Genomic DNA, 72,089 nt, shown 5'->3' with positions numbered 1-72,089 from the left:
AAGGAAATATTTTGGCTTGGTGATATTCGCTCTGGGAACCAATTTCTTGATGAAAATTTTATCAATATAGGCCTAATATGATCACCATGTTTGTATTACAAACATCCTCAGGGTCAAAATTTTCTCCGAGACAAAAATAGAGGGGTTGAAATGTCCTGTAAATATTATTTTGTAATGTGATCTGTATGTAACAATTTATCTGGTCGAACTCTCCATGTCATTAAATACTTTTTCTATAACATTTCAATGGCTGCATATTCCTTTAACCAGTCTTCTGTTACTACATATTTGGATTGTTTTGAACTTTTTTCTATTACAACTCTGTGAACAATATCTTCATAAATGGATGGCAAACTTTTCACAGGAGGAACATTTCTTGAATCTTTCTATTTCTGTATGGGTTTCTGAAATAGATATTATCTGAAAAACTGCTGTGAAGAAAAAGACTAAATATCTTTTTTTTAAATGTCATTCAAGTTCTGGTTACCTGGCATTAAGGCTCTTTATTAAATAACAGCCTTTTGGATTAAATCAAAACTTTTCTTTTACTTCCAATGTTGCCTGAAACTGTGACAAAATATGAGACAGCATCTGATCTTGGCTTTTAAAATAAGCAAACCCAAAATACCTCAACACAAATAGCTCAAAAACAGCATGGTAGGATTGAAATGTCATATAGGAGCTGCTAGGATTTGATCAGTGGGAATCTATTTGACTTGTGCTTATTCCAATGCTATTTATAGTCAAAGGTAAATACAATTTTAGGTCTCCTTTTGAAACCACAAGCAGAACCAAATGTAATTTCTGTAAGAGACTGGAAGAAATGAATTGGAGATAAACTAATTTCATACTCATTGCTTAGCATAGTGAACACAAGTCATGAATAGTTGTTGAGTGAATGAATATGTTAGTAAGAATGAATATTAATTTCATACTTTGTGACAAGCAAGATGTTTACGAAATCTACCACCCAGCACCTAGCACTGCAAGTTCAGGTTTTTAACATGAATTCTTTCTGGACGAATAAGAAACAAATGCATTCTTCTGCTGCCTTAGACATCACTAGATATTTTAAAATGTCTGAGGCCAAATGATCATACTGTAGCACTGGTTACAACGAGTAGCCATTGGTATAGACAGGGTTTAAGTATGGGTGACTTGTGATAAACGCTATCTATCAATGAATGCTGTAAGGAAATTAAGTTTACCCCGTAGAAATAACCACAGTGTATAAAGCATCTAGTAGGTGCCAGGCACTCTCCCGTTTTGTAGATAAAGAAACAGAGGCCAAGCTAAAAACAAACAAACAAAAGGAACAGTAACTCTTTCAAGGTTGAACGGATAAGAGCTTTAGCTGAGATGTGTACTTACTTCCTTATAATACCAAAGCCTGTGAACTCCAGGATCTCACTGACTCTCTTTCAAGTTCATAATCCAATCATGCTTCTTAAAATCACTCGTGATCCCAGTGCCCAGAGGCAGTAGCTGGAATCTTCTGAAATTTTAGGAATCTTTTCTGTACTTTTGTAGATATTTGGGATTATACTTTCTGTCCTGTAATATACCTTTTTTTTTGTCCTTTTCTCTTCTCAATATATTCGAACATTTCCTCATGATATTAAGTATCCTTCATCATACATTTTGGTGGCAACGTCCTTTAATCCCAGAACCCCAGGCAAATTATAAGGTCTTTGAGGGCAGAGACTTAAAAAAGAAATGCATCTACCACAGTGTTTGTGGTAATATTGTACCTGAAGCAGTTAATAATAATTATGCTTATAGCTGAATTATATAGTGTTTATTTTGTGCCAGGCACTGGTCTAACAACATAATGTGGATTAATTCATTTAGCTTTTAAAAAACGATCTATGAGGCAATACTATTATTATCCCATTTTCCATATGAACAAAGTGTTTAGCTGCTTACAATTAGCAAGTGGAGAGGCAGGTTCAAGCTCGGGCAGTCTGGCTCTGGAATCCATGTTTCTAACCACTATGCTCATCTACCTAAAATAGATATGCAGTTACTACTTGTCAATGCTAGGAAATGGAGAGTAAAGGTAATTATGGGTATGCCTTGACATTACTTATGTGTAAAAAACCCACAATTCATCCCCATTGCTGTATGGCCTGAATTCTACACTCCTTTGCCAGGCTTTTTAATTAAAAAACAAAGCCATATTTATTTCTCCTAATTTCCCTTTGGACTTTTTGGTCTAAGGACACTGCAGGTGTCACCACACCACCTCTATTTCCATTCCCTCCCCCTCCCCCGTCTTGACTCTACCCGTATTCCGTCCACCCTTGAAAGCTTAGCTCGGGTCCTGTGTCCCCCATGGAGCATTCCCTGTTTCCATCGGGCTTTGTTGCCTAGCTCTTTGAACACTCCTGGTCCCACATTAAACAAGGATCCTTCAAATATTAAACAAGTCTTATTCATCTTTATATTTCTTAGTGTTTCAGAAAAAATGCCCGATTCACAATAGGCAGGAAGTTGATATTCCTTTGTTGAATGAGCAAACGCCCAAGTGCATAAATGAAACCTCACACTGGTTTGCAAATGATGGCATCTATAGTCATCTCTAAATAGTGTGAGCTCTTGGTAAAGAAAGATCAACTCTGACCACTTCCCCAGCCCCCACAGTGCCTGATACAATCTGAATCAGCATGAGATCTTCAGCCAATACTTGTAGTTGTGACTCAGGTTGGAGTATGTACAGTCATTTTAATAATTTAACTATAGATTCTTTTGGATTTTCTATTCAGATAATCATGTCTGGAATAATGCCAGCTACGTTTCTTCCTTTTTATTCTTAAAGCTTCTAATTTTTTTTTTGCCTTATTTTATGGGCTAGAATATTTAATTCAATGTTGAATAAAAGTGGAAATAGGAGGCTTCATTGTCTTGGGTCTTGTCTCAGAGAGAAAGCTATTATACTGCAGCATTAGGGGGAATTCTTGAATGGTTGGTTTTGTGTTTTTTACCATTATCCTTCAAATATTGCTTCTGTCCCAACTGTCTGTATCTGTTTTGTGAGTCCTATTATACATTAGAATTTCTCACTGCTTCAGCTATGTCTCTACATTTTTGTATGTCTCATTTTATTCTGGATATTACTTTTGATATGACCTACATTTCACAGTTTTCCTTTCCCTTCATCTAATCTGTTGTTAATCTCATCCATTACATTCTGAAGTTCAATTGTGTTTTTCAGTGAAGTTTATAGAGCTTCTATGTGGCTCTTTGTTAATAGTTTCCAGTTCTCTGCCAAAATTCTCAGTCATGGCTTTTATCTTCTTCAACATAGCAAATATTCTTATTCTGAAATCTGTGTCTGGTAAGTCTAATCCCTTGGTGTCATTGTTACTTGATATCTATTGTCTATTTTTTCTGGTCTTTTAAGTTTATGTTATTTTATTTCTCTTGTGCTTGGTTATTTTGGGTTGTATTTTGTTGTATTTGCGTGCAACTGTTGATAAAAATAATGTGAGGTCTTGGATAACACTATCTTCTTCTCCCAGACTTCTGACTGTGGTTGCACTATGGTAAGTTGTAGGAGTGCCGCAGTCCTTTCAATGCCTGTCTACTCTGGATTCATCCATAAGATGCGTCTTTCAGGGTCTTAATAGAAGCAAGAAGAGTTTACCTGGGCTCTCCTCCTTGGTGAATCCTGGCCCCAAACTTTGTCCCCAAGCTCTGGTAGACTGGCAAAAGCTCTCCAGTTCGGTTTCTCAGCTTCTCGGTCACTTTTTCTGGAACTGGCACAACGAGTGGCCCCTAAAAGGGCAGAATTATTCTTTCTGGGTTTCTGCCTTCTCTTGGATCTTTGTCCTTCTTCACTGCTGTTTTGGTTCCTCTATGTCTTTAGGTGGAAGAATTTATACCATAGAGCTTGGCCTCAGTAAGTAGTCTGCCATTACTGAACTGAGAATGCCCCTGTGTTTCTGACTTTTGATTTTAGGTTTCCTGGGCTCCATTTTCTATACTGCTTGAAGAAGTGAAAATCTTTTGAAATCTACTCATATTCTTGTTTGTTTTGTTTTGTTTTGTTTTGTTTTAGCACTGCAAAGTAAGTTGCTTGGATGTTTAAAATCTTAACTGTTTAAAGTGAACAAAATGAGGAGGTTTGTTGGAGGGGACAACTGGACATGTTGATGCAACCAAAATAGAGCCGGAAAAACTAGTTCTGAGTGTTGAAACAGGCTATTAAAAAGAAAAAAAATCCTGTCAAATTTGACTTTCCTGTATCATGAAAAAATTGTATTCCTTTCCACTGAGAAATACATGTGCTAATGTTGGTTTTTCTACTTAAAAAAGGAGAAGGCCATAATATCATATTTGTACTCCTTAGCAGCTCTAAAATAACAAACCATAGTGTATTTATGGAGGAAAAAGAACGAATTGATGAAGGGACAAGTTTGGGCTTCACATTTCTTTTGGATTTTTTATTTTTATTTTTTTTAACTTTATTTACTTTGAGAGACAGAGAGAGAGAGAGAGAGAGAGAGAGAGAGCACGCACACACAAGCGTAAGCAGGGGAGGGGCAGAGAGAGAGAGAGAGAGAGAGAGAGAGAGAGGAAGAGCGAGACTTCCCAAGCAGTCTCCACAGTCAGCACAGAACCCGACGCGGGACTCAAACTCACGAACTGTGTGAGATCATGACCTGAGCTGAAATCAAGAGCCTGATGCTGAACGACAGAGCCACCCAGGTGCCCCTCTTTTGGATTTTTTAAAATAACAGTCAGCGGAGAAAAAAAAAATTTATAACATTTCTTCCCTTTTAAGGTTTTTATCAGAAATAACTCTTATGGGATTTATGCCAAATAGGAAGATATCTTGCTAACTGAGAGGTATGTTAAACAACAAAAATAAGTACTAAATAGTGAAAACAAAATAATTGACTGCTTCCTTTGGACAAATAATGCATTTGTGTTTTCAGTTATAATCAACAAATATGGATGAGGTGCTATCAAATATCATTCATAATACAGCATCCATAGTGATTTAAAAAAAAACAATGCAATTCAAATCAGTCTTACAATAGTCACCAATTGCACCTATAAACAAAAGCTCAATCATTGTCCATAATCTGACCTCCATTCTTCCTCTTTTCTCCCTTCACTAGACTCCAACACTGCTTGGTTTTCCTCGTATTCCTTGAAAACACCAAGAGTAATTCTACCATGAGTTTTTGCACCTGTTGATTCCTTTACCGGGAAGTTCTTGTCTTCAACTTTTCTCTCAACTGGCCTCATTTTTGTCTTCCAGGTTACAACCTAAACTCCTCAAGTGAGAACTTCTGTCACAAATAGTTTAAATAAACCTCCCCTCATCTCGGCGGCTCCTAATTCAGTCCTGTTCAATCAGCTCATTTTATTCTCTTCATAGCATGTATCATTTATCTGCAACTCTCCTGTCTCTTTATTATTATTTTTACTTGCTTAAATTCTTCTTTAGAACATAGACATCTATTTTCCAGAGCCTAGAACAGTGCCTGTCACGCAATAGGTCTCGAAAATAATTCTTGATGAACTTCCAACCCTGATGCTTGAAAGGTTGTTGCAAAGTATGTTGCTTATTTCAATAGAGAATTCCATTGCCTAGATCAGCAAGTTTTATGTCAGAGAAACTTTGTTAGAGTGAGATTCCCCAAGGAGAGGTAATTTCAGCCTAAGGGATGTTAAATGTGTAACTTAAAATGAAGACCAATCCTTGAGTAGTGTTTAAGCTTGCATAGAAAAAAATATATATTTATACACACACACACATACAGACCATATACCCAATACATATGGTATATAGAAGATATTTATGTATATCTTCATATTCATATGGAGGATGAGATCATTCATATTCTCTGAAGAAGAAAAGTTGAAGTGATTCTTACATTAAAAATATTATCTGAACAACAGTTGTCACCTGTTAAGCATTTGGTGATATGTTTCTGAGTTATTTTAAATAGCAATCTTTCTACTTAGGGCAAATACATCCCCTAACCCTCACCCCCCAATACTGCACACACACATAACATAAGCACACTGTCTCAGGATTGGGATGATACTCAGAGGGAAAAAATGCTGGTACTAAGACTGTAATGAAATTTCCAGTTACCATGGCTACCTTTAATCAAAGTCTATATGTATGGGAACTCCTAAATCTAGCTAAAAATATGTAATGATGCTCCTGCAGCATAGTATTTGGACAAATAATTAAATCCAGTTGTGATTTCATTATTGCAATAAAACTCTACACTATCTATCAAGAGAAGATTTAGTCTTCATCTGTAGTAGGCAGAATTCTAAGATGGCTTCCAAGATTCCCAGCCTTTGGAATAGGTACTCTGTGTAATCTCCAAATCTTTCCTGAGGGTGGGTTGTGACTATGGTGGATTTTACTCCTGTGATTAGGAGTAATATAGCAAAAGTGAAGGGATGCTGCAAAAGGAATGAAGGTTCCACATTAGTTGACTTTAAGTTACTCACAAAAGAGATTATCTTGGGTGGGTCTGACCTAATCAGGTGGCAGCTCTGAATATAGGAATCCATAACAACACAAACCGGTTCCACACCAAACACTTCAGGGACAGGGGTAGCACACAGCGGTAGCTGAGAACAATTGCATGTTGCAATAAATCCAATATCCCAGGTGTCAGGAGGGCACAACCTATAGATGTTTGTCTATTACAAATTTAATCATTTTAATTTTGTGGCATTAGTGAAATAAATCTGTTAAATTGTAGTCTGTCTGCCAGGGCCCCTCACACACAATAAGGCCTTAGTAAATCTTACGTGATGAGAACAATATGACACAGATCCATGCTGCTGGGGCACGCAAAAGGGTAGACTAGCCAGAATCAATTAAGCTGAAGATAATTATGAATTTTTTGGAATGGTAAAGGTTTTGATGGCAACATTCTTGAAACTGTTCTGCTGATACATTCAGATATTTGTGTAAGAGACAGTAGGAGGTGGGTATAGTGCTAACCATTAGGATGCGTTATGCTTAAAAGGAACATTAATTCTATTGTTTCTGGTTTAAAAGCAAACTACATCCACACTGCATGCTGAGATTTCATCCCATGCTCTGTAACACTTGCATTCTTTAAGTACTTCATTGCCTTTTAACCCCTTTCCCAAGACACGGGCTCACTCCACAGCCACTCTCTCGTTCATCTTTAAGAAGAGGCTCATTTTCCTTTGTTTTGCGTATTTTCTTTGCAGGTTGCTAATTTTTTTTTTTTTTCTGCATTAGTCTAAGCTCTTAGCAAAGTAAGCTCCAAGAGCAGACTTAATGAGAGTGACAGATTTTGACTTTCATGTAAAATTATAAACTTGTGTCCATGGAAACAGAAGGGAAAGCAAAACCTGAGATTCCCTTCCTTTTTTTATCGTGCCGTGTGGCACAATGAAAAATAACCACAGTGGAAATAGCTGAGAACAATTACACGTTGCAACAAATCCAATATCCCAGGTGTCAGGAAGGCACGACCTACGGATTTTTGTCTATTACAAAGGGGAGGCACTCGAACATGGCTCAGCCACTATAAATCCCAGGGTGATTCTTATCTATTGTAACCTGAAAGCATTAAAACGTTAGGTTTAAATAGATAGGTGTTTGGATAGAATCACTGTGACAACTTCAAAATGACCAAGGCAAGATTGTCTGTGAATACTTTCTTGTGTATTTATTCGTTTATTTGTATACTGCTGTGATGGCCATGGAAATTTGCCACTGACATCTCCTACAAGAGAACCTACTGTGGGGAGCGTAGCTAAGGAGAGCCACAGCCACCTGCCTTAGAATCGACTACAGTGGTCGCACTCTCCTGGCTGCCTCCAGCCAATGGGTGCACGCAGGATCTAGGACCTTTCTAAAGATCGGTTTTAGCTCAGCAAATCCCCATTCATCTGGCTGACACTTTCATAGAGCTGCTGTGCGGGCAGACGCTCTCTTTCTCCAATGAGCCTTCCTTTTCCCTTTCTTTCAAACCTGTCGTATCTGCATCACTCTCTCTCTCTCTGGCTACTTCTGCTTCCTCTTCTTTATCCTTCCCCAGTATGCCTCCGAAGCAAGTCTCTTCCGTGTCTGATCACATTTGCTGTCTGCTTCTCAGAGGATTCCAGTTGGCACAACTGCCATTTTCCAGAAAAAGGATGTAAAGTGGTTTACACAGATACCAGCGATGTGACGAGAGATTTAAAATAGGCATGGAGGGGCGCCTGGGTGGATCAGTTGGTTAAGCGTCTGACTTCAGTTCAGGTCATGATCTGATGGCTTGTGAGTTTGAGCCCCTCATCGGGCTCTCTGCTGTCAGTGAGAGCCTGCTTGGGATTCTCTCTCTGTCTCTGCTCCTCCCTTGCTCACACATGCTCCCTCTCTCTCAAAAATAAAATAAACATTAAAAAAAAATAAAATAGATATGGAAAATTAGGAAATGGGAATATAAAGTTAAGAAACGCATAATGAAGCCCCAAAGGGGCTAATCTACAGGATGAGTATTATATATGGGTCATACATTTAACTCTGAGAATAAACTATATCTATCAATGGGAATTGGAACCATGAATAAGATGATTCTTGTTTTATAGTTTAGAATAACAACTAAAAACCAAAAAAGGACCCAGAAGATGGTGGGAAAAGAAAAATTTCTTACCACCAAAGCAATTTTGACCTTGTTTTGATTATCTGTATTAGCCACTTATAGGCGTGGAATGGATATAGCCCAGTTCGTGGTAATTTTAAGAAATCAGTTCCATTTGGCTTTGGGTATACAAGCATATACTTTGCAAATATATAGTATATTTTAGCACACTTTCTTTTAAAATATTTTTCTTAGATTTATATCAGTATTAGTTGACATATATCCTAAATTGTAGAATGGACGATAGTAGTGGGCGGAGACTTATTCTGGGATTAAGATTTCTTGTGGCTTTTGGGGCGCCTGGGTGGCTCAGTCGGTTAAGCATCTGACTTCAGCTCAGGTCATGATCTCATTGCTGGTGGGTTGGAGTCCCTCATCTCGGAGCCTGAACCTGGAGACTGCTTCAGATTCTGTGTCTCCTTCTTTCTCTGCCCCTCCTCTGCTCACACTCTGTCTCTCTCTCAAAAATAAATAAACACGAAAAATAAAATAAGATAAACTAAAATAAATTTCTTGTGGCTCTTTCACAGTGTAAACCTCATGATATGTATCGTTCAAGAATGTGTTGTGTCCCAGCAGGCCCACTGGCCCTCATGCGCTTTTTATAGAAGCAAAAATGGTCTATGTCATCTCAGTCCCACGTTAGATTGGAAGCCAAATCTGAATAATAGTGAAGTACATTCAACAGTCATAAAAATAAACTACACATTAATTTCACTCAGACACAGTATTGTAGTCCACTCCGATGATGAACTTTTTTATATTATTTGTTGTGGAAAAGTACTTTTCTGTCAGAAAAGGATCCGGCGTTAGAGCAGACACTAAGCTGAGCATAAGTCAGGATTGGAGTGTTGTTGATAAAGGTCAAACATGACACACTGGAATATATAAATCTAAGTGTGGATGCTGCATGGCCAGAATAATTCCAGAGCGCTGCAGGATGGGGAGACAGCACAACGATGGATAAACACGGGCATCTGGTGCTAATGTGAGCAGTCATCATCACATTACCATTCTCACTTCTAGCAACCATCGTCCTCTCAACCTTTCTTTAGGGGAACATAATTCAGGATGTTTCAGCCAATTACTTTGAGGCAGAAGATAGACTCAATCTGTACGTATGACTGCTATCCCTCTAATACTTATTAAGTACAGTATAATTATGATGATTGCTTTCTCCTTCTTCTCTCCACTTAAAAATTATTAGCTCATTGCCATATATAATCTTTACTTTTCAGCACCATGCATGGATCAAGCTTGGTTTGGGAAGTCAACTGATATTATCTAATGATCTGTGTTAGAGACAATGCTAGTCAGATCATTCAGATAATAGGTCAAATTCTGAGCTGTGCAATTTAGGGAGAAATTCAGGACGGAAACAAAGTTTATTCAAGTGCTACACCTCGAAGATCTATAAGAGAGGGATACAAAGAGCATTTTCTTATAGTGGAGAAACCAGAATCCAAGCTAATATGGCTTAAAAAAAAAAAAAAACCCAAGGCATAATTTACAAACAGTAATAGGTACAGATCTTAGGGTCTTTGAATTTTTAGAGTGAACACACTCAAGTAACCAATATTCAGTTTAAGATATACTGCATCACCAATAACCCAGAAACTTCCTTCATGCCCATTATCCTAAATAACTGTTACTCTGACTTTTTACCTTCACTGGTTATTTTTTGCCAGTTTTTGAAACTTTACTCTCCATAACACTCACTGTTTTTTTCTGTTTGCTTTAATCTAATACTGTACTTGTGAGATTCACCCATGTTATGTGAAGCAATAACTTCTTTCAATATTTATATAATATTTCATTTATATAATTTATCCGTTTTATTGATGGACAACTGGGCAATTGCCAGGTTTGGGCTGTTATGAACAGCGTTGCTATGAACACTCTTTCACATGTCTTTTGGTAGGGATACATGTTCATTTCTATTGAGGGTTTATGAATAAAATTCTTGGTCAGAGAGTATGCATATGCTCAACTTTCATAGATATAGCTAGATGGTTTTCCAACATTGTCGTACCAATCTGCTAATGAGAACCAGAAGTAAATGGCATCCCATTTGCTCCATGTGTTTGGAAACATGTGATATTTCCACTTTTCACCCTGTGCTCAGTTCCAACACATAACTTTTTATCATCTGCCATGTTCATGAGGCACAGTGTTCTGAGATCAGTGAAGATTCTGGAGATAGGAAAGATGGAGAAGAAACATGAGAAAGGTTAGGAAGAGAAGATAAAGAACGAGGCAAAGGAAAGAAGGGGAAGATTACCTGAGTGAGCTGTGGAGGGAATTTTGTTACATTTCGATCACCCCAGAAAAAATTAAGTGAAATTCAATTTCTTCCAGAGAAAATCTCCTCCACCTGATTTGAGGCTCTGATTCTTGAGTTATAAAGATATGCCGATGGGAGAAACATACAGTAAAATAAAAAGAGTAAGCAAATGTAGAAAAAAAATCAATAGAGCTTATGTAAGACCAAAACATCATTGGAAGAGTCTAGTAAGCAAGTAGTAAGCATTAAATCTTTTGTACGTACGCTCGCATATCTTCGCTGTCTGCTACTTTCACCAGATGCGTAAATATAACCTCATGACATATTTTTTAAAAAAATTATTTATTTATTTTTAAAGGGAGACAGACAGAGAGCAGGGGAGGGGCAGAGAGAGAGAGAGAGAGAGAGAGAGAGGGAGAGACAAATCCCAAACAGGCTCTGCACTATCAGTGCAGAGTCTGATGCTTGGCTTGATCTCAAAAACTGTGAGATCCTTGGGGCGCCTGGGTGGTGCAGTCAGTTAAGCGTCCGACTTCAGCCAGGTCACGATCTCGCAGTCCGTGAGTTCGAGCCCCGCATCAGGCTCTGGGCTGATGGCTCAGAGCCTGGAGCCTGTTTCCGATTCTGTGTCTCCCTCTCTCTCTGCCCCTCCCCCATTCATGCTCTGTCTCTCTCTGTCCCCCCAAAAAATAAATAAACGTTGAAAAAAAAAATTTAAAAAACTGTGAGATCCTGACCTGAGCTGTCATCAGGAGTTGGACGCCTAACTGACTGAGCCACCTAGGTGCCCCCCACCATGACATATTTTTGATATTAAAAAGCTTTGGAGATAGAAGAGGAAAAAAGGCTATATTGGATTTCTTCCTCCTCATTGCTTTGCTCTTTCCCTTCATGCTTTCTTTAACCTTGGCCTAGCATACATTTTCCCTTGGGGCATGAAGTAAGGGTGACAGAAAGGGTTCTTCATCATATAAAATTCCAAAGGCCTGAGCTCAGTGCCTGACGTGAGGGGACACAAGCCATCCCTGAGTAGATAAGTACTGTCTTAGAACAGAGCAGAGGTGACACTACATATCTTCTGGGCAAATGGTTTTTTGTCGTTGATTCTGTCCACGTAAAATTTGAGTTTCGAGGAAAAAAAATCCTCTCGTTTAATGGCTTTGAGAAGGGCACTTCCCTGAGGGGTTAAAACCTTCCACAGGCTTCAGATGTATTGTTAATCTGGGTAATATCTGTTTAGTAATGCCTAACTTCAATACAAGCTAGTTGCAAGGGAGACATTATTGAATACACAGGAACTGTGTCTCTTTGGGTTTGCCTGCTAATCCTCCCTCTTTCCCCCCAGCCATCTGGAAGAAGGGAACAGGCTTGAAGTTAAATTTGGAGATTTATGAGGCATGGGACGCATCGTTGCTCTATTCATTTGAATTGAAAATTTGATCCAATTCTGGAAACTTCCCAATAAGCGTCAACCTTCTGGGTTGAGCTATAAATTTGGGAATGACTTCGTAACATTATTTGCTTTGATTTAACAGGGCAAAGCGTTGTCTCGCACCTAGCAAAAAGGCAATGGAGCAGTACAATAATGCTTGAACTGCCATACCTGTCATCTTGCCTTTCAGCTAAGAATACTGAAGAGCTTTAAAATAATTCTATGCCCAAATTAGCGTTAGGTTGAACCGGTCCAGTAACCTGGAATCTTTTCCAGGCAACTTCGTTGGTGCTGTCCTCATTATGTTAGCAAGACATTGCCTCTGTGACTGTCCTAGATCAGCTGAGGTCATGGTTTATGGACTGAAAATAAGGAGAAAGAGAGGCACGCTGCCACAAAGCAATTAATACATCATTACAGACGATGCCAAAATACACACCTTCTGCTGTTACTATGACTTACTTAATCTCCTGTTAATATGTATTTTTATACCTACATGTAGTCAAGTCTAGAGAACATTGATGAGAGTTTCAGTAGAGCTGGATTTTCACCAACAGCTTTTTTATTTTGCTAAAGCAGTAATGTTACAAGCTGAACAGGCATTTATACTTCTTTTTAGCTTCCAGGGGGAATTCCTTGGGGGCTACAGAGGTATCAGATGTTCACTTCCCAGGTAGAACATGCCCAAGTAATTAAGAAAATGTAGCTAATCTCTGAAAAAATGGATCCACAGGCCAGTGTGAGTCTAAATATTGGCTGGCTGAGTAATCTTTTCCTTTTCTGTTTTTTTTTTTTTTTTTTTTTTTTTTTTTTAAGGCAAGGCAGACAACATGGAATAGACAGTGAACCCGTAAACTATAAGCTGTTAAATTCTGCACCACCCAATGTCTAAGAGCTCAGAATGACAGTACAGATTGTCTAAGTTAATCTTTCCTTGGTACAAATGAGGTAGTTTATGGTTAAAGAAATTAACTGCGCCACACTACCTTTCTAACCTCTTTTGATGATCAGGTTCTGTAAGCTTATGGAATGAGTTGAACTAGAGATGAACAAACATTACAATTCTTATGTATATTACATAATATATATCATAATGCTATAAAAGGATATTGTTTGTTAAGAGGAGCGCTACCAGGAAATCCTTTTATTTCCTATTTCCTATATCTTTTACTATAATTTCAGAGTGTGAAAAATATGGACATGTGGATGAGAATCAGACCTTCTCACACAACGTATTATTTCACAACAAAATATCTTCATGGCCATCTGGCCATCCACTTACTTATTCATTAAACGTGTTCTTTGCCCTTGAGGGTGACACTTTTGACCACTGAGAGTCACAGATCCATATACACATAGACGATGTCCCATCAGTTCTAAGGCACACATTCCCCCCCCCCCATATTTTAATGTATCTGGAAACATCCTAAAATTGACAGTGTCATAGCATCTTCCTCCCCCACACCTTTGTGATATGTAATTCCGTGGCATGTCTAACAATTGCCGGCCTTCTAAATTTGATGAGGTGTTGTATGCATACATTATATCAAGTATTATGAAGAAAAGGTGTTATGACAGAAACTAACTGCGAACCCACTTTGGATTGAATGGTGTGAAAAGATGTCTGGACAAGATGATGTTTACACTTGGGGAGAGAGTAGGTCCCAGATCTGGTTAGGTGAACAGAAGGAATAGGAGTATCCTAGGAAGAGAGAATAGACTTTGGGAACGCTTGGCTGGGACAGAGCTGGACCTAACTGAGGAACAGATTGAATGCCAGTGCTGCTGGACCATAGCAAGCAATAGGGGCTTTCAAAAAGCCTGATTCAAAAAAAGAAAAAAAAAAAAAGCCTGATTTTTTTTTAGCTCTTTGCAAACGTTTATTCTGGAAAGACTATTTTCAGATCAGCAGTATTGAAGACATTTCTTTTGTGTTTCAGTCATTGTATGATGGAGTAAGGGCCCCAACAGACGCTGGCACTGCTTGAGAATATCAGTCCTAATTTGACCTTTTTATTTGCATGGCTTTTAACCCAGGTGTGGGGACACATGCAATTGTAATTGAGCTAAGGAAATTTTTTTTTCTAGTTAGAAGCTGATGTTTCTCCTATTTTGGCTTTGTTCTTTGATATCTTGCCATTTTAAAGCAGGTACAAGACACCTTCTTTAACTGAAACACTTTAAAAGGAAGGTTTATTGGGATTATGTGATTTTAATAGAAAAACAATTTTCCTTGAAAACGCACATATACAAGATAAAGTGTTACTAAAACATGGTGGTTGTTTGTTGCAACAGCTGAAATTTACAGACCCTCCAGTATAATGAGTGATGCTCTTCTGCATAAAAACAGAAAATAAAAAATAACAAATAAAATGAAATACAAATAAACATAAATATAAAAAAAGAGCCAAAGTCTAGGATACAGTTTGCTCTTTTAAGTAGGGAAACATTTCCTGAAACCCAATTTATACTTAAATTTGTTAGTAATTATTAAATGCTAAAATCTCCAGGATGCATGGCTGCATATAGTCAGAGAGAAATCCATGTTAATACAGTTTTATTGTAAAAAACATTCTTTAAATACTTCTCCAATATAAATTATATGCCTTCTTCCTCTATGTGTAATCTAATGACGATCAGGTTACTTCAGGTACATTTAAATAAGTGTCTAAAACCAAAAGAGAATACTTTTCAATGACCATATTTAAGGAACCCTTCCCAAAAAGAACAACAAAGCATTGTCTCACTCCACTATATTTTAAAAATTGATTTTGACAGTTTTACACTTACCAGCACTACCACCAACAAAATCTCCTCCAAAATAAGTGCAAAATCTCTTTTACTATTTAACGTTCATCATTTTTGTCATCATTGCCTTCCAGGCATGTGTTTTGTGTTCCTTTTTTTTTTTTTTTTTTTTTGCTAAGGGTAATTTCTTATAGGCTTTTCTAGATGGTGCATCCACTTTAAAATCCAGGTATGCATCTGCATGAAAGCATTTGCAGAAAATAAAGAATCTATGACGAGTAAGAACGACTGAGATCCTTAATGAAAACAGTGAGGTTTCTTAAGAGCAATTTGCTGCCAAATTAGATAGAGGTGAGGTCACATCTAACTCAACGTGTTCTGTGCTGAGGCTGTTGAGAAGAAATCGTCCCCATCAAAATCCAACAGTACGTAGAAACTGGATGCAAACCCCGCTGTTTCCCAGGAAGTGCACCGATTTAAATGAAAACTCTCCATACTGCTGGGATTTAATTGACCGCACATGGTGGAGAATGCAGGGGCAGAACTCGGTGGAACGCATTCAGTTCCTCTAGGTGAAAAGTTGTCCAACTTAAACAGGAAGGAACAAAATTGAATGCTAGAGGATGGAACAAAACTGCTCTAATTTCCAAGGTGGAAAGACTTAGATGACTTTGTTTCTTTCTTTAAGTTTTCACATAGAAATGGAAAAAGCAGCAAAGCACAGCCAAAAAGGCTGCATTTAGAGTAAAACAGGGAAAACTTTGAAAAACGGAGCTATGACAATGAAAGGGGAAAAACTGGTCCCCAAAATGTTATCCTTTATAATTCGTGCCTAATTCAAACAGCAGTGATGAGTATGTTTCTTATTGTGCAGTGACTACCTAAAACCCTTGTGTAATGTCATCGTCATCAATCAGGACTGTGCTCTTGGATTTAGAATCAAATTGTTTGTCTATTTAACTAATATGAATGCTTTTCACAGAGTGCTATTAGCACTGCATAATGGTGTTAATAGACAGGGAAACAAAAACATTTTAGAGGCGCCTGAGTGGCTCAGTTAGTTGAGTGCCTGACTCTTGATTTTGGTTCAGCTCTTAATCTCATGGTGCAATGGAGCCCTGTGTTGGGCTTGCACTGAGCACGGAGCCTGCTTGGGATTCAATCTCCCTGTTCCCCAGTCTCTCTCTCTCAATAACAAAAAATAAAAGATAATTCTTTTAAAAAGAGCTTCTAATGAGAATTAGAAAAAAAAATTAAATTGACAAAAACCTACCTATACAGAAGTAAGCTGTTGCTATGATGGAGGTTTTATAGATTTAAGGACACATATTCACACACATATGCAACATGTTTCCCTTTAGTAGGTAGAAGATGAATCAGAATACTTATAAGAGCATTATAATTGGTTTCTAGTCTTGTATCTGCCTAGCTTGTGACCTTGGACAAAACATCTTAACTTTCTGAATCTGTTTTTTTCATTTAAAAAAATGGAGAGGAATCATATTCCCCTGACACTTCCCACAAAAGTCAGATAAGATGATGCATATCAGCCCATGGTAAACGTATTGGTAATGTACCAATATCAGTTAAGAAATAATTTATCACTATTATTGTTATGCTAGAAATTTACAGTTATAGTCTACAATGCTAGCTTCTATTGCTGAAACAATTCTTTGTTTCTTTCTAGGCCTCCGTGAACTATTGAAATTCAATTGTTCATGTTGGCCTTTCCAAAAGGTAATGACCAAATCATTTAAGTTAGACAGCCAAGACTTAGCTTTGAGAATTAATTTTGGCTTATTGTGCTCAACATATTTAAGACTGTCAACAGTTTTTGTCCTCCCAAACGTTTAATCAAGTCAGGAGTTTAAAAAAAGAGAGAGATTTTCTTGATACAGTCTTCCCTTCTTTTCCCTTTGGGAAACATCATTTTGCCTAACTGCTTAAATGTGGAAGCGGGCAGGGCTTACAGGTTGGAAGCAAACAACAGAAAAAGTCCCTCCCTGAATCAGACAGTATGGAATGACTGCCCTCAGGAACTGACCACCTCCCCCATTCCTCCATCTCAAAAGCCAGATGGGCTCCAGACAAACCCTGAGAGTGTAGACAGTCTGGGGTAGTGGAGGTCAGTTGTGGTTCTAGGAAATTCCCTCTCTGAAAGACATGTGCGAAACCTGTTTGGGTATCCAGAGCAGTGCCAAAATGGTCAGAAATGGGACTAACTTAGTGGGGCTGTGGCTGGTCCATAGAGACAGAAGCATTCTGCTTCCTAAGGAGCCAAACCCGAAGAGTCACTGATCTGTGGGCTTTAGGGTACAGGACAAATTGTTAGTTGCTTTGGTTCCCGTAACTTTTGCTGAACGTCTTAGGTTTGTGAGAAAGATCTTTTCCAACAATTTAATTTCACTGGTAGATAATTGTCAGGTAACTGAACATGACAGGAATGCAGAAGAATTTTTGTTTACTATAAGGCTAAAGATGCAGGCTAAAGAGGATGTGGTGAAAGATTCTATTTCCTGTCTCTTCAAAGAGCGTGAATAGCTTGCATAATGGAACATTCAGGAGGCTCACATGTGGCAAATTGTACAGTTTTGTTTGCAAACAATGAAATGCAAAAGGCATATTTGAAAACCTATTAATCTCACACAAATAAACAACAGTAAGAAAACCCTAAAGCTCAATTCTTTCTGGGGAGCCATGTGTCCAGGCTATATGTGGAAAGAATGTTGCATTGTGAAGACTGAAATCTACCTGAAACTGTGGCCTCTCTGGAGCTCAATTATCTCCTCTTTGTAAAGCATGGATAATAGCTATCAACCTTATAAGGTTGATAATGGATTCAAATAAGCGAATAAGAAATATTTAAATGGTAAATCATTTATATATGTAAGTTTTTCTTCCTGTTTTTATTGACAGATTAATAACAAAGATGACAATTTTCAGTTACTTTGTATCTTTCTCAGACGCAAGTGGGATACAATTTATGAATATAGTAAATGTGTTTAGCAATTTCACTTGTAGGCATTGACTTTGAACTGGCTGAATAAGTTGCTTCAAAACAATGAGGGAATTAATTATTAAAATTATAATTTTGTGGACTCTGTACATTTACATTAAACTCACATTTAATCATGTTCCCCTCATTTTGTGGGTGATTTCACTTTCATTAGCATAATTTAATCCACAAAGCAATCTTGAGAGGTAGATATTTTTCATATTTTAAAGATGGGGAACTAAAGGGTCCCCATTTAGTTAGCCGATATTTACATAAAAATGCATACTTAATTGAAAAAAGCCAAAGACAAGATCATGTATGTACACTCTAAATAACATTTCATATGAATGCATATAAAGAGCTTAGTAAAGAATGGGAAATAATTTGAAGAAATATAAGTGGTTAACAAACAATGCTTGAACATTTTTTTATCATGTCTTTTTAGAATTTTAAGAAAATTTCTCTCAAGGGAAATTTTGTTGGTGTGATTTAAAAACAAAACATAACAAAACAAAATAAAGCACCATCACCCCAAGGGAAAATTAGTTTAAAAATCATTTCAACTCTGAAAGATATTAGTATAATTTAATAATAAAACCAAGGTTGCCACAAAAAGAGACACTTTGCCTTAAATCAACACTTAGGGGGTGGGGGAGTTAAGATTATAACCTCGCTGAAAACTAAGACAAAATGGCACTGGTGAATAATAAGTCACTTATCCTCTCCTAACAAAGACAGGAACACAATCCTGGAACATTTTCCTGTGTCAATTAACAGTTAATATGTTATCTGCTCAGTGACATTAAGATGTGGTTCCTAAAGCCCTTTACAAAGATGTTGGCTTTGATGAGTGACAGACAACAAGCCCAGGCAGGCTGGTGAAAGGAAATTCAATTATATTGCTTCTAAATTGTGCATCCTCTGGGTTGAACTCAGAGATTCAAATACCAAAGAATAACACTTGACCCTGGATTTTCTTTAGGGAATGCTGAGTGATTTCACAATTTTGTATCTGCCAGGGAAGGACACACTTCAGGGCAATCAGGTGGCGCAGCTCACAAGAGAGGGAATGCCCTTGGATAAGGAGTGCAAAAGCTGGCATTTGTTGTCTGAGAGGCATTTCAGAGAGTGGTAGGTCACTCTGGGCCTCAGTGATTCTACACAGAATAGACAGGCAGAGATGGCTTTTGTCTGAGAAGTGATTCAAGAAACAGCTGTTCTCTTCATTTACTCAAGTAGGCTGGTCTCCAAGGTGGGGGTTCATGCCTCCCAGAGGCTGACTAAAGACATCATCTGGGGTCTGGGAAGAAAATACTAGCACTATTATTTACTTTTATCTGAAAATGTAAAAAAGGGTTCAGCTTACTAGCACGTATTATTAGAATGGTTGGGACTGGTACTCCCATACCCTTCCTGGGTCTGTATGTCAGACAGCCTTGTGTCTTGAAAAGTGTGGACGTTTTACTGAGGTGGGGAAGTAGAATTCCACAAGGGGGGAGATGGGCAGGGGGCCATTATTCTCACTCTTTTGTTGGTTTCCAGAATATTTTAAAGTAGGGTCTAGTAAATGGCTTTTCAGATTATTCTATCTTGTTTTAACTTAATGAATGTCCACTAAATAGGTGGATTGAAAATGCCCCTTGCAAATGAATTGCAAATGAATACTATTAATGTAGGCACAAGTGGACAATAATAATATGGTGGTGTTTTTGCCTTTTCCTGATATGAGCCATATGGCAAGAGGAAATGATCAAATCAGATCAATGAAGAAGTAAGGTTACTTTTTTTTCGTTTGTCATGAATATTATTTAAAATGTGGGTTCATATCCACTATTTTTCAGCTTTCTTGAGTTATAATTGCCAAACAAAATTGTCAAATATTAAAAATGTACAAGGTGATGATTTGATATATGTATATAGTGTGAAAGGACTCCCCCCATCAAGTTAACTAACGTATCCATCCCCTCACATATTTACCATTGTGTGTGTGTGTGTGTGTGTGTGTGTGTGTGTGTGTGTGTTTGAGAGAGAACACAAGTCCTATCTACCCTCTTGGCAAACATTAATTATACAATACATGTTACTATCAGTTATAGTCACCATGTTATACATTAGATCATAAGGCCTTATTCATCTTATAAGCAAAAGTTTGCACTCTTTTACCGGCTGCTCCCCATTACTCCCTCTCCCCCGCCCCCCGCCCCCCCGTCCCTGCCAACCACTTTTTACTCTATTTCTTTGAGTTCAATTTTTTAAAATTCCATATAAAAGTGATACCATAAAGTATTGGTCTTTTTCTCTCTAGCTTATTTCGCTTAACATAATGCCATCTAGGTTCATTCATGTTGTCACAAATGACAAGATTTCTTTCTTTCTAAAGGCTGAATTGTGCTACATTTTGTGCACATATACTACATTGTCTTTATCTAGCTGTCTGTTGACAGATACTTAGGTTGTTTCCATGTCTTGGCTATTGTGAATAATATTGCTATGAACACAGGAGTACAGAGATCTCATTGACATAATGATTTAATTTCCTTTCGATAGACATCCAGAAGTGGGATGACTAAATCATATGGCAGTTCTATTTTTAATTTCTTGAGAAAACTTTATACTATTTTCCACAGTGGTTGTACCAGTTTGCATTCTCACCAACAATGTACAAGGGTTTCTTTTTTTCTGCATCCTCACCTGCATTCATGTCTCTCTTGTCGTTTGTTGTCTGATGGTCCTCATCCCAAGTTTATATGTATAATGGGCATTTGTGCCTTTGTAGGGTACCTTTTTTTTTTTTTTCTAGAGAGAGAAAGGGAGGGGAGGGGCAGAGGGAGAGGAGGAGAGAGAATCACAAGCAGGCTCCATGCCCAGCAGAGAGCCTGACATGGGGCTTGATCTCATGATGCAAGGACCATGACCTGAGCTGAAATCAAGAGTTGGATGCCCAACCAAATGAACCACCCAGGAACCCCTGTAGGGTACCTTTTTTTTTTTTTTTTTTTTTGGTTTTTTAGCTATATTAGTGTTCCAGGGCCATAACAAAGTACATAGATAGGAGTGCTTAAACAATAGAAATTTATTTCTTTAAGTTTCTGGAAGTTAGAAGTTCAAATCAAAGTATCTGTGGGGGGAGGGGTTGACTTCTTCTGAGGTCCCTCTCCTTGGCTTGTAGATGGCTGTTTTTTCCCCTCTGTCTTCACTTGGTTTTTTTCTGTGTGCATGTGTGTCTTTGTCCAAACGTCCCCTTCTTATAAGGACACCAGTCATAATAGATTAGGCCCCAGCCTAAAGACCTAATTTTAATTTAATCGCCTCTTTAAAGATCTCTTCTCCAAATATGGTTACATTTTGAGTTACTTGGTGGGGGGTGGTTAGGACTTTAACAAATGGATTTGGGGCACAATTCAGTCCATAACAATAGCCATTAAAGTCAACTACTAAAAATTAACTGAACTTATAAACAGATTTTCAAATCACTTATCACATTTTTAAACAAGATTTTAAAAAGAAGCATACTTTTAAAAGTTTAGTGACAATAATAAATTCAAATGATTTAACAGTATCCTGTATTCCAACTGACCTTATCTTTTAGAAACTTTTGGTTTGGGTTTAAGTTCTATGGTACAATAATTTATTGCCATTAATTTATCAAGTTGCCAAACACAGTGAAGAGCCTGTCATGTGCAGGTACTCTGTTCTAGGCACCTGGGACACCTCAGAGAAGAAAATCAGGTCATTCCTCTTTTGGAGCTTACATTCTAGTGGATGAGAGACGGACACTGAGTCAGGAGCATCATAATTAAGACTGAGGGACTTATCTCCAGCTGCTGGGAGCGTTGCCAGCTGTCAGCCCTCAGCTGTCAACCCTCTTTGGGATTTGCCCTTGGCTGAAGAGAGCTACCTCACCCAAGGTCATGGATTCTTCCTAGTGCAGCATGCATCTGAAGACTATGGAGATAAAAAGGCCCAGATGCCTAGACTCAAGGCCATTCCAGTCTGAGGGCTCTTTGCAGGGATGCTGAGGACTTTGTTCAGCCTGAATCACAGTTCAACTTCTCCCTCTGCCCAGTCTACTTCCATGCCCACCTCCCACCCATCTCAGTCTATTTCCTGCTGAACTCACCATGAAACAATATTGTATTGTACTGTACTATGTTATGTTAATTACATTACCATACATTATATTATGTTGGGTTGTTATGTTAATGACCTTACCTTACCTTACATTCTATATTATATGATACTGTCTTATTTATGGTTTGTCTCTCTCCCTAGAATGCAACCTCTGAGAGCAAGTACCTCATCTCCATTGTTCACTGTTCTGTCCGCAGCTCCCAGAACGGTACCCGAAAGTATTAATCTCCGAACAAATATTTGTTAAATCAGCGAATAAATTTGTAAAGTGGGGATAAAAATTGTACTAACTTCACAAGATTAAATTGTGACAACCCATAGGCAGTCTTAGTACAGAGCCTGGCATATTATAAGTAGTCAATAAAAGCTGGTAATTATTATGGAGTTCATTTCAAAGATGATTTATCACTCTCATTTTTTAAAAGCCAGTGATTCAACACTATTTGTTCATATGTTAGTTAATCAAACATGTATTGCCAAGTACTGCATTAGGAAATGGGGCTACAAAGAGAGTGAGAAACATCCCTGCCTTTGAAGAGAATCCAGGAACAACTGGGTGTCTCCATAGGTTAAGCGTCAGACTTCAGCTCAGGTCATGATCTTGTGGTTCGTGAGTTCAAGCCCCACGTGGGGCTCTGTGCTGATGGCTCAGAGCCTGGAAACTGCTTCAGATTCTGTGTCTCCCTCTCTCTCTGCCCCTCCCACACTTGTGCTCTCTCTGTCTCTGTCTCTTTCTCAAAAATAAACATTAAAAAAATTAAGAAGAATCCAGTTTACTGGCTCATTCACAGGTTATATTTCACTAGTTATTTTGTATTTACCTGCATATAAATGAGCTTTTTGTTATATTCTTTCCTTTCTCAACTACTCTGAGATATGAGCATTAGTACCTGTTTTCCAAGTGCCTTTTTTTTTTTTTTAATTATCTGAGCAATACTTCTCAATTAAAATCCGTTCACTTAAATCACTGGGCAATAATTAGCTAAAAATTGGACAAAAAGATTGTTTCAACTGCTATGATCGGATTCTCTTAATCTGCTGGCTGGTTGTTATTATTATTATTATTGTTATTATTAAATGAATTAGGGCAATTGGAACGGATTTTATTTGCTCACATTTTGGGTGAAATGTTTTTAGGCTAAAAGATTCCCAGAACTTTGCCATTTTCTCAACCTGGAAGGCAGTACAGGTATCCCCTTCTCCAGGAAGCCTTCCCAAGTTAAATTAACTCTCTCTTCTCTCTGCCCCCATTACACAGGTGGTAGGGTAAGCCATTGTTGCACTTGGCATATTTTATTGGAATTCTGCTTATAAATCTGTCTCTTCGCTAGCCCAGAAACTCCTCTAGGATCCAAAACCTTGCCTTATTTATTATTGTGTCTCTTAAGCATATCATGTTGCCCCAAAATTAACCACACTTGTAATAATGGGTAACTAGCTCTTGCTGTGTTGGCAGGCAATTTTGTAAGTGCTCTATAAATCCTCATACAATCCTCTGAGGTAGGTTTTGTGGCCATCTTCACTTTATAGATGAAGGAACCGAGGCCCAGACATCTTAAATAACTTCGGAAGATCACCCATCTAGTTATGATCCACGTGGAATTTGAACACAGAAAACACGGTTGTGCAGCCCAAACCCTTAACCACTGGGCCCTACCGGTGAACGGATTTTGAATTGAGTTACGCATACAAACTATTTTACATAAGAGAAGAACCATGGCAGGAAACTTTAACCACAATTTAAGCTTAATCCTTTCTTAAGTTCAGAAACTTCCGTAAGTAGGTATCGGTTCTTAGAAGTAGACAAGTTCTCAAGCTTTTTCATGTTTTCTAGTTTTAAAGTAGAGGGCTCCACGGTTTACTGAAGACTTGACTTCTGTGTCGCTATAGGCTTCAGAGAAAGGGGAACATATGATTAGCTTAGGCTCTGCTCCATATCCTGGAACAAAATCTATACTTAGGAGTAATAATGATGTGAACCAACCTTTAGTGAGCACTCACTGTGTAACTTGGCCAAAAACACAGTTTGTCAGTGGTGAGACAGGAATTTAAATCTACACTACTCACTGCTCTTAGCCATGAAACCATCCTGCTTCAGACAGGTCTCTGCTTTGTTTCCTCTGCCCACTGTCTACAGATCAGTAGCCAGAGCCCTGGGCCATGCCCTTTCATGCTGTGACCATCCCTCTTTCTCTGTCTACCATTCCGATTCTTCTGGGTCCTGGGTTGCACATCTTAGTCCCTGTGGTTGAGTATCTAGTACATATTCTTGCCGATCACTGTTTTCTAGGATTCTTGGCAATCGCAGGTTTTTAGATCTCTGCCTCTCTCAGTATTCCTATTTATTACCTATGGATCCCTGGTGTGTGCATATAGATCCCTAGATTGTTTTAGGTCCGGGAGCGACCCCAGAAGTCACCGATTGCAACTACTTGGCTGATACTTGAAAACATTCCTCCCAAGTGGTTGTGTCAATGTTCTTGAAGAATCTATTTCTCCTTTTGCTTATTTCTACTAGACCATTCTATGTTGAGGTGTCTTTCTCCCCCATAACTTCCACCCCTTGTTTTGATTATACGAAACCTAATCCATTTCCTCAGTAACAGACTTTATAATATTTAAAAGCAATGCCATGTTCTCGTGAGTGTTCTTAATCTCTGTCTCCATGTGATTTTTCTTATTAGATATTGTTTCAAGTCTCTTTGGTGTAGGCACACAGGAAAGGGAAAGGAAGCTCATTTGGAGTTAGACACACCCAGTTTTAAATGCTGCCTCCTCCATTTGCTGGCTTTATGTGTTCCATTTGCGGTTTCTTCTTTTGTCAAATGTTGAGAAAGACATAGGGTTTAAAGGGGCGTTGTAGCAATTAAATTAAAGGGGCAAAATGCAACACTTGACACAGAGGAGACACTCAAATAAACTGGCATTTGCTGTTTTTTTTTTTTATTATTATCATCATGTTTTTAGAAGTAGGCTTTGAAGAACCAACACTGATGCTCAGATGTGATCTGATCATCAAGCAGAGTGAGACTCTCATCCTCCCACACTGATGGTGAGGACAATACTGATAAGGAAAACTGTGGCTTTCACTTATTCCTTCTCTCATGCCATGCTTTGTATTAAGCACTTGATACTGAGATCCTTTTGATCCCCCCGGGAGGTAGGTAGGTATTCTCATTTTACAAGCATGGAAACAGACGACCTGCCCAAGACCACAACTAAGAAATGAGTGGGTTGGAATAATCTGTTGTGTCTGACACCAGAGAGTTTGCTGCCTATAACATTAGGCCTTTACTAATTTATCCGTGGTTGATAGTCAGACACATAGACTTATGCAGGGCTTACTCTTAAAGGAAGACTCCCTTTCTCCCCACTATTGCACACTGTTAAGCAAGACATCATCCCTCTTCTACTCAACAGGTATTTCTGTTTGTTTGTTGCCTAGATGCAGGTGTATTAGTTTGCTATGGCTGTCACAATCAAATACTATAGGCTGGGTGATTCAAACAATATACATTTATTTTCTCACAGTTTTGGAGGCTGGAGGTCCAAGATTAAGTTGTTGGCATGTCTGGTTTCTTCTGAGGCCTCTCTCTTCTTTGCTTGCAGATGGCCTGGCCACCTTCTTGCTGTGTCCTCACGTGGTCACCCCTCAGTCTGTGGGTGAGCTGTGTTCTAATCTCCTCTTCTTATAAGGGTACCAATCAAAATTGGATTGGGGCCCACTCGAATGGTTTCATTTTAACCTAATCCCCCCCATTAAAGGCCTCATCTTCATATATGTCACATTCGTAAGTACTGGGGATTAGAGCTTCAAGTTATGAATCTTGGGGGAACACGATTTAGCTCATAACAGGAGGCTCTCACATTTATCTCACTAAAATTTCCCTTTTGTTAGATTTAATTTATTGTTCATTCATTGAGAATTTTTTCTTTCTTTCTTTTTTTTAAATAAATGTCTATTTATTTTTGAGAGAAGGGGAGGGGCAGAGACAGAGAGGGAGACGGAGGATCTGAAGCAGGTTCTGTGCTGTTAGTGCAGAGCCCAACGTGGGGCTCAAACTCACAAACCATGAGATCATGACCTGAGCCAAAGTCAGACACTTAACTGACTGAGCCATCCAGGTGCCCCAAGAATTTTTTCAGTGTTGATTTTGTTCACTGGGATTCGTACCATTCCTTCTAAATTTGTGCCATCTATAAACTCAATATGCTTTCTGCCTATATATGGTTCTTCCCATTGATTAGTAAAAATGCTGGAGAAAATGAAAGGGATCATGAAGCTGGAGGGATGGAGCTAAATGACTTTATTCCAATCTGATGCTCTTTAACTACCTGTCTGAGCTCGGTGGGTTTCTCTGGGCTCCATTTCCTGGTTATCTATGGTTTGGGCCATGTGGCCACTCCCTGCACACTGGTTTCAATTTAATGGATGAGATACAGATAGGGTGTTTAGGCCTATTCTTATGAGAGCTTCACTTAATTTGGTGATTTCGATGATGGAGAAAACTTCAGATATGGAGGAAACAACATGAATTCTAGTCTTCATTTGATAATTATCCACATAATAATAATAATCTCTTGAATGCCCAGGGTCTCACCTGAAAAAATGGGATAATATCTACCCTACTTCAGGCTTTACAGACTCGGTATCACATTCCAGTGAAATGTCTATGTGGAGCCTCCATAGAGGCAGAATGTTAGCTCTCCATGACAGATTGTTGGCAGGCATTTATAGATTCACATCTGTCAACCTAGTCTCAGGCCAGCTGGTCTCAGCACCAGCCAGAAGATGCTTAAAGCATCCACTCCTCGGGCTGATCATTCTCTCACCACTTCCTTGGGTCAAGATTTTTTTGGAGGAGCGATATAGTACAAATCCACTTTGAAAAATTAAAGGGAAATAAAATGGAGTTGCTCAAAGAATTCAGAGCTGACCTAGAATTATAAATCATTGACCTAGGGCATGTAGATTCAGTTTAATGTCCTGAACCCAACAAAATTAGGAAGATAATCTTACTTCAGGGTCATCCTGTGACGCTTTTCTAAATCAAATAGAGGAAACATTTTAGAACATACATCTCCATTAGCTGGATAATCAATATGTGGAAGAGGTACGTTATTATTGTTATTTTCATGTTTATTTATTTTTGAGAGAGAGGGAGCGCACAAGCGGGGGAGGGGCAGAGAGAGAGGGAGACACAGAGTCGGAAGCAGGCTCCAGACTCTGAGCTGTCAGATTCCTTGAATCCACGAACCGTGAGATCATGACCTGAGCCAGTCAGACACTTAACCGACTGAGCCACCCAGGTGCCCAGAACAGGTGCATTCTTAAAGCTTCCTGTAAATGGATTTCTGAAGAGTTAATCTTATGTCACTACTGATTTCTACTGTAATATGTGACCTATATTCTTATGGAAACTATATGTTACATTATCAGATTGCAAACAAGTTTGCTGAGTCATTTGTCCGTTCCGGATAGAATCTAGGCTTCCTAAATTGTGTGGTGCCATGAGCAGACACCTGGAAAGCTTAAAGGGAGTTAAGGCAGAGGAAGAAGGTGCAGAGGGAACTTGAATTTATGGAACATATACATGTCAGATTTATATGCTATTTAAACTCTCATTTAAACTTGACAACAATTCTGAGGTAACACAAATACAGCAGCTGGGAGGAGAGTATATATAACAGTTGGAAATGTCAACGTGCTTAAAATCAGCTTCCTAAATTGTGAACCACTTCTGTTGATTCTATTTGTAGCATATAACATTGAAGAAAAGTGTCAATTAAGATTAAAAGGAAAACTCTTGCTCGATGTCCAAGAAGAGGGCCGCTCTCTCACTGGGTAGCATATCCGGTTAGCCATCTGGTGATTGATGCTCCCCTGTGTAGGGCTGTTGTTATCACCCCGGTTTTCCAGAGGAGGAAACCGAAGCCCAGAAAAGTATTTCACTTCTTGTGCTCCATGTCACAAAACTGGTGTGTATGTATTGGAGCTGGGATTCAAAACCACATTTGCGGGGCTCCTGGGTGGCTCAGTCGGTTGGGCGTCTGACTTCGGCTCAGGTCACGATCTCGTGGTCCGTGAATTCGAGCCCCACGTCAGGCTCTGTGCTGACAGCTCAGAGCCTGGAGTTTGTTTCAGATTCTGTGTCTCCCTCTCTCCCTGACCCTCCCCCGTTCATGCTCTGTTTCTCTGTGTCTCAAAAATAAATAAACGTTAAAAAAACACACAAAACAAAACCACATTTGCTTTTGGAGTGTGCATTTTTGCACCATGCCTTGAAAATATTGGATTAACAGACCTAGATTCTCCTCTGCTCTTGGGTGCTGAAATGTGACCTCGCCAGTCACTTACCTTCTCTGGATTTCTTGTTCCTTCACCACAGTATGGGGGCAATTTTAGCATGGATCAGGTAAATAATCTTTTCCAGTCTTTGGGAAACAGGGAGTCCTATAGAGACATAAAGTAGTATTTTTCAAAACAAAAACAAAAACAACAAAACACAAACCTCTGAAACAAGATTGTGTGTTAATTTCTCTTCCTAATTTAGAAGGCTTTGAATCCAGGAGAACGTTCGGCAGTGATCGTGTTCCATATCTGTGCTGTCTAGCGCAGTAGCCACTCGGCACAAGTGACTGTTGAGCAGTTGATATGTAGCTACTGTTACTGAAGCACTAAATTTTAATTTTATTGACTTTTACATAATTTAACTTTAGATTTAATTGCTCTATATTACCAGTGGCTGCTCTTACTGCACAGTGCACAACGCTGAATGGTTTCACACACAGATGTGGGTTCTGAACAACTCGTTCATTTTTATGTATTCTGTGCATGATTGATAATCCTTGATGCTGTAGGTGGTAAACTGAGATGGGTGTTTTATACTTTCCTTAGTCCTTGTATCTCTGAGCCATGAATATTAGGTTTGTCAATTTCGTTTTTTTAAATTCTTTTAATGTTATATTGTAGTTTTGAGACAGAGACAGAGCGCGAGCAGGGGAGGGGCAGAGAGAGAGAGAGAGAGGGAGACACAGATTCTAAAGCAAGCTCCAGGCTCTGAGCTGTCAGCACAGAACCCGATGCCGCACAGTTTGGACTCATGAACTTTGAGATCATGACTTGAGCTAAAGTCAGACGCTTAACCGACTGAGCCACCCAGGCGCCCCTGTTGATTTAGTTTTAGGCAAACTCCGTCTATTTTCACATCTCCTGACTCCAGGTGGACTTAATCGTTCAAATACTCTTTGTTGAAAGAATGTCCGTAATGTAGTTAATATATGTTGTTCGCCTTTCCCTGTCTGAGCCTTTCTTATCTGTATACAGTGGGGGGAATCATCCACTACAGGCTTAAACGGGGGGTTAAAAAAGGCATCCAGTAAGTACAAGCCTCAGGCGCAGCACACAGTAAGGCCTAAATAAATGTCAGTTTCCCTTCCCTTCCCCTGGAGAAGATTTGCTGCTTGTGAAGGAAAGAGCATGTTAACTAGTGATATGTCTAAATGTTCGTCGCGGCTGGGTCTCTTTGCCAGTGCCATTCATCCTTTGGGATCATCTTTAACTGTGTGATTTGGTTTGCATTTGTTTTTGTGATTTTTTTTTTTTTAAATAGAAAACCAGAGGGAGTATTCTCTTCTCTCCACAGTCTATCTTCCTCCATCCCAAAATGACTCATTGTAAAATATATTTAATTGGGGAATCTTAATTTCTATAAATACAGAGAGTCCAACGTCTGAAATAACCATATGAGATATATATGTATATATATTTAGTTTCATGCATTTTATAATTAACTGGAAGAGGAGGAAACTTTCTCCTCATCACCTCAGTGTGTGGGAAGCTGTGAATCAGCACAAGTATAAATCCGCCCCCCCACCTCCCCCCCCCAAAAAAAACTTCTATTAGGACAGTGACTACAGACATCCTTAGCTTTGTGACTCAGTGGGGCATTTTTCTTCAGCACGGTAGTCTTAATCATCCACTTTCTGGAAAAAGAGAGAGAGAGATAAAGATAACTGTACTAACAGAAGTTCTAGCAAACGTAAAAGGAACTCCTCTGACCTTATATCCAAACAGACTGTTCTGTCAGTTTGTGGAAATTCCTGTTTCATGGATACAGAATGTAATGCTTTGATTGTATCTGGCTGAGTAAAGAGCTGTACATTTGCTTTCTTCTAATTGATGAGATTTTGGGGGAAGAGAACAATTTTCCCCAGAGATCCTGAAGCCCTTAGGGGCAATTTTGCCTTTGATCTTATCTCTTTGCTTTCCTTTTTAACTCAAAGTTAATCTTCAATTCAGGTCCTCCCTTTTCCTTAGAAATATCCCATAATAATTTTCAAAGTGAGAGCATAAGCTATATTTCAAAAGGTAACTATTTTGAGATCAACTTTAAAACATTCTAAAAGGAAATTAAAAATATATCCCTTGTATACCTGACAAAACAATTTTTATTTTAGTTCAGGTGTTATTAACACTATTGGGCAGGGCAATAAAGTTGTCACTCTGTTTTAAACTAGTTTTTTAGTGAAGAGAAAAAGAGAAGTTATAGCAATAAGCCACAAAAGTACTGTTCAAACAGAAGAGAATTTTCAAGAAGAGATTAAAATTAGATTAGAATACAGTTAGGAATCTAAATGTTGCCATCATGCAAGATTATTATTATTTTTAACATTTATTTATTATCGAGAGACAGAGAGAGACAGAGCACGAGCAGGGGAGGGTCAGAGAGGGGAGGAGTCACAGAATCTGAAGCAGGCTCCAGGCTCAGAGCTGTCAGCACAGGGCCTGAGGCGGGGCTCGAACTCACAGAGTGAGAGATCATGACCTAAGTCGAAGTCAGACGCCTAACCGACTGAGCCACCCAGGTGCCCCGCAAGATTATTGTTTAATGTTTATTTTTGAGAGAGAGAGAGAGAGAGAGAGAGAGAGAGCGCACATGTAGGAGAGGTGGGGGTGGGGGGGAGGTGGACAGAGGATCCAAAGCAGGCTCTGTGCTGATAGCAGAGAGTCTAATGCGGGGCTCAAACCCACAAACTGGGAGATCATGACCTCAGCCGAAGTTGGACACTTAACCGACTAAGCCACCCAGGTACCCCACAAGATTTTTTTTTAACGCTCAAACCTGTTAGAAATAATAGAGAAATATTGTGATCCATAGTGTGATGAAAAATAATACACTAGAATAAGTATCAGGAGAAGTGGGTTCTTGTCTGAGTTCTACCGTCAAATACTTGTGTGATCCTGAGTGGATACTTTAGACTTCCTGTATCTCTTTTCTCAACTATGAAATAATACATTAGAGCTTCAAAGTCTTGTGACTCAAAGGATTCTATTTTGTATAATTCTGTGGAAATATGTATGCAGACTTTTTGTATGTAGAAATAAAAGTGCAAGGGCCCCCCAGTCAGTAGATCACGCTCTTGGGTTAGAGCTATACTATGGATAGTGGATATGTTCCCATTTATCTACATGTTCTCTGATGTGAGTCTGTTTGGAGCCAAGGGCTGTTATTTCTCTTTCCTGCTTGTGATGAGGCATCCTGTCTGTGAGCATGTTAACTTTGGTCTCCCTGGTATTAGACTTGAACCAATTAAATGTATGATGTAGCAAGTGCAGTTGCCACAGAGTTTACACCCAGTAATGGCCCCAAAGGGTTACACATGGCTGCTCCTTGACCTGGTAAAAGGCAGTTATAAAAATTCACCAGGAGATTGGAAACTGCCAAAAGTAATTTCTCAATGAGTCATGTGTCACTGTTAACAAGAATGAATGAGGGACAAGTGAAAAATGTTATTTTTAAGATAACTACATTTCAACAGATGAGCGAAAAGTTGTCAATGGCAGTGGGTCACTTTGGAGCCAACAATTCTTGCTTCTTTAGGAGTCCTTATGAATTCTTATCACTCAAACATCTTTCTAGTTACCAGTTTCCCAAAGCATACGTCGATAAACCACCCTCTTTTATTGATGTGCAACTGGAAAATGGGGGATGAAGAAAGAGAAACAGGTACAGTTAGACTGGAGAAATCTAGCCTGGATTTTGTCTTTTTTCTAAGATTTGTTCTTCATCTGTAAAGCGAACCTGTGATTAGATAATCCTTTAAGATCATGTCTGTTCTAAATATCTGTGACTTATGAATCCAGTGGCCTTAAGTAAATGGCAAAATCACAGCACCTTCCTGTTGATCCTAAAATCAGGGGAAAGGGCATTTGTTTGTAATATACATGAGTCAACAAATTATATCTCTAAACTATGTAATTATGATGTACTTGTTCTAGGCATTATGATAGATGAATGATAAACTCCTGATTTCTACATATGAAATTAGTCTTAATTAGCAATTTAATTTAAACACTTTTATTAGATAATTGCTTAGTTTCAATCCCTTATCTATTGAAGGGTTATTGACTTGTTTTCTACTGGAAATGAAACATGCAAGCTTTCTGTAATTGTGAGATAAAGAGTTTACAGGCATGTAAATATTCTAAGAAAGAAACAAAGGGAAAAAATATCTCACAAAAAACTCCACTCTTCCTGTACAAACAAGGGTATTCTTCCCAGCGTAATACTCTAGCAACCTTGTTTGTTTTCTTTAAAAGGTACTGGACTGAAGATTCTGAGGAAGCCACTAGCTATAAGCCATGGTGCTGTAATCGTTATTTGTACCATATAGTTTTCTGGCGAACGGATCTGAGAGAATCCATTGTATTTCAGAAGGCAGTTTATTTGCCAGGTTTTATGTGTTTGCACAATTTTGCAGCATTTTTCAGAATTTAGATAATGAGTCCAACAGTTGAAATTAGTACACGCAGCCCTGTCATACCTGCAGCTGTACATCCACCAAGATCCTTTGGGGATGGCGGAACAGCCAAAGACCACCATGGCGGCTGAGCAAGTGCTTTGTGCTTCCTCCTAGGTGGTTGGTTATTCAGAAAAACTGAAAGACAAGCTGTGGTGAGGGCGTTATCAGGTTAATAGACAAGGGATTCAGATACCGGCCCTGAGATGAAAGGTTAAAAGGCAGGGTTTAAATAACAACTTTATTCTTATCACTCCCAGGTCTGTTAGAGAAAAACATTCTTGTGCAATACTTCAGATCACAGTTTATTGTGAGTAAGGGCTGTGCACTGAAGGACACTGCCTTTTGCTGATTAGCATATCTTTTTGGTCTGAATGAGCAGATCATGGGTGTAGACAATTTAAGCCATAAGTTATCATTGGTAAGAAAGTGTGACTTCATTAGTTCTTCCTCTTTTGCCCCCTCAGTCTTCTTCAAGGAATAGTTTCATATGCTATCTCAGTTTCTATGTGGGGAAGGCCACACCCTCTTAAATATTTATGCAGTTTTTCTAGCATTTACCTGAAATTTTACTTTTCTCTCATAACATCTGAGAGATCTATAACATTTCTTTATCTTTTTCTTCCTGGGGGGGGGGGAGGTATTTTTTTTTCTTTTTCCTTTAAGAGGGCTATAACTTTTGAAATATCTGTGTCAGTAAATATTTAAGCAGATACCTCCCATTCAAGTATTTTCCCCTACGTTTGAAAACCAGCCCTGGTTACTGGATTAGAGCAGGCAATGTCAGCCTTACTTCCTACCCTTCTAACATGGAGTGTCATGGCCACACATGGTATTACTTAAACGAGCCAACATCTGACCTTTGTAACTACAAATATGAGGACGATTCATGAAACGCCAAACTGCTGTTTTCTTTTGCCATGACACCTGGCTGTGTATATCCAATTCAGAAGCCAGAAATCCCAACAGTCCTAGTTTCACACAATGAATTTCTGGTTAATAAAAACAAAGACAAAAACAGAAACAGCCCAAAAACCTAAGTTGATTTATAAAAATCAGCTCTACTCCAGACTTGCAAGAATTAAACCTTTGCCCAAAGCTAGATGTAAGCAATATTTTGGATGTTAAGTTGTCTATTCCAGAGTTGCTAGGAGTTTAATGGATGGGCAAGCATTATTTGAGCATCTGGTCTTTCTGTGTGATTTGGAGGACGCAGGTGGAATCACAGAATTACAGATGACGAGTCAGATAAAAAACATGGCAGGTGTATCAGAGGCTGTTAGAGCTCACCAAATATTAACTTGCTCCTTTTTCTCTCCCTGCCTCCCTTGCGGTAGGCTGGAGGTAGTTTGGAGCCAGGTGAAGTTCTAGCCAATGAATTGTGAGCAGAAGAGGCTTTGTGTGTCTCTTTTGTGCTGACATCTAAGAGTTGGCCTGCTTCCTCCATTTCTTTTTTCTAAGTGTTCCAGATGGCATAGTGCTAAGATAGAGCATAGTGATAAGAGAGAGAAATAAATTCTTACTGGATGAAGCCACTGAGATCTGGGGTTTGCTGTTGTAGCAGCTAGCATTAATTACCCTGATTAATATACTGGTGATAATTCTAATATTAGAGGGTTATTGGAGAAACTGGGGCTGTTATCTGGACCAAGAAATCACAAATCTGACTTTGAATCAGGATCAACTGCGGGAGCTTTAAAAAAAAAAATCACATTTCTGGGACCTGTATAAGATTTACTAACAATTTTGGGGTAGGACATGTCAATCAACATTTTTATTATTTCGTAGGGCTAAAACCGGGATCAGCAAACTATAGACTCTAAGGGCCAAATCTAGCCTGCACTCTGTTTTTGTAAATAAAGTTTTATTAAAATGCAGCCACACTCATTTGTTTACACATCCTCGATGGCCGCTTTCAGCATGAAATCAGAGTTTAGTAGTTGTAGCAATAACCGTGTGGTCTGGAAAACTTAAAATATTTGTTATCTGGCCCTTAAAGAACTTTGCAGACTGCTGATTTACATAATTGTCTCTGTCCTTGAAAAGGGCATGAACTCTTGATTTGACCCTGCTCATCATTAGAAGACTCAAATTCTCAGCACTCTTAATAAATGTCAGAAAGGCCAGTCATGGAAAGTTATGTAACTTTTGCATCAGCTGCACACTGTGGTATCTCCATGGTCCAAGGAACAGTTTAAAGTCATACAAATTCTCTTAGGGAGAATCACCAGAAACACAACCGTAGGAAGACAATTGTTTTAATAGAATCTAGAAAGAGCTGGATGATATTTAAAGAGAAAAAAAATTACAATTTCCAAATAAATCTGGATTCTTGTAGTTTCTTTTTACTACAAATAAAAATATGAAGCAAGGTTAATATTTTGTGGTAATCAGGTCACATCCTGTACACATTCTCTTTAAAGTTTATCTTTCATTCATGATCAATTTACATCAAGGGCTTTGTACAACCCAAAAGTTTAAAAATAATTTGTATTTAAATATGTATGTACATTTAAATATGTATATTTAAATACACACATTTAAATATAAATTTTAAAGCTGTCTGATCCTGGGAGTTAAAATTTAAAGTGCAGTTCTGGGGGGATAGCTATTTTAATCAGCTCCAAATGCAGCTTTAAGCCAAAGATCTTTTCAGTTCGATGCATCATCATTGAGGCCTCCCTTTCTCTCCCCTTCCATCTCCCCAATAAAACACTGCCAATCAGAAACCTAGTGAATCATAGCAGAGAAACTGAATATGCTTGCTTTTTATTGGGCAAAAGGGAAAGTTTGTCCCTTGGCTAAATGATCTCTCTTATTGCTCAGTGAAGAAAAAAAAGGAATGAGCCTCCTGTTTGAATCACAAAGAGCCTCACCTGGTTATTTCTGAGGAACTTAGATGGAATTCTGATAAATTCCACTGCAGAGCAAATGCCGGAAGTCACACGGGAATATCACAGCTGAAGACGTATAGGAGCTTCAGGGCAGTGGTTCTTTTACACTTGGAAGGAAACAGTTATGTTTAATCTCCTTTCCCGCACTACTTTAATTTACATAACTTCTCAGAGCTAGGAAGAAAGAAAAATCAAAGGAAAACATACAATCTGATTATAATCCCTAATGGACGTAATTGGTAGCATGTGTACCAAATTTTGGTTACTCACTCTTCTGTTCACTTGTCGCTGATTAATTGAGAGTGGCAGTCCCAATTAAACAGCCCCTAGTAGCACGTAATGGCTAATTGTGAGCAGGTTAGAAGCCCTCTTTGTCTTTGAAAAGGTCTCTTAACTCTCCAGGGCATGTCTGTTTTGGATTGAAGTCATAACTTGGTATTGGATGGTTTAAATTCAAGAAAGTCCTTTAATATTAAGGTTCAAATAAATGAATTTACACCCCATGTCACATGTTTAGCAGGTGACCGAGACTGTGTGCTCTTTACCCCACTTATCAGGAAATTATAATGTATAAGGGATTTAAATTGGGCCTCGACCAGACCTGCTGCTAGGGGCAAAAATAATGTGGTGAAAGTATGTAGTGGCAAGAATAAGACATTTGTTTATTTGGGTCATTGCGGTGACTTCTGATTGAATTCAGGTAATATCTTCTGTTCCCTCTACCTATAACTCAAGAACATTACAGCCAAACACTCACTGATTTATGCAGTTACTATTACCAAATTGCCAGGCTAAACAATACGTCCCTCAAAATGCTTTGGCTAAGGGGCTCTATGATTATGGAAATCTATTACGGATGAGGGCACTTGTTATTTGCTGTAACAATTGCTGTGATATCCCCAAGACTGCTTCTACACACTGCATAGGCTAGCAGCCTCACTAAATCATGGAATATGTTGGCTGGAGTTTTATCAACACAGTTCTCATTAATAGAAATGGGAATTGTGTGGGCAGGAACCATGGCCCTCCTGGGCGAGCATGTGTGCACCAATGAGAACTTTTCACACAAGATACCATTTCTCTTTCCTTTATCTCAGAAGCAAATTAAAAATTTACGGAAGTCATCATTTCACTTTGAGATCATCTGTGGCTAAAGACGGACCTGGATAATCGGGAAAATTAGCATAGTCCATTTCAGGATGCAGGTCTGAATTTCTTTTCCATCTTTCTCAGCATCTTCCCTTTTGACTCACCGTAAGGACAGCATTCAGGGAGGTGAGTCACACTGGCCAGCTTCTAAACCATTCATCCAGCCTCTGTACAACTTTTCCATTTTTTTATTCAACTTCCTACTCTATCTCCTTTGCTTTTCTCAGACTCATTTGCTGTACACGTATGCAGAATACGAGTGACACATTCCCTCAAAGGTCAGGGGAACTGGAATGAAGAGTCATGATAGTTTTCTGCCTTGATTCTTATTCTTTCATTGCTTTTTCTTTTTTTCAGGTGTACCCATAAAAGGAGACACTTAAGATCAGTCTATTAGTTGGGCTATCGGTTCTGTTGTGAATAACAGGAACCTCCATATATCGTGGCCGACATGCGACATGCGTTTGTTTTTCTCTGATATAAAAGTATAGACATAGAGGCTAAAATGATGGCTTCTGAGTCATCTGGAACACAGGCTGCTTCCAGCTGTCCATCTCACCCGGGTTGATGAACTGGATACATGACCATCATCCTCATGGACGGAACACAGGTCTTACTTTCTCGTTCCATGCAACAAGATAGAGAAATGAGGAAAGGCATGTTCCTTACCTTTAAAGACACATCTCAGAAGTTACATACATCATCTCTGCCTACATCTCATTGGTCACAGCTTAATCACCTATCTATACCTAGTTGCATGTACCTAGCTAAAAGTGTGGACTTCTAATGATGAGGAAAGAGTAGAGAACGAATTGAGAGATATTCAACAATTTCTACCATGGTTTGTCCAGGGGGAAACCTAAATAGCTATGTGTATCTCCTCTGCACGCTTAGACTATACTTACTCTCTTTCTCAAGGGATTCCTTCAAAACCCAGTCCAGTTATTGCAGTAAACTCAAGGTTTAGGGTGATAATTGGCCCTTCTATAAGGTCAGACTAGTGTTCCTTTTAGGTCCATAACTTCCTGGTTCCATCTCACCCAATAGTCTTCAGTGGGGTAGTAACATAACAACTGTAGCAAAAACTCCTATTTGGAAAAGGAAGGAATGCAAATCCATCTCAGTCATGAGGCTGTGCTAGTTATCAAATCCTGCTGGACCAGAATGGGGAAGGGGTGGGGGGGATTAAATCTTGTGCTTAGCATCTGTCAGCTCTTGGTTCTGACTCTCTGGGAGGACCTCTCTTCTTCTGTTATCCTCCCTGACCACATCTGAAGCAGCCCTTGGACAGTTTGCCCTCATTCTCAGCCTCTTTCCTGCTGGTGGGGGATCTGGGTTCCAGGGGTTGCTTTAGGGCTTGAATGATCACAAGGTTTGTCAGACTAGGCCTGTGGTTTCTTTGGCAATACAATTCCTTTACAAAACTAGTAAGTATCTGGTCTATTGGTTCCAGTTAGTACTCCTTTGAGTAAGCAAAGCCCAAGGACTCATTTACACGTAGTTTTTAAATCTGAAGACTTTGTCTTTTACTTATTGACTGTTGTGTTTTGCTTACTACTCTGCGTACCTATATCCGTTTCCTAGGGCTTCCATAGCAAAGTACCACAGAGAGGGCGGCCTAAACAACAGAAATTTGTCTTCTCTTAATTCTGGAGGCTAGAAGTCCAAGATCAAGGTGTCAGCACGGTTGATTCCTTCTGAGGCTTCTCTCCTTGGCTTGTCAATGGCCATCTCCCTCTGTCTTCACACGATCTTCCCTCTGTGCCTGTTTGTATCCTAATCTTTTCTTCTTATGAGGACACCAGTCACATTGGATTAGGGCTCACACTGGTGACTTTAATTTAATTACTTCTTTAAATACCCTATTTCCAAATTTAGTCACATTCCGAGAGGACTTCGACATGCAAATTCTAGGGAATACAATTCAGTCTATAACACTATCCTTCATGGTTACCTAGAACACGGGCTTGGATGGGAAGGCAACACCTTGAATGTGATCTTTGTTGCTAGGCTGGTTCCCATGGTCTGACAGAAGTCTCATAGGGTAAAGGCTGAAAACTGGATTTCTCTTCCAAGTCTACAATTCCACAATTTGCATTTAAAAGCGTTCAGTTTGGATATAGACACAGTTATCTTTTTTGTTCTTAAAAGGCTCCAAATTTAATAGGCTTTTCCAGTAACTTAGATTGCAAACCATAGACAAACTGTATTCACTCCCATTTCTGCAAATGGTTAGTACTAGCTGGAACTAATCTCTTTCATGATTATTTATTAGAGGGGATAAGAAGCAATAGTTTGAAGTTTTAGACATCAGGCCTAGGGCTACAGATTGGTTGGCTGGGTAGGTTGCGTTGGGTTGCTGGTCTCCAGTGTCTACATGCTTAACACTTGGTATTAAACACTTGGTTTAGCATCTACGCTGATGCTAAACATTAAATGTGTGTGGCTATGACGAACAGATATTCAACGTAAGAGTGACTTAACAAAATAGAAGTTTTCTTTCCCTTTCTCTTTCAAGTCAAGATGTAGGCAGTTCACTGCTGTTATAGCAGTACTATACTACAGATATCTACAACCCAGAGGGCTTCAACTTTCCACTTCACCATCTTTTGGGTGTAGTTTTTACTAGTCCTAACTGGTGCTCCCACAATTGCATGTTCACAGTGAAGACACTAAGGAACACTAGGATTCTGAATTACTTCTGAACTTCTAAAAAATCAAACTGTATTCAGGGTCATATTAGGGCATATTTTGTGGTATTTTCATTCCAAACATTCATTCCCAACTCAAAAAAAAATGACATAGATTATTAATCCACTTTCTTTCTTTGAGAAGGAAAATGGGGGTGTATAATTGATATATTTAGGACATAAGCCAACACTTGATGCTACTGTTGAAGTGTTGGGTTATATGGATTTTAAATGCTGCAAGTGCTTGAACACTGACAAGGCAAACTTTCCTCTAAACAGGCATTTACTAAGTGCTTGAAGTGAACAGACCTCATCCTAGGCAATCCAGGTAGAGATGACTACCACTTTTTTACCCATAAGGAGATTATGATTTGTTGCAGAGAAACAGCAAACAAACCAATAGTCCTAATAGGCAGAAATGAAGGGGGTACAATGGAGATTCAGAGACAACAGAATGGGGTGCATTAGGGGTTGGCATGAATTCCCGTGGGCTCACGAGTAGAAAACTTCTCTAGCGAAGACAGTGACGCCTTCCCAGAGAAGGTGAGATTTTAGTCAATTCTTAATAATGGTTGGGATTTACAAGGCAGGCAGCAAGAGAATAGGGAAGGTAGGGAAGGGGGAAAGGATCCTGGCCACCTGGTCCAAATGTGTAGTATTTTTTCTGAAATCCTGCACATACTCTACGGCAGCTCTGCTCCCCCTGCAGAGAAGATGATGCCTTTCTCTTTGCACAAAATTCCCTTCCACTTTCTGAATCTGGCCTCTGGAACTGCATCTGCCTAGAGGGGAGGTCTACTGAGAATTAGCACTAATGTTTCCTTCTAGCCACAAAGAGACCCTGGGACCAACACTTTAGGTATTGGAGGCAGCACTTGCAAAACCATGGAGGAGTGCAGTGATCACGGCATAGCTTGCCTTCCATGCAGTGGAGCTTGTGGACTTGCCAAGTACTGTCACTTGTAGTTTCGGAAGGGCCCTGGGGGCCATGTAGAACATGGATGGACTGGCACTGGAGGAGATGAGACTGGAGTCAGGAGTTCACTGTAATGTCATTCTAGGGCAAGTTTAAGTTAGCATAAGTGTAATCAAGACCAATGCCATAATTAGCTTTAATCCTTTGAAACTAACGTTAATGGGGAGCTCACCTGTTATAAACATTTTACTGGCAGCAGGATATGAATCATAAATAATCCAAACTTGGAGGGATCCAAATAATCCAAGTTGGAAAAGGGATCCGAATACCCTTTTGGCACAAAGAATCAATAAGGTGACACATGCATCTCTAAACGCTAGAGAGCTTTTTAAAAGACAGTTCAGTTCTTTTAACAATTTTTTCTTTTGAATTTTAGCTTTTCAAGATGGCTTCAGAATCTGGATTTCCCCCTAATTGCTGGGGGGAATTTATCATCACTAAATTTGTGTGTGAAGTAGGAGAAAAAAAAATAATATGATTCTGTGACATTTGCGATGTTGGAATTTTTTAAAAATTCAGTAACTAGCAGTTTCATAAACTCACGGACTATTAAAATTAGAAAAGACCTTTGAAATATCTTTCAACTTCCTGATTTTACAAATGAGAAATTTGAAGTCCAAAGACATTATGGGATTTGCCCAAGTTCACAGTTAGCTACTGGCTGGCTGATCTGGGACCCAAACTGAATTTTCTTGCTTCTTAGTCCAAGATTTTCTCCATCAGAAAATGATTTTTATTTTTTTACCTAAGAATTTAAAAAACTGATAGTGGTTGTTTATTTTAATTTTATGGCAACTTTCCCAGTTCCTCTATTGAGCAGTTTAAGGGATATACTTCCTCTTAGTTGTATTGATTTTAAACAAGTGATTGGGGTGATCTTTGGTTTGCTTGTGTTTGGAGGTTTTCTCTTTGTTCTCCAAAGATCTAAAAAGCCCTGTGTCGTCTCTTGTTCTTGTTGGAGAAAAATGGGGAAAACTCCCCCTTTGCAACGGATGGAGGTGAGTAGTCAAAGAAGAGAAGCAATTGTTAACGAAAGCCTTCATGGGATTAGGACAAAGTCTTTTTAAAAAAGTTAATGGACAAGCACTTAATGATAAAATATTCTGGATTTTCTGCAGGAGTGGAATAAATGTGAAGCTCAGACAATGAGATCAAGTAGCACACTACAGCCTCTCAAGTGGTTTTGAAAAGTTTTCCATAAGATTTTGCAAAATGGCATCTGGTAAACCCATTCTTGACTGCAACTAGGAATTACTATTCTTTGGCCCAAGAGATACTTTCTCACAGTCAAATGGGGGGTGTTGTCACTTCATCTGACCTGGTGTTTCATAAACCATAAACTCTGCGTCAGAGTGGGGCTCTTTCTTCTTTTGGAGTTCCTAGGCTAGCCCAGGCTTGTTCAGGGGGCCCTCCCCATAACTTTTGAATTTTTAAAAGATTGAGGCTAAGTGCTGTCATTGTTCCAACACAGCTCTTTTCTCCAACTCTTTTCTGGGTCAGCATATTCAGATTTTCCCAGATGTAGCTTGGCCTCAACAAGACTCGATGACTCAAGTTTCTGTTGTATAAACAAAAAGGTTTATACTAACTGCCTCCATTTATGTTGCTAGGGTCTTTACTCATCGCACTTTATTCATCCCTGGTACACTGAGTTTCCGGTGAAAAGGTAGATTGTCTGTACTTCCAAAATTTAGATGGTCTTCGAATAAAGAGTTAAATTATCCGTACAACTTTCTCTCCTTAATTTTATGAAGCACACACTGCTAATCGTCTTGTTCCCAAATTCATTATCCCTCCCCTCCTGAGATTTTACTGGGTGTGTGAGTTCCCCAGCATGAGGCTGCATTTCCCAGGCTCCCCTGTAGCTGGTGTGGCCACGTGACTACATTTTGGTCAATGGGTTGTGATCTGAAGTATGTGTGACCTATGGGTTTAGCAACTAGAAAGGTATGTGGTATGCTCCCTGGTCTGCCCTTCTCACTGCATGGAAGTTGCCTGGGGCCAAGAGATGGAAGCTGTGTCTTGAGGATGGGAAAACTTTCCGTTAAACCCTGCATGACTTGCCTCTGAACTACTATATGAGAAAGAAATATTTTCTGTCTTACCTATTACCTATCTATCATTTATCTATTTATATTTATTTATTTATTTATTTATTTATTTCACCATGATAAGTGTACTCTTCAATACTCAATCCCTATTTCCCCCATCTCCCCACCCATCTCCCCTCTGGTAACTAACCATCAGTTTATTCTCCATAGTTAAGAGTGTGTTTCCTGGGGCACCTGGGTAGCTCAGTCCATTAGGTGACTGACTTTGGCTCCGGTCATGATCTCCTGGTTTGTGAGTTCGAGCCCCGTATCAAGCCCCTGTATCGAGCCCCGCATTGAGTCCCGCACCGTGCCTTGCATCAGGCTCTGTGCTAGCAGTGCAGAGCCTGCTTGGGATTCTCTCTCTCTTTCTCTGCCTTTCCCCACTTTCTCTCTCTCTCCCTCTCTCTTTGTCAGATAAATAAATAAAACTTCAACAGAAGAGTCGTTTCTTGGTTTCTCTCTCTCTGTCCCTTTCTCTCTCTCTTTTTTGTCTTATTCAGGTCACTGTTTTTGGAGTGTTTTTGTTATGTCAGCTGATCCCTGCCCCAATTAATGTACCTTGCTAGAGTGTTTAACACTATTCCAATCTATTCATACCTGGATGAAGAGAAGGCAGTGGAGACGTTTGTAGCGACCACAAGGAATTCCTGTGACCAAGAATGGGGTTTCCTTCAAGAGTATGTGGAGACAGCAGAACCATTTTCAGCACAGCAGCTGAGTGGGAAAATTTACAAGAAGCCACTGACGGAGCTGAAGTTTGTTTACCTCTGTCCAGTTCCATCTTTGAGGAATTTGTTACCTCAAATGAAACCGGGCCATATTGTGGCTTTGTTAGGTATGGAGGGGCGCATCTCCCCCAACAGTAAGGGTCTCAGCTGACAATGGTGTGATGATTTTAGCTTCTGGCAACCGGAGTACATTCAGAAGCACAGTCTGGAGGAGACTGAAAATCAACATGGCACACGGTATGCCAGATGCGGAGATTAGCCACCTCACAGACATCTCCTTGCATTCCCCCTACGGCCCCATTCATGTCGATGTTTTCATGACTGTCTGCAGATAATGAAATATACTATCAAAGGGTTTCAGAAGCTTGTTCAAAGTTACATAGTAAGAAGAAGAGTGGAGGCTTGAACTCAGGGCTACAGAGTTCCAAGGCTTATGCTTTTTCCAATAGTAATAGCCATCTATGGAAAGAAAGAGATCTCCTGATGAGAGACACTAAAAAATAAATTTGCTTGATACCCAAGGCAGTCAGCAGGAAAATGACACCTCTTTAGTCTCCACCCCTGACTCCCCTGGCTTACATGCTCTATTACTAGTGTTATATTCCTATGCTTTACTTTCATGTAGTAGCTTCTCTCCATGTGCAGAAACACAGGGTTAATTAGGACCTTGAAATATCATTCTTCAAGAACACTGCCTCTAGATAGAATGATACCAAAATGATCCCTGGTCTTTGAAATCCCTCATAGTCTCTAATAGAAAACGATCCATTTTTTTTTTTTCCACAACGTTCACTAAATACAAATTTTTCCTTCTGTATGACATGAGTCCTTTATGCTGTCATTTGGATGCATACCATGGCCATCTCACTGAGTAAAAAAGAACAGCAGAAATACTTATTAATCTCTGGGTAACAATCGTGTCTATTTTAGGAATTTGTTGCATTACTGTTTTCCTCACTCTTTGGAATAATAATCTGGGTTCCTTTAACCTGTCCTCATCTGCTTCATTTTGGATCTTTGTGGGTTTTTTTTTTTTTTTTGGACATAGCACACTGTTTTACATTTTTATTTGTAGAACCCCAGACTGGGGCTGTAGCGATTGATAATGCTGGTTACTTTGTCGGTGCACAGCCCTGCACTGTATGTCATTGTGGTACATTGCTTTATTTCATCCTCAATCACCGTTCTGTGGGCAATGTACTATTATCAGCTCTGTTCTACAATGGAGGAAACAGGTGCTCAGTGAAATTAAGTACTTTATGTGCTAAAATATAAGATGAGATCCTTTTCCAATCCCATCCCTCAGAAAGGAAGGGATCAGCTGCAGTTCAATTTTTGTAAAGTCTCTTGAATTCTGCGACTTCAACTTTTTTAAAGCTACAGAACCTGAGATGACCTCAGAAAGTTTGTGTCGAAAGCTGATAGAAGTCACCTTCATGATGCCCAAAAAAGGAGGCAAAAATAAACGACAAAGATTTATTCATTATTCTGGTGACGGGTGGGGTGGAGTCATGACTTCACAATTGCAAGGGTTGGATGTCATCACAAAGAGCCTTTAAAAGAGGTCTTTTAAAAGCAAGGGATCAGTGATTATATTGCATTAAATGAACACAACAGCGCAAATATTCACCCACAGGATGAATGAACAAAGCAGTTGTTCTAATGTGATATGAATGGGTAATTGTGGTTTGGGCAACAGTGTCCCGATGACAGCATCAAACAACCCACCTGGAGGTGAAGGTTATATACCGTGAAGACGACGTCAAGGGGCACTGATGTCAATGCTGCATATTAAGAACTTGAACAAAAATAGTTTCCTGACATGTGAGAGTGAAGAAAATTTTTTCTAAATTGATATGTCCATGATTTGATGTATGTATGTGACTAAATTAATAAATGAAACACTGTAAGTGCACATTTGGTTAGTTCATCTACATTCCTGAAAGTTACATAACCCTAGTAGGTAGGAAAAGTTTTCAATCTTCTTTGGAAAATGGAGGATTTCCTCATATTCAGGAACCTCCAGCAACTTATCCAAGTTTATGGAACCAAAAGTGGGATAGCTGGGCTGCAGCCAGTCTGTCTGATTCATGGGCTCAGAGTGATTACATAATATGGTGGACTTTTATAAAGGTGTTTTTTTTTTAAATATTTATTAATTTATTTTGAGAGAGAGTGAGACAGAGAGAGCAGGGGAGGGGCTGAGAGAGAGAAGGAGAAAGATTCCCAAGCAGGTTTTGCACTGTCAGCACATGGAGCACGATGCGGGGCTCGATCTCATGAACCATGAGATCATGACCTGAGCTGAAATCAAGAATCAGGTGTTTAACCAACTGAGCCAGCCGGGTGTTCTGATATGATGGATTTTTAGAATCCTGGTTCTGAGGGCAACTTTCTGTGCTTGTGCTGTTGCATTCTCTTTTTTAAGTGAAGTTTAGCAAAGCTGGTAGGAGGAATGCATAAGAAGGCTCTAAGAAAGTGATTAGCCCGCCGGTATATAAGTGTTTCCTAGGTACAGTAGGATGAGAGCTCCAGTGTGTGCTCACTAATAAATGTCAAGATTATTATCCCCTTTTTGTCCTTCTGTTCAATAGCTCATTTTTTATTATTACTTTTTAAATGTTTATCTTTGAGAGAGAGAGTGAGGGAGAGGGAGAGAGAGAGAGAGAGAGAGAGAGAGAATGGGTGGGGGAGGGGCAGAGAGAGAGGGAGACAGAGAATCTGAAGCAGGCTTCACACTGTCAGCACAAAGCCCCATGTAGGACTTGAACTCACGAACCACGAGATCATGACCTAAGCCAAAGCTGGCCTGCTCAACCAACTGAGCCACCCAGGCACCCCCAGGAGCTCAATTTTTTATGTTTAAGGAAAAATACTTTTTTCTAGAACAATTTTTTATAGCCTCGATATACAAGAGGGGAAGATAGATCTGTACCAGACAATTTTACCTCTGGGAATATTTCTGACCCTCTTGATGTCGACTTAAACAGATCATACAACCTCCCTGCCCTGGTTTCTTCATTGGAGAACAATGACACTGATGATTTATACTCACTTCTCCTCCATTCTGCATCTCCCCACCCCCAATCTCTACACCCCGCCCTCCCAATAACCTGGAAAGATATTTGGAATGATGCTTTTGCAATATCCATCTTGCCTTAGGATGAGTAATTATACATGATGGAAAACACATGAAAGTATCTTGTAAGGCTGTTAGTTTCCTCCCCTGTCATCCACATAACCCTACATCCACCCCCACATCTTTTGTTAAAAGCTAAAAGCAACTGTCAGAAATTATGTGACACAACTTCTTGGTCTAATGCACCAAATATTTTATTCCACTTATTGCCACAGGCTACTGAGGGCTGCCTTTATTTCTTTCTATAGGAAGCTGACTTTTTCCCTTCCCCCTGGTTGAACTCTCCATGAAGGAAGCCAATTTATGAGGCCAGTGGCAGTTACTTGGATGTTGGGACATATGGTTCACAAACTGCTTCATTCTGTTTTAAATCAATTCCTCCTGATGGGCTCCATTCTCTCTGCCATTTATGCCACAGGTGAAGTAATGAAGATGCTTATTGTGGCTTCCTGTTAATATTCCAAGGCCTGAGGCTCTGAACAGCAGGATGTCTGTTCTCCAGCTGTTTCTCCAACAGGAAGAAGGGATAAAGTAAACAAAGCGTACACAGTAGTCCATTGAAACCACAGGTAATCCACAGCTGCAGTAAAAACAATTCAGTGTTACCAGACTGGTCCACTGTCATAGATTCCCATCAACAAAAGCAGTGTCCAAATACTTTCAGACTAGGTGATAGTTTCTTTCAAGTCTTTCATATCCAGAGGGCAGCTAACCAGTAAATCCAGATTTTGATAAATGAGTCCTAACATTTCTGCCTTTTTAATGATTTTTAAGTGGAATTCTATGGGATGGAAAGGGGGCAGTCATGGTATAAACATGCACAAATTACTACCATCTACTCCTTTGATCTTAAATTCAAATTTAAAATATGTTTGATTGAACAAAACCTTCAAAACTGGAACCCGTGTGACAGTCTTGCTAATATCTTGCTGCTTAATATTAGCGAACATTATTTCCCCCAAATGCTGAATGTAGTCTAGCCTATTGAATATGCAGAATTCTTGTTATGTGACTTGTCTTTTTTAGTGATATAGAAAATGTGGATAATATAAAAGCCTCATGCGAACATATTTATTGAAGAAAAACCCAGAACCTAATTCCTGAGCCTGTTGCCATATAAATGTGTAAGTTTGGAGTCCAAAGTTAATTTCTCCAAGGAAATATCAACTTACCTCTTAGTCATCTATAAGATCTAAATCCAGAACTTTTGAAATGCTGCCAGTGAATTCCCAAAGACTTTTTTTCTGTTGAATAAGGTGTGTATTTACTCATCTCATTGAAAGCAATCGTCAGTACAGGGCCAAGTATGATTCAGAATGAAATTTAAATTGGATTAAACAAACTAAGCAAAGTCACAGGCTTAAATGGGCATAGATATTTTTAATGAACCCTGGTGGTACTGAAATGGATCTACCAAACGAGTCACTCTTTTCTGACTGATGGTGACCGTGGAAAAAGACTCACGTACTATTTTATTATAATCACTTACTATGTTTAAGACTTATTTGCAACCTTTTGGTATTATTTTTATTATTCTTTTCCTATAGGGAAAAATCCGTCTGTGGATAGCATCGTCTGAGAAGTCTGATGGATGCTTAGTTTGACTTAAAGATAAAAGGATGCTTGAAACTCTGTTTGCCCATCATGGGCTTCAATTCTGTGAGTATTTTGAGACTTATCTTTTGTCAGCCATAACCAAGACTTATGATAGTGATATCAATTTGTTAAGAAAACAAACAATATGCTCTTCATGTTAAGAAACTGATGACTGGGTTAAAGATGACCACATCATCCCTGCTAATGTTATGATATAGTAAAAAAAATGACTGAGCTTGGAGTTGGCAGGCAAAGAGATGAATAGTGTCCTGACCTTCACATATCACCAACAAATATGGATCAGGAGTCCAGTCTCTAAGAGGTTATTTGTCACTGACTCTGTACCCAACAGTGTATAATATGGGGATGAAAATACACAGTCTTACTAAGAACACAAGCAGGAAAACTAAGGACTGAGCTGTAGTATGATGAGTGAGAGAGGGGTCCAGCATGCATTTCCTCTTCCACTCTATTCCAATTTCTTTTGGGGGAATTTGCTTTCCATTGTGTATTAGTGGGAGAATAATTTCCAATGTAGCCACAGGCTGGTCAGGCCAGTAATGGAACCTAAGGTTGGCCATTCAGGCCCTCTTCTGAGACTTTGACACTAAGGTGGAGGGAATACTGTCTCTGATTATTGGCTATGAGGCAAGTGTGCCCTCTGCTTCTTGCCTTTAACTCCCTTGGATTCGGGGCATTTCCAAGCCTGCCGCTCCAACTACTGTTGAGCCCCTGATGTACCTCCAGGAAGTTCTTTTTTTATTAGACTTTCTTCAAGTCAGTTTCTTTTTTTTTTATCTTTTTATTTTTTAAGCTTATTTATTTATTTTGAGAGAGAGGGAGACAGCACGAGCAGAGAAAGGGCAGAGAGAAAGAGAGACAGAATCCCAAGTAGGCTCTGTGCCGTTAGCAGAGCCCAATGAAGGGCTGGAGCTCACAAACCGTAAGATCATGACCTGAGCCGAGATCAAGAGTCAGACGCTTAACCAACTGCACCACCCAGGAGCCCCTCTTCAAATCAGGTTTTAATGTTTGCGGCCAGAAATCATGAAGCAGTGTCATAATCTAGAGAGGGAGTAGTAGTAGCTTTGACAAAACATTAACACATGAACTATGTCTTTAAGGACAGGAAGGGGTTTCCTAAGTGAGGAAGTGGGAAGACGAAATAGCACATGTAAAGACTCAGAGGTTAGAGCCGCTGAGGCAAGTACAGTCAGAGGAAATGCAAGCGCTTTGGTGGTTGCTGTGTAGCGTATGTGTGTGTGCGGTGTGAAACAGATCGATGCTGAGAGCTGAGGCCTGCCAGGGATAGGAGACAATCAGCTCTCTCCTCTATTGGAATAAGCTATGACTTAGTCATTACGATGGTACCTAAAACAGGGGCCGGCCTGGAGAAAGGGCTGAGTAAATGCTTAGTGAAATGTAACAGTTGAGTTCAGTTCCTCGGAGATACTTTCTCCAAACTTTTAGAGTTGGAAAGACTCTGTCAGACCAAGTGTGCTCTGAGTGCCAAAAATCTATGTGCCATCTGGATACTGTCCCTTAAAATTATATTCGGTTGACCCTTGAACAACACAGGTTTGAAGTACACAGGCCCACTTATACATGGATTTATTTTGATAAATACATTAGAGTACTGTAAGTGGGTGTTCACTTCCTTATGATTTCCTTAATGACATTTTCTCTTCTCTAGCTTATTTAATTGTAAGAATACAGTATATAGTACATATAACCTACAAAGTATGTGCTAACCAACGGTATATGTTAAGCTTCCAGCCAATAGTAGGCTGTTAGTAGTTAAGTTTCTGTGGGAGTCAAAAGTTTTGTGTGGATTTGTGACTGCCTGGGGGGGGGGGTGGGGTCAGTGCCCCAACTGCTGAGTTGGTCTAGGGTCAACTGTAATTCCATCCTTGCCTGCATGTAGGTAGTTTTGCACATGGAGCATTCCAGACAGTTGGAAATATTTCTTATGTTTCTGTATGTCTGGGGAAGAAAAGCCTGAGGTGTCATTTCTGTTGGATCCTTCAGTGTTTGGCATGTTTTCTTCCAGAAAGTTCCTCCCTATCTAAGCCAATTCTTCTGTGCTGCAGCTCACCTCACTTCCTGTTGCTTTCCCCTTTGAGGGTACGGACATCACAGGCTTGTTACCCTCCTTGGTAATAACAGCCTTTCACATGCGTGACGTCGATTACTAAATTGCCTTTAGCTTTCCCTTCCAGTTCTCTTAGTCTGTTTTTCAGCCTTTAATCATCTCTGCGGGTCTCTTCTCAACCTTGTCCAAGTGCACAAAGTGCCTCTTGAAGCACTTTCCAGTTTCAAAACAAACACCAAAATTTCCAGGCTTGTTCAAACTGGCAAAATGAGATGACTTTCTAAGAAAAAAATATTAAAAAAAAAGATATTTCAGATGTTCCTGGAATATGAAATGATACTCCAACCAGTTAATGTAGGGATAAATCTTTCAATATTGGTCTTTTCAAGCTGATGTCACTTTTGGACAGATTCTTGTTCCCTAAAAGAATCAGACAAGGTCAACATAATAAATGTTTATAGAGCACCTACTATGTGCTGGACATTTTGTGTGGTACTAAGGAGCAAAAAATAAATGAGACATGGTTCTTATTAAAGAGTTCATAGGCCAGTAGTTGAAGGCAGAAACAAACAAAACCCATTCAGTGGGACAGATACAATAGCACAAATAAGAGAATGAGGAAGAGTAGAGGCAGAAGGAAGGAAGATGGCATCTCTAGCTGATGAGGTCAGGCTTGAGAAGATTCTTCTTAAAAAAAAATTTTTTTTTAATGCTTATTTATTTTTGAGAGAGACAGAAACAGAACGTGAGTGGGTTAGGGGCAGAGAGAGAGGGAGACACAGAATCTGACGCAGGCTCCAGGCTCCGAGCTGTCAGCACAGAGCCCAACGTGGGGCTTGAACTCATGACCCTCGAGATCATGACCTGAGCCGAAGTCGGAAGCTCAACTGACTGAGCCATCAGGCACCCTGAGAAGATTCTTGAAAGAGGGCTCAGAGCTTTCCGGGCTGGATGGTAGGTGAGGAAGTATGTTCCTTTTCTGGACAGAGAACTGCAGGTAAGAAGACAGGAAACAGAGGGGTGTGTTCGATAATCAGCACAGGACACAGGGAGCCTATGGCAAGAGATGAGGGTGCTGAGGATGAGATCACAGAGGGCTCCATTTATTGGTCATAGGAGTTTGAATTATGTGTGGCAATAGGAGCCATTAAGAGCTTGTAAGTAATGTAATAATTTAGGAAGAGCCGGTGTACGGAGCAATCGCTCTGCTAAGAAGATTGTATGAGAGAGGCATGGGTTGAAGCGGGGTTGGCCTGGAGACAGACTCAGGAGTTAGGAGGTGCTTGCAATAAACCTATCAGAAATGATGTGGGCCCTGGTGGCGGGGAGTGGGGGGGAGTTGTAGCGAGGAGGAGACAAAGTGACTGATTGAAACTCGGCAATTTTGAGGAATTTCCGTGAAAGTTGGGAATGAGCAAAATAAGGCAGATGCTATAGGACATGGTGGGTAAGTCAAATGCCAATCAGTTTCTCCATTTCAGTTTTAGTTTCCAGAGGCCAACTCCACTAGACATCAACTACGAGTTGAAAAGCTAAGATGTTACCTTCCAGAGCCATTGGGAAGAATATTCCTGAATTCGTGTTAATCTTGGTATCATAGAATCAGACAAGAAACTCAAGAAAATCAGACAATTCAACTGTGACTACATCATCCAAAATGTTACTCCGGGAGGTAGGGGCTAGGCAGGGGAATGTAGCATTTAGTAATCTAGGTCATTTACGTACTCAGGGTCTGCATAAGATACAAGATACAAGAGGTAAACTTTAGAAAGTATGTATTTCAGATGCAGTTAGACCAGGGACTTTACTTACCTAAAGAGTGAGAACAACGGGTGACAGGTGAGTTAGTGTGCAGTTGCTGTGATTGCCAAGTTGGTTGGCATTTTGTCAGATGGTGGCTGCTGTGGGGGAAAAAAGTCCCTTCTTCTGCCTTTCCCCTCTCTGGGGCCCTGGTAGCCGCAGGAATGAGGGCAGGATGTGTTTGAGTAAGTGCTGGGGAACAGTCAGCATGACTGAGGGAGTGTGTGTGTGTGTGTGTGTGTGTGTGTGTTGGTGGTGGGAGGGGGTGATGTGGGCAAACTACTGAGAAGAGGGGCAATCCTTGTAAGTGGCTGTGACTTAGGCATAGGGACCTCAAAGGGACCGTTCATTAAGAGTCTTGAGGTTCAAAGGGTGAGGGAAAATGAGGGCAAGCTCATGAACTTTCTGCCAGGAGTAAGTTCCTGAAATTCATTTGGAAGTTTTCATTGTCAGTGGGTTTTAGAATGCTTGGTATTGACACTTGATTACTTTCTTGGAAATCTGTCATTATGAGAGGGACAAACGAGACTTATTCTAGACAATTAGTGAAGCTGAATTCTTAGGATTGCGTTAGGAATGCTGGCTTCACCTCTGTGGTTACTTTCTTTAATTCTCGCATCTAATAATAGTAATAACACCAACAGCAATCTCTAGGAGTCTGGTGCTTTACATATATTACCGTTCTTTCTGACAACAATGCTGTAAGGTAGGTATTATTTTAGAGATAAGGAGTCTGCAGGCCGGGAGGCTCATGCTATGTCCACACAGCACTCAGAACTGGAGCTGCCTGATTTTGAAGGTTTTGCTCCCCCCACTCCCTCTTTCCTCTCAGCTTAACCCCACAGGGAGCAGAACCGGGTAGATCTATAGGCACAGCTTAAGGCTTTGTCAGCCTTTGTCAGAGTTAGCAAAATGGAGTCTGTGGTGTACCTAGGGGTCCCGGCCAGCAACCGAGCAGTGTTCTTCTGACTCTGGGCTGGCAAGTGACTCCTCTCAGGATTCTGACTGAAGCAGAGGGTGGCGACATCAGGGCCTGAATCGAACTGCTGCCTGGCCTTGACTTCAGAGGCCGGCGTTCCTGTGATTGTTTTCTCGGGTTTTAATTTATGCTCCTGCCAAGTTGCAGACCTGGTGTCTAAGCCAGATAGAAAGGTGCATATTGGGCAACTGGGCATATCAGGCAGCTATAAAGAAGCCTGTTTGGTCAAGGGCACCTGAGCTCATGTGGGTCAGGCTTTCTTCTTTGTGTGCTCTCTCTGGATGGGCACCTGGTGCCATGTCCTGTCAATCATACGTGATATGATGTCCCTGATAGGGGATGAGGAGACTCTGCAGAGCTTAGGCGTTTCTAATTGGCATCGCTTTAAAAGATTGGATTATATGGGAATTTCTCTTGGCTCAAAGAATAATCTTGGATTATAGTCATTTGATAGATAGTTTTTGGGTAGTCAGTTTATTTTAAGCACAGTTCTAGTACTCAGGTTATATCATTGATTAAAATAGAAAAAAGTGATTGTTCTTGTTGAATTTGTATTCTAACCGACAAATGTTACTCTTCGAGGGACATAGTCTTTCTCTTTCTTTTTGTTTTTTTAAGTTTATTTATTTTGAGAGAGACAGAGCACAAGCAGGGGAGGGCCAGAGAGAGAGAGAGAGGGGTACGGAAGATCCGAAGTGGGCTCTTCATTGACAGCAGATATCCTGATGTGGGGCTTGAGCTCATGAATCCAGGAGATCATTCATTTATTCATTTATAAATGAATAAGAAGTTAGACAGTTTGCAGTACTCTACCTAGAATAAAACAAAGCTGCAGAATAGGATAAATTCCATAATATAGATATTAAGGAAATGAAGTGGGGATTCAAAAGCAGAGCACATATTTTGATATCAAAATTAAGCCTCATGGGGAGGGTGGCATTTGAGTTTTGTTTTAAAGGACAGGTAGAGGGGTCCCTGGGTGGCTCAGTCAGTTAGGTGTCTGACTTTGGCTTAGGTCATGATCTCACAGTTCATGGGTTTGAGCCCTGCATAGGGCTCTGCACTGACAGCTCAGAGCCTGGAGCCTGCTTCAGATTCTGTATCTCCCTCTCTCTCTGCCCCTCCCCCACTTGCACTCTGTCTCTCAAAAATAAGTAAACATTAAATTTTTTTTTTAAATAAAAATAAAGGACAGGTAGAATTTTGGCTGGTGGAGATTCATTGGAAAATCATATCAGATGGAAAGATGAACATAGTAAAAACATGGGTGTATCTGGGGAAGATTGAGAAGGCCAGTTTGGAAGATGAAAGCTGGGAAAGTAGCTTGGGTGATATTGTAAAGGGCAAATAAATAACTGGGTCTTGTTTTTGTAGAAAATGATAGGTCATTTGAGGTTTATAAGTATAGAAAGGACACGATCAGAGCACTTTCTTAGGGGACGAGTCATTGATCCTTTGATGAATTATTTGCTAGGCACTTTAGCTTATATTATTTTAAATACTCCTGAAATGAACCACCATTTAATGGCGCAAATTGAGGATTAGAGGGTTTGGGAAAATGTGCAAGATCACAAAATCAGAAAGAGGTGAAACCAAGATTTAAATACAAATCTATCTGGCTGTGAAAATTATTCCCCCTAGTAACAGTGTTTGCAAAAATCCAGTTGAGAAGAAACAAGAACTTGTACTATAGTGGAGGCAGAATAAAAGGAGTTGAATGTTTAGGAGGATGGATGGGAATGGTACATTGAAAGTGGGTCTTAGAGAACCTCTCAACGGAATTTAAGAATGGATGGAAGGAAGAGATAAAAGGAGGAAGGAGTCAATGATGATTGAGAATTTTACATAGTGGGAAGAAGGAGTCAATGATGATTAAGAATTTTACGTAGTGGAACAGTGGCACCATTAATAGAAGCTGTGTGGAAGAACTGGTTTTGTAGAGGAAAAGGATGAGTTTGGTTTTGAGCATGTTTGCTTTGTGTTATTGGAGAAACATCCAAATATCTGGCTGGAAGATAACAATGAATGTTTGATCTCATGACCAAAGAACCGGGAGCAATCCATATAGAAGTGATTATTCAATTGGATAATATCACTGGGGGAAGAGATAATTGGACAAAAGTAAAGGGCCAAACCAAGATTAGAAACTGGGTTTCAGAGTAAAAGGAGCCAACAAAGGATTCAATTCTTAATTTTACAAATATGACCCACAGAAAGGGAAGTTAGTAAAGAGACAACAAGTGTTAGGCACCTGATATCTAGGAAACTTAAGGACGTGGATTCTTAAATACTCCACAGTGACTGCCATGTTGTCTTATATTTTGTTTGGATAACTTTTGTGTCACTTGTATGAGTGATCTAGAATGCCTTCTTGGCATTACGGTAGTGTTGTCCTGAGTTGATGCCTCAGTCCCTCCTGTCCATGGGGCTTGGGGCATTCTTGGATGTGTACTAATAATTCAAACATAGGCACTCTTATTTGGGAATGTTTGAGCAATATCTCCTTAAGCCCTGCCTTTACTGGTTGTTGTCCTACAAAGGAATGCCTATATGGCTGATTTTGTACCTCCATTCCCATCTTTTCCATTTAATTCCTGTAGGAGAACACAATGAAGACTGGGTTTTTGACTGGGAAGGTACTTGGAATAAGCCACAGTTAAGACTTTAATCCCACTGTCCCATGAAAACTTGAATCTATGTCTTTCTTTTGGTAAAGAACTGGAAAGGCAGTGAAATGCACTTTTGAAAGTTTATGGAGAAAGACCAATTCAAGCAAGTGATTCAGAGATTACAAGTATCATGAAAAACAGGAAATGAGGAAGCAAGACTGTAATGAATCCTTATAAATGGTAAGTAAATTATGCCCTCACATGTGAAACGAATTGGCTGTGAAGATGCATGGTGTCCCTTCTAAAATGTCAACATTCCTGAATTTATGAAGTGCTGGTTCATGTTTCATTTGCTTGAAGTTTGCTTTTATTTTTTTCATCCACATTCTTGTGTCTTTCCTCAATTCACTTGTTCATGGGCTTTGTTTTGTTCACTGCTGAGTTACCAGAGCCCAGAGTGGAGCCTGGCATACAGTAGGCATTCAATATATACGTGTTGAGCCCATCAGTCCATAAATCCACTTCTTTGTTAATTCATTGATTGATTGATTGATTCGTTGATTCATTCACTCATTCTCTCATCAGAGATCTATTATTTATTATGTACCAGATTCTGTGCTAGGTCCTGGGGATAAAAGGGTAAATCAGAAGTTGTCCCTTTCCTAATGGAGCTAGGGCCTAGTGGCATGACAGTGACAGAAACAGAGGTGCAATTCCACTGGATAAGTTTGATCATAGACCTATGCACACTTTACCCAGGCTGTAGTGAGGAGGATGGAGAGGAAGAGGGGTAGGGAGAGGTCAGAAGACGCTTCCTGAAAAAGGAAGCCTCCCTTCCTGTAGTTCAGAGATCTCCTGGTATTGATTATTTTTTTGCTCTCTCTTATCTCAAACCTCTTCCTCTCTACTGTGTCTTTCCCACCAACCTTTAAATTTGTTCAAGCCTCCACCATTTTAAGAAAAACAATTCTCCTGAGCCCAGAATCCCTCTAGGTACTTCCCTTGACTGCTTTTTCTTTTTTTTTCTCTTCTCTCTTGTCTTTCATCTCAAGTCCTTGGAAATTCAGCTCTCATCCTCCCCTCTCCCCCAGATTGCTCTCAGTAAGGGTAACAAATGGCATTTTGGTTGCTAAATCTGATGGAGACTTTCTAGAACTTGTCTTATTTGTCTTCTTGGTTGCATTTGTGTCTGTTGACCCCTCTTTCACAATCCTCCTCCTCCCTTGGCTTCTCTGACTCTCCCATTCTGCTGCTGCTGCTTCTGACTGCCCCTTCTCGCTCTGCTGCAGGCTCTTCTCCCACAGATCATCATTTAGAGGTTGGTAAATGGTGGAATTCCACAGGGACCTTTTCTAACTCTGTATTCTCTTCCTGAGAAAATTGATCTACTCTTATGATTTGAATACTATTTTTATCCTGATGATTCCTGCATAATTTCATCTAGCCAAGATCAATCTTCTGAGCAACTGACCTTCATCCCTGCATTTATTCATCTACTTAACAAATATTTACTGGTTGCCTACGTGTGCCAAACACTGTTTGAGACAGAGAGGGAGAGAGAGAAAGAGAGAGAGAGAGAGAGAGAGAGAGAGAGAGAGAGAGATTCAGCAGTGAATAAACAAAGTCCTTGCCTTTCTGGTACTTCTATTCCACTTAAAAAGACAATGACACACACACACACACTCTGTCAAAAAATACAATGGAGAAAAAGCAGAGTAGGGAGTGCTGGAGTGTTCATAGGAGATTTTGCTTTTTATTCAGGGTGATCAGCAATCTCCTCTAATTAGATAGTGTTTATTTAAGTAGAGACCTGAATGGAGGGCAGGGGCGAGCCATACAGATATCTGGGAAGAAGAGCTCAACTCACAGAGAAAACAGCCAGAGAAAATGGTCATTATCATCATTCTCCATTATATTTGCCTATATTGAGTAAGAAATCCCAGATGATGAGAATCTTCCCCCTTTGGATCAGAGATGGGTAACTGGGGGAACAAGCGACTGGTGCCATTTCTGTATTTTTCCTTCTTAACCTTATACTCAGCAAGCTGGGCTTCTTTTCTTGCTTAATGTAGCTGAATCATACAGGTGGGCTAGGAAGAATTGAAATAGTCTCTGTAAATTAGTGGCTATCCCAGAAGCCATTTGGCAATAATTATCTTCCCCCACAAACCACTCTTCCACCCATGTTCTCCCATAGAGACCAGAAAGGGTGGTTAGGAGGCTGTTACATTCCTTCCTGGCTCTGCCTTAAAATATGGTTTTGCATCCCAACTCCTAATATTAAATTTTATGATAGAATTCTAAGATGGCCCCCATGATTTCTGTTCTCTAGTGTTACTTTGTGATAATGTTGGGTTACATGGCAAAAGAGATTTTTGCCGATGACATTAAGGCATTTATCAGTTTACCTTAAAATAAGGAGATTATCCGGGTTGGACGAGTCAGATCCCACAGCCTCTTTAAAAGCTGAGTTTTCTGCGGCTGGTTGCAGACTTCAGAGAGAATCGAAGCCTTACAGGGATTTGACGTGAAGGGAATTCTCTGTTGCTGACTTTGAAGAAGCAGGGATTTTCAACAGAAGAAACTGAGAGTGATCTCTAAGAGATAAGAGAGGTACCTTGCTGACAGCCAACAAGGGAACGTGGTCTCAGTACTACAACTACGAGGAAATGAATTCAGCCCACAACCATGTGGACACTAAGGCAGATTATTCTGTCTTAGAGCGTTTAGACAGGAACTCAACCCAGCCCACACCTTGATTTCAGCCTTGTGATACTTGGAGAAGAGAACCCAACCGTGCCTCGCTGGACTTCTGAATATATAATTGTGATCTAATAAATGGACGTTGCTTCAAGTAGTTAAAGTTGTGGGAATTTGCTCTGGAGCCACAGAAAACCGTATATATTTCAGCAGGATACTCTTTTACAGCTATTAGTTCTTCATGGAAGAGTTTTAACGACATTTTCTTTTGCCTTGGAACAATTCTTTTTAGACTGAATTGTAATAAAGGAAGAGTTAACAGTAGGGTCTCACAGAGTGCCAAACGTGCTACTCAACACTTGACATCTCATTTAAGGCCTACAACCTGCTCATGTAAGAGGCACCATTGACGATCTCCATTTTACAGAGGAGGGAACTGAAGCTCAGAGAAGTGAAGTAACCCATACAAAGTCCCTCAACTAGCAAATGGTAGAGCTAGAACTTGACCTCGTGCTGCCTTACTCCACCACATAGACACACTTGTCAAAAGGTTTAGCGACTCCATTTGTGCTCTAACATTTAGATCTGAGAAGGATTTGTGACCCACATAGTTCTAGATTATAAACTATAGGGCTGGACAATAGGAAACATTTTCAGGTACAATTTGTACACTGTTTGTGGTTGCAATAGATTAGGGAATCGTCTTGGGCACAATATCAATGGACGCCCATCTATTTTTTGTTGTAATTAGACAAGGAGAAGGAAAAAGAAAATGAAAAGTAGTTGGGGGGAAATGGTTAGAACTAATAAAAAAAAATGGGCTTGATGTGGGTTTGAAGGCAGTTTGGTCACAGATGTATTCAATTTAGCAATCCCCTGTTTCATGTCCATTCAAGCATGGGCAGGTGTCCTTTTTGCATGTGTTGCTCAAAGCTTAAGGCTGTCTGCCTTGTGCCCAGAAAAAAGAAGCAATTAAATATTTTAATATTTCCTGCCTATAAACTGCCCCCTGTTTTATTACTTCAAATGCACTGGATTTAAAAGGAGGTGTGAAAGGCTCCTGAGCCATTAATAAAAGGCTGCAGCCACTTGAGAAGAGTGATGCTATGCATTTTTCAAAGGCATGATTTCGGTCTGAGTACCTCACTCCACAGACTGTTGATTTACGACGGTCCTGAAACTGATACAGAAGCATGAGGCAAACACTTACTGTGCTTCCGGAATATATTTGGGCAGAACACAGACAATGAATTCTTTTCCTTGGGGAAAATATAAAGGAATAAAGGGAAGAAATATGAAAGCAGCAGTTCAGAAGTTATGGTGCAAAGTAGAGTCAGCATAAAAAAAAGCGGATCTTTTCCTAGACCATTGGTGAATGTCATGTGGTTAATTTGTGAGATTTCTGTTCTTGGATGGACAGAATAAACAGTAGGGGTTTAGTGATTTCTTTGAGTCATTGAGGGCTTCAGATAGAGACATGGCCTAAAGTGAAAAGGTAGTGACCCCTGCGTGGCTCAGTCGGTTAAGCATCGGACTCTTGATTTCAGCTTGGGTCATGATCTCACAGTTTGTGGGTTCGAGCTCCACGTGGAGCTCTGCTCTGACAGTGCCATGCCTGTTTGGAATTCTCTCTCTCCCTCTCTCTGCCCCTCCCCCCACCAAAAATAAATAAATAAAAGGTAAAAACCAAGATGTGGTTCTATATTTTCTTGTAATCAACTAAAAAGAACCAAAGTTCTAGTTCCCAGAGGTCTTAAACATTATTAAAAAAAAAAAAATGTTCTCTTTCCCTTTGCAGGGATGGTAACAGAAGCCAAAGCATGAGGGATGTTGGAAATTCAGTTCAACCCAGCAAGCTTCTGTTGAGTGCCACTACGTACAAGTTCCTGCTTGGTGCTGGGAAGGTTCAAAGAAAGCCAATGCCCCTGTCCTTTGTCTTAGGTAGACAATTTGGTCTTCTGTATGGACATGTTGAAATCTTTTAGAACATGCTGGAAAGATGTTTCCTAAACTTCAGTCACTCCTCTGCCACTTCTATAATTCCCACTGTGAGCTACCTTTTATTTGTTTGTTTGTTTGTTTTAGCCCAAAGGTTACTTAAATAAATTTAGCTTCATCTTACAGCAATAATATCTGGGAAATCATAGGTGTGATATGCGGGTTAAACCTTTCCAAATGCACCTTCGAATAAACAAATCTTAACAATATCCTACCTGAAACCACTGGGTTCATAAACATTTAGAAATTTAGAGCACTCTTGCACATACTATATGTTGTTTAGCGTCACCATAGGGGTGTAGGCAGCATTGCACAATCATTCATTTCCACAGTGAGACATATAAATATTTGCACTGGGTAGAATATGGAGTAAATAAAGCTATTGAATAGCTTCATATCAATTCAGTTCAGTAGGAAAACTTAGGCTTTCAAAGATCTTTGGATTTCATAAGGAATTGTGGTAAGTGCCATTTCAATTTTTTTTAATGTTTATTTATTTTTGAGACAGAGAGAGACAGAGCATGAATGGGGGAGGGTCAGAGAGAGGGAGACACAGAATCCGAAACAGGCTCCAGGCTCCGAGCTGTCAGCACAGAGCCTGACGCGGGGCTCGAACTCACAGACCACGAGATCGTGACCTGAGCCGAAGTCGGCCACTCAACCGACTGAGCCACCCAGGCGCCCCTGGTAAGTGCTATTTAAAAAAGCCTGTGTACCACAGAAAACAGAATCGTTGGTAATGTCCAAGGTGTGAATTTAACCTTTCTTTCAGATATATAGCTGGGCTAAACATTTTTTTTTTTTTTTTAAACAACAAGGTTGTTATTGAAGTATAAATATAAATACATTGAGGAAGAACTTAGAGAACACTGATCTTAAGCACACAGTCCAATGACTTTTCATATATACATATATCTTTTTGAACATGTAGGAATTCATATATATATATATATATATATATATATATGAATGATATGGAGAATTAAGAGCTGAACGACCCAAGATAAATTGGAAACTCATTTGCTTGGGTTCTCCTAAAGAGTTGCACTGCATTCTTAGCCAAAACAGTAGCAATGGATGTGGAAACACTCCCTCTCTCTCTCTCTCTCACTATATATATATATATATATATATATATATATATGTGTGTGTGTGTGTGTATGTGTATATATGTGTATATATGTGTATATGTGTATATATATATATATATACATATATATATATATATTTCCACATAACCACCACCATGATGAATACAGGACACTTCTGGTACCCAGAAGCTTCCCTCTGTCCTTTCCTGGTCAATACTCCTCCAGCCCCCATACCATGAAAACCACTGTTTTGAGTTCTATACATGGGTTAATACAAATAGAATCATACTTTGGCTTCTTTCACTTAGCACAATGTCTGTGAGATTCTTCCACGTTACTGCTTTATTAATGGTTTGTTCTTCATTGATGTGTACTATTCTCGTGTTAGCTTTTATGAACTCTTAGAATGCTACATGCAAATATTTTAAGTTAATACTTTCTTGGGATTGAAGCGTTCTCTTTCTCTTCGAAAGACAATCACATATAGAAAGCTTTTGTTGGGAAATTTTATGGTCCCCCTTTCCGCTGACTTAGAAGACACAACCCATGTTGTGATACTGTATGTACATGGAGGTTGTATTCAATTCCCATCCCGTTTTTACCACTTTTGATGAGTGGATGCAGGCTGCTAGCTTCATCATTTAAAAAAGGAGATCAGGAGATTCTGAAGAATCATATTGATTTAATTGTTGGATAGGGTAATACTTTAGAGAAGGAAATTAAAAGCCCATATTGTTATACAGCTCGATTATGATAAGACATGAAAGACTCCTTAAAATAAATTTTATACTAAATTTGGGATGGTGCTTTATGTTCAGGCCAGCTGTTTGTGAAATGGAGTGAGCAGGCATGAGTTGCGAGCGATCACAGGGAGTTTTTTCACTTCCTTTTGCGTTCCTTCACAGCCTGGCTTCATTGAAAACATTTGGGTTGGTGTGGATTACTGGAACATGAGAAGCCCTCGTTCTCAAAATACAAAAACACATTCCAGAAATGAATAGCAAGGTATTGTCAGACCTTTGCCACTTTAGACTGATTTGGAGAATTAAGAGCTGAATGACCCAAGATAAATTGGAAACTCACCTAATCGGGTTCTCCTAAAGAGTTGCGCTGCATTCTTAACCAAAACAGTAGCACCGGATGTAGAAACACTCACTAGTTTTACAAAAAGTATATATCCGAGGAGCTAAAAAACATTTAGAGCTCTTATACGTGTATTTCACCCACATTATCTGATGAGAGACAAAACAGCAAAATAACACGCGGGTTTTCAGATCAGAGAGACTCGATTTTAGATCCTCTCCCTGTCATTGAGTAGCTAGCTATGCAATCTCAGGGATATTAACACCTCTGATTCTCAATCTTGATTTCTCTCTCTCCCTGTCTCTCTCTTTTTTGTAGTATTTGCAGTATTGTTATAAGTGAACCATTTCAGAAAGGACCATGCCAGTGAATTTTAAAGTGAGAGCTAAAAATGATTAAAGAGCCTTTCATTTCATAATATAAGAAAGCCCAACACATAGTAAACTGACTGATACAGTATGTTGCTACATCTTTATTTAGGTGCTTAAGGCATATATGCTGTGAACCATGAATCTTCCTTTGTTCAATAACAAGGTCTATTCTGCTTAGTGGGAATGATTTTGCCAAGAACCCAGCAAAATACCAACAGAACTAGCCATATGATTATGTTTCCTGGTCATTATTCTTTTGGTGGAATATGGCCATAGTTCATAGAGAGTAATTGTCTGAAAGGTTGAGTATGTTTTTTTCCCTAAAGGGAGAAAGGGGTGGGGGAAAAGAAATTCAAGTGAGTATTCATTACATGTCTTTGAAAGCTAATTATCTCTTCATGGATAACTACTCTCCAGAAAAAAACCAGCCAAACCACTTGAAACCATCCACAAAGCTCACTGGCCAGTTAGGACAATGATGCTGAAAACGATTGCCATGCTTAATTTATTTGATTATACCTTGTTTTATAGACTGCCTGATGATTAGTGCAGGTTCAAATTCAGAACCAGGATTTAGTTTTCAACCAACAAATTATTTTTCTCTGCTCCCCTGCACAAAACTAAGAACATTTATCACAAGAGGTATGTACCGAGGCTTCAAAAGATATCATTAGGTTGGAAGCAAAATGAGCTTAATCTTGGTCTTTGTCAAGAATTGCTTAATTCTATTGGCCATGGTCTGGGAAAGGCAGGTAATAAAATGACAATCTGATTTTAAGGATACTTCTTGGAGATGAAGGGGACAGCTCCTCCCCTCCCCCACAAATATTTTCTATTTGTCCTGATACCGAAGAGAACTTTTTTTTTCCTACAAACGAGATTAAAAATCCAGATTTTCATTAAAAATTCTGAGAAATTTCAGATTTAGCAAATTGTTTTCTGATGTTGGTAATAAGGACTCCCTTGCTCCCCAAATACTTGGTGACTAATCTTTATTCTGATTCTTATTTCTCCAATGGCAGATCGCTTCACGCCAAATTCTATAAATATTTATTAAAAAATTAAAATATTCAGGCACGGTGCTTGGTGCTTCATGTATAAAGATGAATGTGATCAAGCTGTACTCAAGTCCTCAACTGATCAATCTTCCTTTTCTGAATGTTGCTTCCTTAAAACATTTTGCACCTTAGCCAAAAAAACTATGTTAAAAAACCGGGACCAAGGTAAAGAGGGATCGCCTCACTGTCCAGTTTCAAACTACACGAACGACGTCTCCTTTAAAATGTTGAAATGGCAGAGTGACTTTGTTTTTACCAAAGGTATATTTTCCTCTCCTTTTAAAGACATAGAACAGTATTGTTTTTGCTGTAAAAGAACGAGTCAGGTTCTGGGCTTTTCATGACCAAGTTAAGTAACTCAGAGCCTTGGTGCTAACAATGAAAGTAAGATTCCCTTTCACGGAAGGGTTGGCCCATTTGAAGTTGATGATTCTAGTCTGGCTGATCCAACAGGTTTTTATTTCTTAAAGCTTTGAGCACTGTGAGTCAGAAGGAGAGGAAGAGGGAGGACATGAGCTCACTACAGAAAAGCTGGTATTAGAGGAGAAGGGAGGGATTGGGTTTTGGACCCAAACCAGAGAAAGGAGTGGCTGTTACTGCAGCATGAAAATATGAGCACTGTGGGGGAGTGGCTGAGCTGTTTGTGGAGTTGGCCTCAGGGCCTCGAGGCTAATCTTCCACAGGGAGCAAAGTCATTGGTTACCAGCCTAAAGAGTGAGCTGGGTTTGGAATCTTTTCGCTCTTTGCCTTCCTTTGCCTGGAAACTTGACTTGAGAGGAGGGTCTTGCCTCTGCCCTTGACTCACCTACACCGCACTTCCTTTCGTTTGAATGCTCCCCGAAGTGAGGTCACACTGGTGAACTCATCTGGATCCAGGAACCGGGAAAGCAAAGAAGAGCTTTCACATGTGAGGATCTGCCTATGGTGCTCACCATACTAGCCACTGGATGCCATGCTGCCTTTGTCATGGTGCCGGAGACGTGTACACACACTTTTTCCTTCCACTTCTTACTCTCAATGTCAGTCGGCTAGTGGTTCAGATTCTCCTAGAATTAATAAACTTTTTGCCAGATTTGCTAATCAAAAGAAAAATGGATGTGGCTAAGATTTCATCTTTCTATCCTACTCTTCATGGAGGGATCGTGAGAGGGTCTATAGTAAGTAGGACCCTTTTCATACAAGTGACAGAAATGCAACCTGAACTAGCTTAAGCCAAAGGGAAGGACAAAGGATATAGCTGGGTCTCCAGGATCACTGGAAACAGGGACTCTGATATTTTCAAGTCTCTCTTCTAGCTTTCATTTCTACTCCTTTCAACATGTTTTCCTATAGGCATCCTCCACAAGGTCACCAGGATCTTAGATCAGAAGGCTTGACACCACAGAAAGATCGTTTGTCGCTTTTCCTTAAGTCCCAATTTGTGGAAGCTTCGGGAGAAACCAGTGCAGGTCACATGTAGCCTCTCTGGCCAATGGATGGGCTCTTGTGGTTGGTAGCTTTCACCTGGAGTGTGTGGTGTGGTGGGGGAGGAGTGTTTCCCAAAAGAAGATGGAAATAGGAAATGAGAGTGGGGTTTGCCAAAAAGGAGAAAGGTGCTGGGAAGATAAAAGAATATGTCCTTGTAACAGGACGTAAAATGGATGGTAAGATATCAGAAGAGAAATTTTAGTTGACCGCTGGGTCTGGAAAATCCATAAACTTACATAATTAAACTTAGAGTTGATGGTATAAATTTATGACTAGATCTCTTTGGTTAACTTTTAGCCTTTCTTCTGGGAGGGAATATATAGCACTGAATGTTCATTTCATGATGAGATGAAAAACAAAAGGAAAAAGACTTGTCGCCCTCACATTCATGCCCCACACCAGAGTCCCAAAGTAAAAATAATTTGGCTGATTTCTTTTGAAAGAAAATGCAGATATCTGATGACTCAGTGCAAGTTTTGGGTTAATTCCAGAGGTATCTAACACCCAGAAAAGGAGAGTCTCGCAGCCTCATTGTTCTGGATTCTCTGAAGATGGTTTTACCCCTGGAGGGGTTAATCATTCAGGACTTTTATAAAACTTCACCAAATGTAATCACTTTGAGGGATGCTTAAAACTAAACCTACAAATGGGCAACATGACATTTCATCTCATTGTTTTTTTCTGAATGTTTATTTACCATCTATATAGTCTTTATACGTTTTTTTTAAATGTTAATTTTATTTTTGAGAGAGAGAAAGAGAGCGTGAGTGGGGGAGGGGCAGGACAGAGGGAGACATAGAATCTGAAGAAGGCTTCAGGCTCTGAGATGTCAGCGCAGAGCCTGATGCAGGGCTCAAACCCAGGAACTGTGAGATCATGACCTGAGCCGAAGTCAGATGCTTAACTGAGCCTCCCAGGTGCCCCTAATCTTTATATGTTTTAATGGCTATGTTTTGCCTAAAAATATTCCTTAATCACTTCCACTAAAGAAAAAAGGTATTGTCACATCCAGGGTTTTCAGTGGGAGGAAGAAGCCTAGGTCAAAGGACAGAGGAAGATTGTTTGAAACATTTAGTTGATTACTGAAAATATCTAGGTCCAAGAGTGAGAGCAATATTGAGGTCATTTGGGAAAGATTTCTGGGCTTGGATGAAAAAAAGGTAGAATGCAGAGCATGGAAAAGTTCTTCGTGTACTGGTGAGCAGCAGTCTCAGGGAGCACTGCCCAATCCAAACCATGTGTGTTCGTGCTTCTCATAGTGGTGCCCTGCATGTCCCCGTACCTTGCGTCCGACCTCTGTGGTCTTGATCATGGCTTCATGTGAGATGTGCAATTGAGAAGCATGTGGCTGACATGGAAGGCAAATTATTCCTAATCCCATCTTCATACCCTAAGGGAAATGGGTCTGGTTGTCTGAGTCTTGTCAAGTTTAGGGCAAAGTAAATAGTTGGCAAGCTGGGAGGTGTCCCATAGCTATAGAACCTGTGGGTTTAAAGCAGGGGGAGGGGAATATCCATAAAAGTCATGTATGTCTGAGATGTGAATTGTCTCTGCACTGGGAGCTTGTTCAACTGGGCTATTTAATAGTTGATTTTGAATGTAAGCATCAGCTGTTTTTTTGTTTTTTTTCTGGTTCAAGCACCTTTAAAAGTTACCAAAAGGGTTGTTAATGCAAAATTGTTTATTAAAAAAGAAAAAGAAAAATAATTAGTTGAGAACTAAATGTGCACTAAGAAAATAAACGTTAACATTTTTTTAGTTAAGCTACACATAGACCCATAGAGTAAATACAAAGAATTATAGGCAGATTGAAGCACAGTCCTGAGGTAATCTTGCCATTGCTCTCCCCTAGGACAGGAGTTAAACCATTAGCAGATTTGTCTAGAATAATGTCTCTTTTCTGTCCTAATGGCATTGTTTTCCTTTGATGACACTAAGACCTCGACTGCTCAATTTACAGCAAATATATAGTATTTTGCAGCAACCCCTAGTCTATCTGCAATTAACTCCAGCTTTAGAGTGCAGCATATTCTGTTCCACCTACTGGAAACAACTACTTTTCCAGTGTCATGCCTTTTTCTATTCTATTGTCAATTGCTATTACACAAATATATTCAAAATAAGTTGAATTTGTTAGCAATTATACAGGAGCCTTCACACACTGATCCAGCTTACTCTTCCAACTTCTTTTGCAGTCTTTCACTCATGCAAATGGTTACCTACCATTACACTCTGAAGTTTCACGTTTCCATTCCTGACCTTGGCTTTGTCTTCCTTGTCAGCCTTGTGAGCTCATATATGGGCTTCTAGGCTCAGTTTAATTCTCGCTTTCTCTCTGAAATCTCCTTGATGGCTCCCAACATCCCTCAGCTAAATTATGTATAAGCCTTAGAACATTGCACTATATGTTGTTGATGATAATGTAGTGGATTTGAATTGTGGTTCAGAAAGTTATTGTGTAAAAGGCACTAATTTATTCTTTCCTTTCCCTCTCTCCCTCCCTCCCTCCTTTCTTCCCTCCCTCCTTCCTTCCTTCCCCCCTTTTGAAAGTTAACATAAATGACAATCTCTTGGCTTTTATATTCAGGGCCTACCCAATACCTCCATTTGAGTGTTTAATAGGAAATAAAGTCAGTATGTTCAACAAGGATGTCTAGATCTCCCCAACCCTTCCTCCCAGTCTGCTTTTCCTTCAGTCTTTTTCAGATATCAGTCGGTGGTAATTCCTTCTGATTGCTCCAGTGGAAAAGTCTGGAGTAATTCTTGACTACCCTTTTTGTCTCACACACATCCAGGCTATCAGGAAATAATGTTGGCTTTACCTTCAAAATGTATCCAGAATCTGACCATTTCTTATTACATCTACTGCTACCACCGTGTTTTCTTGACTAGATTACAATAGCCTTTAAAACATTGTCTTTATTCTTTACTCCATAGCCTTTTGCAACTTCTAACTACAATATAATTTACTTTTTTTTTTATTGTATAATTGTTTATGGCTACCTCCTCAATTTAGAATGTAAATTCCAGAGGGCTATTTGTCTTTTTATCCCTGCTGAATCTCTAGCCCCTGGCATGTAATAAATATTTGTAAGTAAATTAATAAATTCGATTCTTAATGGCATGAACCTATCTTGTGTGGCTTTTGCTTCCCCACTCCAGCCCTGGGGGAAGGATTGCAAGTCTTCATTCAGTGGTGAAGGGCAATGGAGGGCAATTCTCATTTGTCCTCAAGCCACTCTAGAACCTTTGAGGGTCTCAATTGGCATGATTTCTTCATGACTCTGCTGCTTTTGTTTCATGTTTCAGACACAGGAGTCCTGGGTGTGGTTAGAGCCTCTTGCTGAGGGCCCAGCCTCCCCATGTGCTTCCTACAACCCTGAAATCTGGCTGTCTTCCTGGGGAAGCACACCAAGGGGTCCCTGATCTCCGCCACCACTCACCTGTTGACATCTGCCCCTTTCCAATGTGCTCTCCTTTCTCTGTCTTCAAGGACACCTCTCCTCTCCAAGAAGTCTTCATCTTCACTTTGGTGAACGCAGTTCTTTCCAACAAGGAAAGCCGCTTGTGTCTTTAAGCTGCTTGTGTCTTTTCCTCTGAAGAAAACTTTGGAAATGGGTCCCTGAGACCCAAAGTATGTGTTTGAAACAGGTCAAGAGAAGCCTTAATGATACACTTTTCACACACAGGGCTAGAGTTTTAATTTTACTGTTCTTTGCCAATTACTGGGTATTAGCCCTACAACAATCCTTGTGTGCCTGGTGTAAATCCTCCTTTTTCATGGTGGATTATGCTTTTCATACATATTCGAATTTTATTTAAGAGTTTTGCATTTATGCTTATTACTATTTGTCCTCAACTGTGTCAGTAGCAGCAGCAACTTGTGTGTGTGTGTGTGTGTGTGTGTGTGTATGGTTTGTGTAGTTTTAGTGTCGGGATTATGTCACCTTTATATGGTAAATGAGGAGGGTTTGTCTTTTTATATATCCTGAAATTGTCTATGTAGCGCGGTATTTCTTAATTTTTTTCTTAATCTTTATTTATTTTTGAGAGAGAGACAGAGTGGAAGCAGGGGAGGAACAGAGAGAGAGGGAGACACAGAATCCAAAGCAGGCTCCAGGCTTCAAGCTGTCAGTACAGAGCCCGACACGAGGCTCAAACCCATGAACCTCGAGATCATGACCTGAGCCAAGTCAGCCACTCAACCAGCTGAGCCACCCAGGCGCCCCAATGTGGTAAGTATTTCTTAAAAGAATGCAACCATACAGTAGGTTAACTCTGGAGGTTTGTTGTTGTTTTTTTTTTTTGAACTAGTTTTTGAAAAAATAAATATTTCAATTTATTTCAACTCTATTAAGTCTAGACTTGTTTGTAAGTTTTCCATTAGCAATTGATTGAAGTTGTGTATTTCGCTGATATTCTAAAATTTAAAAAAAATAAAATAAAATTTAAAACATTAAGTGGCACGTAAAATTATTTCTAGAGAGTGATCTCCTTCGAAGTCTTTCAGATCATGTTCTTTTTTCCTATTTCTGCCCTAAGTTATAGACTTAAACTTGGTTTTTCTTTATTCATCCTGGGACAGAGAGAAGTCTCTTTTTTAACTTAGTGTGTATGACCAGTTAGGGTTTGTAGATTGTCTTTGGCTTTCCTCACTGACACTTGGTCCTAGATGAATTCTCTCTTCAGGTCAAAATTGGAGAATAATTTGATTATATTAGGTAATTGATGGGCAAGCCTTCTTATCCATCCCTCACAATCAGTCAGACATTCATCTAGGGTAGCGTCATATACAGAAAAGGGACTACTACTTTCTGCTTTTCCTGATCTTTGAATAAGCTTTCCTCAATGTGTTTTCTGAAGATACTTGTTATGTAGGATATTAAGAGTTACGTGAATCAATTTTTAATCCAGGCCAAAGAATTTAGGCAATGATGGATACAAATTTAAACATGATGGTTTCCTGTGGGGAATCTGAAAATGGTTACATGCACTGTGAACATTCAAGAAAGGGTTATGCATCCTTCCTCAAATTCTTTGTTCACAAAGCTTCCTGGAAGGCCATTTCATAGTGCTACTCTTCTGTGAACCTCATGTAGGGAATTCCTTTGTAATAGAGCAGTGTACTTGGAGATTAGCAATGCCAAGAACAAATGGCTGGAATGTTTTCTGTACCTCTTCATTTTAAGAGTGTTCATCTATTTTTCTCTTAGAATTAATCTCTGGTTGTAGAATGATGCCGGGTTAAGAGCTAATTTTAGCTGCCTCAGATGCCATGCAGTAGTGGGACTACGGTCTATGCATCTCTAAGAGTGAAGAGATTAGAGGAGGAACAAAGAGGATTCCTAGGGACTCCTATTATTTTTTTATTCATATTTTTCAGTGGCTGAGATATTGTCTTTCAACAAATGAAGCATGAATAGGCTTCTGAATTTCTTTTTTAAAAATATTTTTAAAATCAATTAATTTTTTTATTGAATAATTTATTTTTTATAATTTATATCCAAGTTAGTTAACACATGATACAACAATGATTTCAGGAGTAGATTCCTTAAGCCCCTTACCCATTTAGCCCATCTCCCCTCCCACAACCCCTCCAGCAACCTTCTGTTTGTTCTCTATATTTGAGTCTCTTATGCTTTGTCCCCCTCCATTTTTATATATTTTTTGCTTCCCTTCCCTTATGTTCATCTGTTTTGGATGAACATCAAAGTCCTCATATGAGTGAAGTCATATGATATTTGTCTTTCCCTGACTGACTAATTTTGCTTAGCAGAATACCCTCTAGTTCCATCCACATAGTTGCAAGTGGCAAGATTTTCTTCTTTTTGATTGCTGAATAATACTCCATTGTGTGTGTGTATATATATATATATATATATATATATATATATATACCACATCTTCTTTATCCATTCATCCATCAATGGACATTTGGGCTCTTTCCATAGTTTGGCTATGGTTGATAGTGCTGCTATAAACATTGGGGTGCATGTGTCCCTTCGAAACAGCACATCTGTATCCCTTGGATAAATACCTAGTAGTGTGATTGCTGGGTCATAGGGTAGTTGTATTTTTAATTTTTTGAGGAACGTCCATACTGTTTTCCAGAGTGGCTGTGCCAGTTTGCATTCCCACCAGGAGTGCAAAACAGATCCTCTTTCTCTGCATCTTCACCAAAATCTATTGTTGCCTGAGTTGTTGATGTTAGCCATTTTGACAGGTGTGAGGTGGTATCTCAATGTGGTTTTGATTTGTATTTCCCAGATGATGAGTGATGTGGAGCATTTTTTCATGTGTCAGTTGGCCACCTGGATGTTTTCTTTGGAGAAGTGTCTATTCATGTCTTTTGCCCATTTCTTCACTGGATTATTTGTTTTGGGGGTGTTGAGTTTGATAAGGTCTCTATAGATTTTAGATACTAACCCTTTTTCTGATATGTTGTTTGCAAATATCTTCTCCCATTCCATTGGTTGCCTTTTAGTTTTGTTGATTGTTTCCTTTGCTGTGTGGAAGCTTTTTATTTTGATGAGGTCCCAAT

The 72,089-nt window shown here is 39.6% G+C and overlaps 1 long non-coding RNA gene across 1 annotated transcript; it reads left to right on the top strand.

The window, feature by feature from the left end:
* The first annotated feature begins 32,076 nt into the window (after positions 1–32,076).
* Positions 32,077–61,009, top strand: LOC123386674. The gene is made up of 5 exons (XR_006600936.1): positions 32,077–32,242; positions 47,123–47,273; positions 48,252–48,363; positions 55,888–56,020; positions 60,279–61,009. It is a non-coding gene; the product is annotated as an uncharacterized LOC123386674 (long non-coding RNA).
* The last annotated feature ends 11,080 nt before the right edge of the window (positions 61,010–72,089 follow it).

Source organism: Felis catus, chromosome B4 (genome assembly GCF_018350175.1).
Source record: "Felis catus isolate Fca126 chromosome B4, F.catus_Fca126_mat1.0, whole genome shotgun sequence".
NCBI lineage: Eukaryota > Metazoa > Chordata > Mammalia > Carnivora > Felidae > Felis > Felis catus.
The sequence above is the reverse complement of the archived record's forward strand: the minus strand, read 5'-3'. Positions and strand labels throughout refer to the sequence as shown.